Source organism: Parambassis ranga, chromosome 12 (genome assembly GCF_900634625.1).
Source record: "Parambassis ranga chromosome 12, fParRan2.1, whole genome shotgun sequence".
NCBI classification, from domain to species: Eukaryota; Metazoa; Chordata; class Actinopteri; family Ambassidae; genus Parambassis; species Parambassis ranga.
Window position 1 is genome coordinate 14146217 of NC_041032.1, and position 70161 is coordinate 14216377.

Consider the following 70161-nt stretch of genomic DNA (forward strand, 5'->3'; position numbering starts at 1 on the left):
TCTAATTAAAATACTTGCATGTTGGATTATCATCATTATTATAGTGAAATATTACAGGATTTGTGTGCACATGAAGGAACGCTTCAATCAATCATAGTGAGGTTTGATGATTTGATGAGGTTTTGACTATCGGCCACTAGATGGTGCTGCTTTGACACACTTGTGTTAGATGTCACGCAGCATGCAGTAGAAAAGATTGAAGATTGTGACTATAAGTGATTATAAGATAAATAACACAAGTCTCTGTAGAATCATAGCATCACAAACACATTTTATTGCATTTGTGGGAGGCCACATTTTACACAAACCAACCACCCCTCTCCAAAGGGAACTGGCTGCACAGCTGCACTCCTGTGTCTGACACATGAAAACATTACATGTTAAGCCAAATATAACCATGTTTTATGTTGCATTTTTATCTTGTGAGCAAATTCCATGTCGATCTGTTCATCAAGGCCAAAATCACTGAAAACGTTAACCTGTAAGTTGAATGTAATTCATTTTATGTACAAAGCCCTCAAGTTTACTACGTGCTCTTTTAATATAAGGCCCTGACCTCTGACTCCTGAGGTGTTAATCCAGTCCTGTACCAGGTGGCACGCATGCACCCAGCTCAGGAGTGATCTCAGACCAGCACTGGCTCTTCCTGTGTTGTGAATAATTGTGGTCTGCCTTGTAGCATGGATACACCAGCTAGGGACTCTAAATATATCCGAATGGTGTGTCTCAGGAGCTCGGGCACGAAGATGATACACTTACACTGGAAATATACGCCTTTCCCATCTATTGTGTGCGTCTGGGTCCTCCTGATACTCCCTGCTATGGTATCTACAGGTGAGTATTAAAATAAGATTCACAGTGTGCTGTCAGCAGCATTTAACAGAAACACAAATAAGGCAGAGAAGTTATTTATGTTTTAAAATTGCAGACCTGCCAAAGTGGTTCCAAATCATTGGAGCTCCAGCGTTACATGCACGTTTCAGCACACATTCCTGGGTCACCTGTTTTCTCTTTGCAGCACATGTCACAGAGTGAGTGAAGATAAACCCAGCTGCTTTTCGTATTCATTTCAGGCAGCACGTGTCTCCTTTTAACTGCAGCCAGCCTTCAACTCTATAAGCTCTCAGATCACCAGCGGCTGATATGGAAATAAACAATTTGCAGTCTAGTTTGGTGATACCTGGGAGTTCTGGAATATTTAAGGATACATGCAGCCGGATTTTGTTCAAAGTAAATAGAAAAAAAAAGACGTTATAGACTTATTGTGGCTCAATTTGGCAGGTGAATGTCCCTAAATGTGTTATTCAATGAACCCACAAAAGCAGCCACAGAGGTAGACTGTGATACTGTTCTATCTTCTACCAGCAGTAATCTGTCTTTGACTCAAAGATGGTATTGTATTCGTCCTGCAGTGCCAGGGAAAGCCCCACTCCCTCCGCCTCCTCCGCCTTCACCCTGCACAGTGAGACAAGGGTCAGCCTGTCTATGCTCTGCTGTGTTTAGAAGTCACTTCTCCTTTAGGAAAATGTTGTGTAACCTTTGACCCCCCCCCCCTCCCTTCCTTCCAACAGCGACCTTACAAACCCACTGGAGTTTAAGGTAACTTCCTCAGCAGGAGCAGCTGCTCCCACAGAGGACACTGAAGTCATGGCCTTTCTGAGCAAAGTACATTCGCTTAATGCTGTAAATCAGGATTCCTGGGTTACAATACTTTAGTATATTCAACTGAAGAATACATAAATAAAACACCCTGTATGTGGTCACTCTTTTAGCAGCTGTCTATTATGGTTCTTGCAGTGGTGAGAAAAGTATCCTTTAAGTAAAAGCAGCAAAACCTCGATGTAAATATAGTTCAAACACAAAAAGTCAAAGGACAGATGTGTGCACTTTGTTATTTCAGAGCACATTATTGTACACAGGCTGCTATAGATGCTGCAGGTCGTGGCTTGCACCACTGCACACTGTAGAAATACCTAATTATAAGTGCATAAAGTATATTAAATGTAAGTATTTATCATGCATTTAAAGTGTTCAATTAGCTTATTATGCATTAAATGATTAAAAAAAAGTGCACAACAAATCTTTATTATTTATTAATTATTTATTTAGTTTTTGATGCACTATGTACAGTTTTCTTACAGACCACTTCTACCTCCACTCACCTGTGCAATATTTTTTTTTATTCTATTCTATTCTATATTTTATTGGTAGTTTATTTTATCATGTATATATCTTTCCTATAACTTATCCTTTGCTGTCTGTATCTGCTGTTGCAAAAAAATAGGGGGAAAAAAATTTCCCCATTGTGGGACTAATAAAGGTATTCTTAATCTTAATCTTAATCTTAATCTTAATCTTAATCTTAATCTTAATCTTAAATGAGCATTTAAAACTTTAAAATGCTCATTTAAGATACATTCATATTTATATTTTTATCTCTTTCTTTTGTGTTGTTTGGCAGCTTAATTTAAAGAGAAGAAGGTTTGGAGGATACACCACCACCACCAGCACCACCACCACCACCCCCACCACCACCACCCCCTGCCCTGCACCCTCCCCCCGTGTCTGTTGGTGTCACAGCCCGGAGAGGTTTGAATCCAGTCTGTGGCTGCAGCCGCCGCCATGCTGAGCTGAGACAGCGACGAACCAAACTTTGTCACACTGCTGCTGCTGCTGCTGCAACAACAACACACGGGACAAAGACGGACACTTTCCCCGCGGTGAGTACGGCTCCTTTTTTCCGCGGAGTGAGGAGGTTTTTATCGGCTCCAGCCAGGTGAAAGTTCCGCTTTCTGTGGAGATATTTCGGCTCGTACTCATGCGCGCTGTCGCCGCGGTCTTCAGGCTCAGCTGCACTTGTTGCTCCAGAGGACGGTGCTCCGACAAAAGTAGAGGAAAACAGTTGTATTTCATTAATATAATACAAATACGTTTTTTTTACACCTATATTTGCTTCAACTTTTCTTTCCCGCTAAGTTTTAAAAACAGGAAAAATAAGATGTCTGCGCCCTCGGAGCCGTTTAGTCCTCCATCTTTTTAAAGATTAAACTTCCCTTGCACACACTTTCAAATGGCACCCAGAGGTCACTCGGAGGTCTCCACCCTTTGGCATGCATAGATCAAGGGGTGTTCTTTTAACTACAATAACAAAAGGGCCTTTTATTGACAGCGCTGGAGCCCATAGCTGCACTTTATATATGCAGAGGAGGAGCACGCAGGTGCCCTCAAGTGGAATAAATACCTGCAGCGCGCACCTTTACCTCCTCAGAAGTTGTCCGGCCTTCAAGGAATCTTGTGCCAGGACTAGACTAGAGAGGGGCAGTAGAGTGCACCTGGGGGGTGGGGGGGTCATAAACCTTTTACCTGCATGCATGTCTGGTCTTTCAGCTGCTGTGTGTGCAGGCTGCAGGGAGGAGTTCTGGAGCTGTGGCTCACTATTTGCCCTCTGGCCTGGCTAAATCTGAGGCCTTCATATTCTTGGCTCTTTGCAGTATAATTCAGTACAACATCATCATCATCATCATCATCATCATCATCCCAGACCTTCGCTTCACCTTCTTCAACCCTGGAGTGACGTGCAGACTTGTAGTTAATTTCAAGCGGTGGTAAAAAGTAAAAAAATATTCAGTTTAATCTGAGAAACATCAGAAATATTTTGAAAAGTGTGACGATCTGTTCAGATGGGACGATGTTGCTCTTTTGAGGTATGATGTTGGAGTCTTTGGTGCATTTTTTGGCAGTTTGAATCCTTCTCACTTGCCTCCTTAGCCCTGTTGAATTGCTCCCACATGCTCTTTACCTTTTCAGGCTCATAGAAAGTCCATGAATGAATGAATGAATGCTCCTCGCTTCAGGGTAAAGAAACGCCCCTCACATTATATATATACCAGCTTAGTTTACATTGCATAAGCACTGTGGAATTTTTGGAACATGCAGGCTGCGTAGTTTTCTCCTAAATACGGCTGTTGTGTTTTCCAAATCTGTTTTTCCACAGCTTCCTTAGTGAAATTAACCCAAAAAATGCACAGCGCAGCGACATCCCTCACACCCCCACCCGCGGCCCCAATAAGTAATTCTTCTGCCTCATCGGTCCCGATTCCACAGGTCCTTGGCTGGGTCACCCGGGTCTTGTCAATATGATGGGCTGGCTGGCACCGGGGGAAAGCCAGAATCATGTCAGCCAGACCCTAGGGGGGCTCGCAGAGCTGTAGCCTGGACAGGATATTACTGTGTGATCATTCACCAGCAGCAGACAAATCATTAAACCGCTGGCTGCGTGCCGCTGAGTGTTTCAGGCACTTCTGTCTGTCAGTCTGACTTTCCCTCAGGTTAAAGGGTGTAGTTGTGTTGTAAAGTTGTCATTGCCTCTTTCAGGTTTCAGCGTGTATGTCACAAAAAAGGCTAAATGTTAAAGATTAATAGTTTTTTCCGTGCAGGTTGAAGTATTTTTTCTGCTCTGTCCATACTCGCAGTTTAATTCGGCCTTACCTGCTGTTTATGTGTGGAAATCTTTGCACACATTAAACACTCCCAAATGATAATTAAACTATTTTTAACATGTCTGTATGTGAGTTGTTTGGATTCTGTCAGATCTCGCTGCATGCGGATTTTAATGAAATTACACAGAACTCCTTCGCTTGTTAAAACACACACAAACACGTGATCCTGTCCTTAGAAGTCCCCCTTGTTTTTCTTAATCAATAATGATTGAAAAATGGGTGGGAAATTGGAATTTAGTCAGGAACTGTGTAGCTGAAAGAGAGCTTTGTTTCAAACTTAAACTTTGTGCAGAAATGAAATGGCATTTGTTTCGGATGCCAAGGGTTATTTACTTGGATGCCGTGTTTGGGCTTCAGACCCAGTTCTGGCTGTTTGTCAAATTTCTCTTTTGTTGGAGCATTAAAACGGGCTCTTAGTGGTGCATTGTTGTGTATTGGGGCGCTTGCATTAATGTTCCATGTGCAATTATTTAACTACCTAAAAGGCACACGCTTACAATGACTGACTGTTGTGACGTGCACAGGCTTTATAAGTTATTTTGTCTCTTGGTCGTCAGCCTGATTCTGGTGGGATAAACCTGCAGATGGCAGCTTTTGAGCTGCCAAGCACGTGTCGGACCCTTTTCGGCTGATTGGCTATTAATCTTAGCGAATCAATACAAGAGAAGAGGACTGGAAGTGACAAAGTCAATAGGACGTACTCTCATCTGAGAAGGGCTGTGTTCGAAATCACTCCCTAATCACTACATATGGCCCTATATAGTGCCTTCGCCATTTTGTAGTGCTGTCCGAAATCTTATTAGTGAGAAATTATAGACCCCATATAGGGCCCTCAATGTATCCCACAATGCATCATGAAAAGTAGTGTCCATCCGATGGTCACTACTTTTAGCAATATGTACCATCATGCATTGCGCAGACCAGCGAAAAGAACGGGAACAGAAGTTACGTCACCTGTCTTATAAATATAATGATGGTTTAAAGAATGTAGCACGACCGGTTGTGTTTGCTTTATTAATGTTTTGCCATAAAACGTTTGTTGGGCTATAACGGCACAAATTCTAACTGCTAACAACAGAGTTTGTTTAGCCGGCAGAGATCGGCTCGTTTAATTTGCGACAGCAATGGCGCCATTAACGGTGACATACAATGAGGGAGGTAGTTTCCGAAATGTCCGAAAGTGCTTTCACAATGAGTTCACTATATGGTGCCCTACATTGAACTCCCCATATGGGGAGTAGGGAGTGAGTGAGTGAGTGATTTCGAACACAGCCCATAAGAACCTTAAGGCGATGTAATTTCTCGCTTTGAATAAGGAATACAGACTACTGCCCCCTGCTGGTTTGGAGAGTTATTGGCTTTTGATGGTGGAAAACATACATACATGCTAGTTAGCTGATCTCACAGCTGGCTTCCATCCCCCCCCTCAAGCACTTTGATGTTGGTGTGTTGTGTCTACTCTGGGCCTTTACAAGGTGACACGCACGACCTTTATTGTTCCCTCCTGCTCATTAGAAATCACTTTTTCTTCCTTGTGTAGAAGCCTTTAATCATAATCCTGTTTCATTGAATCAAAATTATGCATGCCGGAGGAGGAAGCATTCGCCGCACACAACAGCAGAAATCACCTTTCAAGTGTCACACTTTTAGGAAATAAGGTGGGCGAGTTTGATGTATGACTCGCAGCGCCCTCTTTGTTTTGGTCCTGCAGGAGTTAAAGGGTTAGAGGTCAGCGGGGGCCTGTGCTGCTCTGATGATGAGGTGTGCTGTGCTGCTTCTATGGAACGGCCATCTGGGACAAACAGACCTCCTCTGCCACACCCTGTACCCCCCCCCCGCACCCTCAGGCTGGAATAATTTCCTTTAGCATCTGGCTCCACATCAGCGGCAGCACTTGATGTGTGCATTGCTGGCCACGCATAATACAATGCTGCATTCCAGAAGTGTCTCAGCAAAAATGTCTCATGGATTGAATGGTGATGTTTTTGAATCATTATGTACAAAGACAAACGTGTTGGGTGACAAAGACAAGGACTTTATCCACACCCTGCACGGCTCAGCTGCTGTCGGTGTTTTCTTTGACTAAAAAGTTTTCAGTACAGATTAACAAAAAACTGAAGATTCCCAAGATGTGGCCCCCACATGATATTGCTGAGAGTGCAGGAAGCGTGCTGATCCGTCGCTGCAGCGCTATTGACAGTTTTGAAAAGGTTCCCAGAGTTGTGGCACTGAGAGCAGGGAGCTGGAAGGGAATGGGAGTGGAGAGGGGAGAGCGAGCGGGCCTACATACAGTACATTCTGTTGCTGTTGAGGATATCACCGTCTGTCCGTTTGTTCTGTCCTTCATCTGTAATCAAGCCGTTTTGTGTGGCAGGTTTGCATAGGAAAGCAGTTTTTTTTGTTGTGTTTGCATACAGAGAGAGATATCTCAACATGGAGCCTCAGGGCCCAAACTGCCTTTACAGTTAACCTGTGTGTTGTTTACATCAACCCGAGGCAGCAACTGAACCCACAAAGTGCAGAGAAAAAGTGTCCCCACAACAATAGACACACACACACACACACACACTACTCTACCCTCAGTCCCTTCCCCCCTCTCATCTCACCCGCCACCCCAAATTCCCCCTCCCCCTCCTTAGCAATTGTGTGCATTGACACTTTCCAGAGGCGCGATCTCTGCGCTGTCGCTGTCCACTGGCGAGCAGCAGCAGACTGCTGTGACAGGAGGAAGAGGCAATCCTGGCTGTTTTTGTTACCCACTCAGATGGAGACAGACTGCCACTGGCATGCGCTGAAGTGAAATTGGTCTTGAATGCAAGCACTTTCTCTCCACCCTTTGCAGCATCTTTTTTTTTTTTTTGCAGTGTTTATCGTGCTAGATAAGGAAGGAGGGAGACAGAGGGAGGGAGGGAGAGAGGCAGGCAGTTGACCGGGAGAGGGAGGAGGTTTTATTATATTCTATTTTATTCACTTGTCATGCAAACCGTTGCTGACTCCTCCAGTAATGACAGTGTGACTGAGCCAGGTTAGAAGAGCCTCTCATGCTGCGTTCTTCCCTCTCAACCTGCTGGAGCTGCTTCACTCAGATTATGGTAAGATTCACGTCGCACCACACGGCTTGTGGTGACACTGACGAGCGTGTCGACTGCTGTCATCTATCAAATCTTTTTTTTTTTGTCTTCTGCAGCACCACTTAACGCTTTACTCTGTGCAGTCGGTGTGGAGTCTCCAGCTTGGTGCTATGCTATTTTTACCCAAATCTCATCTGAGGGGTAAATAATTCAGCGCTGTGGTGGATGGCAGGTTCGTGTGGTGCAGTGAGCGGGTCTGTTTCTTCAGGAGTTACCCCTATGATGTGTTGTGGCTGAGAGAAAAAGGCAGTACAGTGACTTGTTTTGCAGTGTAGAAAGATTTTGTCTTGTGCCTGGCAGGCTCCCTGCAGAGTGGCAGCTTGGACATTTCATAATTTCCTGGACTGTGCCACAAGTTGGTGGCGTTGGCTTAATGCTTGACATAAAACTCACAGAAGACCTACTAACACCTGGCTTTTGCCTTCAGAGGAAAGGGGACAGTCTGCATTCTCTTTAATGTCAAATGACTCCAGAGTCGATGCAGTAGTCGCTGGCAGTAACACCAGGTGAACGTGTTATTTTTAGCTCCTTTTCGGATGCACCTTGGTATGTAGCTTAAGCTCCTTTTTGTCTTAGCACATTCCAACTGTCTGGGTTTGAACTGTGGCATGTATGAGACGTTTAAAAAAACCTATCTGCTTGCAGTGGTAAACACCATTAACAGGTTTAACCTTGTGGAAAAAGTGAGGGCTGGCTGCAAGTAGTCTGGATTTTGCTCTGATTTTCAGGTTCCATCACTTTACTTCAAAGAGCCTCGTTTTTGTGGCTTTTTACAAGTTTCTATCTCTGCTGTGCACATGTGGGAACACCTGTATGTTTGTTTTTCAAGTGTGTCACAGATTTCTTGCAGCACAGTGTTTTTTTTCTATCTTATGCACGGGATCAAGCTGGCATCCTGGTGCAGCGTCATTGTTTGTGTGAGGAACAGGAGGAGGGAGAGGCAGGCTAATTTCAGGTTTTGAGAAAGAAACTCCATGCTTTGCAGCTTTTATTTGAAGCTGTCATACTTGGGTGGCTGCCCCCATGATGCAGATGAAAAAAAACACATTTGGACAGTGTAGTGTGTCACTAAAAGCTGACATAATTTAAGTAATATGTTGGCATATGTTGGTACTTGTATCCAGAGCGGCTGCGTGACCAGAGGAAATTGAGTTTAATTGATTACTGGAGATTTCTCGGGGGTGTATACAGCTAATGCTTGCTTCAGCCCTGAAGACTGATGCATGGACAAAGGTTGAGTGAACTGCTATTAGACCTGGAGACACATTCACATTCAGGGTGGATGGGCTGTAGAGGTGAAAGGCAGACCGTCTGCTGCAGGCTGGCTCCAGGGTTAGTGGCTGATCGGATTTGGGTGGGGTCGAGATCTTACCTTCTCTTGTCTGTTTCTTCGTGACTGTTGTGTATTGTGAATTGTTTTATCTGCTGACAGGGATGAAACCCCATTCTGGCAGGTCAAATCGGTAGCGTGTTAACACATCACAGGGTATAATCTATGGATCTAATGTGCATCTATCATAAGGCACATAAGCTTAGGAGCTAATGCCAGGTTGGCTCATCAGCCAGCAGGACACACAGGATGTGTCTCGCCTTATCGCCTTATTAAAATTTCAAAATCAGATGCTGGCAGTGAAGTTACTCTGCTGATTTATGTGCATTTCTAAATATGCACAATTAGAGGTGTGTCATTATAGATTTCTCCAACATATGGTGCTTGTTATGACCTTTTTTTTTTTATTAGTGATAATTGATGATCATTCATCCTTTAGTGCTGGGTGTTAATCAGCTCCACGGATCGTTGCAGTGTGTGACGGGACTGCTTACTACCCGGTGGAATCCTAGATGCTCTCTATTTATGCTAGCTAGCTGGCTACTTGGCTGCCTGGGTAACCATGGTAACAGTATCCCTAGATAGAAAGCATGAGGGGACCAGGCCTTGCTAGGCTAATTGTGAGCAAGTGAAGCATGTCAGCAAAGTTAGACAGCGTCCTCCCGAATAATGGTCACTTCAGTGGAGATTTTTTTTTCTCTCTCCCTGCAACACAAAGTAGAGATTGTGCAGTCAGAACTTTATAAATCAGTTTATAATAATCCTTCTTTTCAGGTTAACATAATTTATACATGTTGGGAAAAATAATCGGCTTTCAGTTTGAAAATGAAAATGTGTGTCTTGCACAATAATAAGCTGACATCGACTTTGAGCTGTTGCTCAAATAAAGCCAGCACTTGCGTATCATTTGGTTGTAACATGTGTTTCTTATTATTATTCTTTTGTTATTTTACAAGGTGTTCTTCCACTGCAGGAACTCTGGACATGTGAGGGGGCACAGACATTTACAGAAACCGCCTCCTAATTGGCTTCTTTAGTGCTGTTTTCCCACCATCTTGCATCTGCTTGATTGCTGTTTAAGTTAAAACCAAGTAGCATCTTACCTCCTCCTCCTGGGAGTGGTTAAAATATGCAAAAAGATAATGTGAAAAAGAATTGTTATGGGAAATCACGCTTGTTGTAGGTAAAAAAAAAAATGATGATGTTCTTTTTTTCCCCCCTGTCTTGCAGACCTGTGCTGTGACACTAGCCCTGGGCCTCATCCTCGACCATTTCCAGCTGTGTGAAGAAAAGTGAGAAGAAGATTTAATGAATCAGTTTTCGCTAGCCGACGCCATGACGGACAAGTAAGAAGCAGTTTATCCTTCACAAAGAGCGTGTGTTAAGATCTGACTGTACTCCTTTTGTTTGAGTGTATGAAGTAAGAAAACGATGCCGTCTCTTGTTGTCGCACTTCTCTCCCTCTGCTCCTGGAAGTGTTTATGTGAGGAGAAACATGGGGTTCAGATAGCACAGAGAGAAGTGTGTTGCTGTGGGGGGGGGTTGGTATAAAGACCGTCTGTTTTGCCCCTGAAGACGTATGACATTAGCATCAGGGCTGATTAGCATTCTCGTTCACTGTGCTGGTATGTTGCTGCTGTTTATTTCCCTGACAAAACATTTAAAGGGTTTTCGGGTCTTTGCCATACTACCTCTTCTACCCCCCCCTTCATTTTGCACCAGTTCTCTATCTGTGCACCCATCTCCTTTTCTCTTTTTGTCTCTTTTGTCAACTTTGGCTTTGTCTCTCTCTGTGTCCAGTGCTTGTTAGACGGAGCAAGCAAAATAATCTGCTGTTATAATCGGCGGAATAAGTGGCACAGGCCAGTCAGCTGAAAGGAGAGGCACACGTGAGGCCGGCACTATTGTATAGCTACAGTTTAGAAAAAAAAAAAAAAAAAGTTTAGCCTGTAACAATACCAAAGAAAATGTTCTGCACACGGAGTGAGTAGCACTGGCAGATGCAATCAGTGTTCGTATGCACTTAGTCGAGCATCTCTCCACTTATTGCTAATGCACCTGTTCACCCTTTTGAGGGGAAGAAGGAAGCACTCCTCTCTATGAATCTGACTTGAGGGCGCCTCTCCTGGCACACTGTCATGTCAGCGTAAAATATTGTGCATCTAACGTGTTTCGCAGAGCTGGATAATGCTATATTTGCCCAGAGGGGAATTTCTCTTGCAAATTAGAAGGTTGTACCACTTAAACCGTTCCCTTACGGATGCATTGCAATTTTTGCATGCAGGGCTTTTAAGTGTGTTTGGATGCAACACAAAGAAGGGAAAGATGATCTTAGAAACTGTAGTTCAGAAGAGCAAGATTTTTTTTTATTAAGCCTCTGTTGGACCAAATCAAGTGAAGCTTTCTAAGTAAGTGATGATGTTGTTGACAAGCTTCCCTGCTGGATGAAAGGTATCCAAGCAACCAGAAAGTGGTGGTGGTTGTGGGACAGGGGGAGGGTGGTAGTTTATTGTGGACAGCTAGTCCATGTTGTCGGATGATTGTTTGACTGGGAAGAATGATAAATGTTATGCTAAAAAGGAAGTGAGGAAAGAAATTGGAAGACGTGCCCCCCAACAGTGACAGCGAACAAAGCCACCCTCAACATGGTACTACTTAAGATTCATACAAAGCCGGACGAAGACAGCTACTTATTTTCTCTCCAACACACACAAATGCCCTCTACTATTCTCTATCTCTCTCCCTCTCTCTCTAGTTTGCTGATAAGCAAACATTTACATATGGAGGGATATCAGCGGGCATCTCGCACATCTCAAAACAAGTGGAACAGAAGAGTTTTGCATCCGTTTGCTACACAACTGCTGCTCTTTAACTGTCTGCAGCAAGAGAAAATGTTTCAGTTGCAGGATTTTAGGTTGACCCTGTTATTGTATTACACTCTGGGACGAGGAAAGTTTCTAAAGCCAGATTTGCTCTGTAGTAGTACTTGTGGTTGGGGATTCTAAGTTCAAGGCTGCATAATCCCCCTCAACACATCGCTTTGTGCATGTGTGCATGTCCGTGTGCTAAAGACCTCCAGAACACCCTCTGTGCAGGGTTTGGAAGAACAGGAATTTCACCCCTGTGTTACATCATAAAGGAATACCCCCAGTGCTTAAGAAAAGTGTAGCTCACAGAGCAAAAAAAAAATATACAGTGAGAGGAAAAAAATACGTTTAAATTCCTCCTTCGGCTCTCTGTTCTTTAGGGGGGAAAAAAACGTAAAAACAAGATGGAAGAATGCATTGTTCCTCACGCCCTCAGACCATACTATCATGTTTCCTGCTCCTTTCTGTTTTTCCATAAGGAGAATCCTCCTCCTCCTCCTTCTTCTCCTCCTCCTCCTTCTCTTTTGTCCTCTCTCTCTTTAATCAATGTATGAATTTGCACGCTCCTTCATAGCAAAGTTTGATTTTGCTTCCCTCCCCCACCTGTGGTGGTGTTGGCTGACAGACTTGTCACAGGCCTTTATAGATAGACAGTAAAGGGGGGGGGGGTGTTTGTGGGTCTTTTACCGGAATGACCTCACTGTCATAAAGATGTGTGGCCTTCCCCAGCCTGCTGTGTGTGTTGCCTTTCTGTATCAGTCATGGTCCCATGTGTGAGTTCATATCACTCTCAGGAGGGTACAGGCTGATTAAATGTTACTTACGATGAAACCCTATTAAATGATCGGTCTGAACGTTGAACTCTTGAGTGTTTGAATCTATGGCTACGTTCAGACTGCTGGCTGAAGTGACCCAAATCCTTTTTTTTTTGCACGAATGTGACCTGTACGTGATATTGTCATGACAGTCTGAACAGCTCAATTCCGATTTTTTGCAATGCGACCTTAGTCTGAACGGCTATGCGTCATATGTCCGACTTTTGCGTCAGCGAAAGGCGACAGACGTCACAATTCTGCGACATAGGAGTGGACAGTCACATCACTATCCCACCACTCCGCACCCACACACATCTCTGTACAGACGTTGCTGCAGCTACGGCTCTCTTCCTTCTCAGCGTTCTTCTTAATATTATTTGGTTGTAATTATGTTGGCTAGGATCGGACATTAACGTAAACAAAGCCACACAAGCACACATTGTGTGACGTCGCGTCCTCTTCTGCGCATGCGGATCACTTCAGGGCCGTGGTAGCAATCGCATATTATTTTGTAAACACCAAAAAAATCGGATTTCACCAAAAAATCTGAATTGAGCATTAAGACCTGCAGTCCGAACGTAGCCTATGATGGAGGGTTTCCCCCTCCAAGGTTCATCCCGTCTGTTTTTCTTGTCAGTTGTTACGGTGTGTTCAATGACAAGGTGGAGAAGTAAAACGTGCCTTTGGTTGTCATTACAAGTTCAACTGGAGAGTTATTATACATAATTTAAGGGGGAAGCTGAGTGAGTGGGTAGTTGCTGAGTCAAGTGCACCAGTGAAAAGATGTGGAGCTGTGATGGTCATAAGATCATGCTGGGAACTTTTATCAGCTTGGGGACAATCAGGTGTCACAGTGGAGTGAGCTGAATAGCCCCATCCTGTCAGAATGTTGACCGTACGCTGAGTTTCTGAAGTAGGACCATTAATACGTTTGTTCTCCCTAGAGGAGTCCTCAATAGGCCAGCTTTGCCTGGTCCTCATTCAAGTCCACTCATCAATTTAAACACCCCAGACCCGTGACATCTCCATTTCCTCTCCGTCCCTTCTCCAGACCGCTGTGTCACCAAGGGCGTGGTTCGGGGGGGGGGGGGGGGGGGGGGGGGGGGGGGGGGGCGACTGCTTGGGCTCGACACCCACTCGGGACAGGCTGAATTGAGACACAGGAAGGCGTGGTGTCACTGGTGTCACTGGGTTTTGTGGGTGCATAGTAAAAACTTTGTGTCAGCTGTCATGGGGTTTTGTGGGAGCAGAGGGACGCCAAGTCAAAGTGCTTCCTGAAGATGTCATGGGGGATGTGCTCTTTGGCCTACGACTCATCAATCTTAGGCAACTGTCATCTACTCCCAGTGGTCCATGGGCGCCATCAGAGGAGGACGACGAGAGGCAGGGACGCACTTTTCTGGTTGTTTGAAGACTCGGAAACGATCTATACACCATGCTGCAACAAGCTCATATCAGGATGCTGCGGTCACTGCTTTACTGACAGTTGATGTTCATGCACATCCAGAGCAGGTTTAGTCCCATCTTTGCAGCCTGCTGTGTATCATCACTGCTTACCATAATCTGATTATTCTTTTATACAGCAGAACAGGGGGGGGGGGGTCTGCATTACTGTAGCTTAACACATCAAGCCAATGCTAATGAATCTGCGTATTTGGGTGACCTCAATTCAGTTGCCTGGAAGATTTACCTCCTTGTTCTGGGGCAGCATCCATTCTGACAGCTTTATCCTAAAGTTTTGCTGATCTTTTTTTTCTTTTGTTACGTATTTGTGTATTTTTTGGGGGGGGGTGGAAGCACTGATTCCCTGATGATAGTGCAGTCAAGGCAAAGTAAATATGTAAGCCCTTGTTTTCCACTCAAACAGAGTGGGATTGTGGAGGACTGTGGGAATAAAGCTGGTGTACTTGGTGCAGGGAGAATGTATTCAGGCTGGTTGTGAGGGTTTTCATTTTGCTCAGGGAAGCAGTGTAAGGGAACAGTGTAGTGAATGGAGGCCCAACCATCTGTCACAATGACAATGAGATTTCTACGTTCCCTCTTTGGACTCGTGAACTTATTTTCAGGCATTAAAACTGGAGGAAAAAAGTTTTTCCCCCCCAGTTGACTGCAGATTATTCATCCAAGTCTTTGCTCTGCTCTAGTTTCCTTAGTGATGCTCAGTGCTGACGAAGCCTTTTTCTTGCTCTGCTTCAGGTTTTTTCTGATGTCCTCCTATCTGACACACACTCTTGGAATGAAGCTTTGGTTATTTGCATAAACGGTTGCATAAGTTCTGCATAAGTGAAGACATTTTCTGTAAAGGATACTAACAGCTTTGAAGCACTGATGTGTTATCATCACACATCTGGGTTCTCACAGCAGCAGCTTTATGCAGTCTAAAGGTGAATTATGGTGTTTAGTCAGAATAAGGAAGTGGAAGAGGAAATGAAAATGTGTCCCAGAGCTGAAGTTCCCATCATAGTATTCCCACAAGACGGGGCTCTTCACTGCACACCAGTGAACACCATTTGTTTGTCCTTGATTATAAAAAGTTAACACAGTATCACGATGTGCATCATATGATATCACCGGCTTAGTGGTGAAGATATTTAAGTCGCTGTGTAATTGTTTTGTCCTTCTCAGAGTCCTCGTCTACCATCCGTGTGTGTACATCCTTTTTGATGTTTAATGTGCAACATGTTGTTTTTTATTAAATCATCATTCATGTCTCTCTCTCTCTCACACACACACCCACAGCATTAAGTGTCTTGTCTGATCTTTCTGTCTTCTTCCCCCCTTCCCTAGCTTGAGGATTTTATAATTCTCTCCAGAGGAAGAGCGTCGCATCTTTTAAGGAGCTACAGGTCAGAAACTTTACTCCTCTCCTTACGCCCTCACCCCTCCCTCGCTCTCCCTGTTTGCTGTGCAGACCAATACCGAGCCGCTCACAGGCCTGCATGCTTCAACATGATAGCCGCATGCTTCTTCAGCCTTCTTCTTACAACCACCTTGGGGCTTGTTTTTGTTCACTCCTGCATGACCACACCTGGGCAACTCTGATTTGATTCTTCTTGGCTTATAAAAGGGACAAACCCAAAAAGTTTGTACTTTTCTTAATGATGCTTCCTTTTTTCCCCTTAAATCCTTGTTTTTGATTTGATTTTCCTTTTCTGTTTAAGTTGCGATCCTCTTTGTTTTGTGTTTGCTTGGAAGCGAGCTGGTGGTGTGTGTTGTTGCTAAAACCTTCCTCCAGACAGTCAATGGCTGTCCAGTCATAGCTTAGCAACTGTAGCTAGGCACAAAAGCTCTGTCAAGCTCTGAATTTCTCCAAAGTGGTCAAAAGTCAAAGTGGTGTATGCATGCAGCTGTAGTTAAAGTAGGTTAGAAGTGTGGCATCCTTATCACAGTTCTGAAACTAGAACTGTGAAAGAAATAGAAGAAATAGTGGTTTGCTCGTCACGAAGTTCACACGAAGAGTGTCACATTCACCATATGAGAGTGCCTGTATCAGCAGTGGTTACATTAAGATCTCTTTTTTGATTTTTAAACTCGGTTAGCTAAGGCTTGGAGAGCCAGAAGCCTGTCCCTCAAATGCCCATAATTGTGTTTAATTTGAAGTCCTTGTAACAGCATTCACCCATCAATACAATGGTCACAAAAAACAGAACTCATCAACCAGAACCAGGCTGTAAACGTGTTCATTTCTGCTGTGAAGCTGGACTTTTTAGCATTGAGAAACATAGGGATTGACTCACTTTTTGAGCCGCCCCTAGTGGCTGCAGGGGAAACTGCAGTTCGTAACAATATTGTTAAATGATCTGTGAACTGAACCCCCACACATAATCTCTAAATAGTTAACCATTTATATATATATTATATTATATATAATAGGGGCAGGTTTATGTGAGGACTTGCTGCTTGCCTCATTCAAAAATATTTGCAGAATTGCTAATAACACCTTGGATTTTCCAGTTTTTATAGCTAAACCGACAACAGTCATTCTGCCTACTGTACTGCAGGCTGTTTTAGATGCCTTTTGTTTGGAGTGTTTGTCGCTCTGCCTACATCACATGCTCGGGTTCTCTGTTTGGTTGTGTGTCTGTAGACCAGAAAGGTTTTATTCTGCAGCTGTTGGCTTTAAGTTGTGGTTTAAAATATCTTTAAACAGCTGTTGGCCAGATTTCTGAAGCTAATGGCCAATTGTCCAGTCTGATTAATACAATATAAAACACAAACATAACTCCTCATGTTGATGTAATTGTAGAAAGAATGAATGAAAACCAACTTTCGTTTAATTCTGTGTGAACTCCAGCACTCTGTGTTTAACAAATTACCATGAATCTGGTGAAACTTATTGTAAACTGTGTGTGCTGCACGAGGAACAGAAGCAGAACGCTTGCACTAAATCTGCCCGTCAGATCACGAGAAATCAGTGCGATCAGTGTTTAAGAGTTTGAGACTTGGCTTTGTGTTGTTTATCCCCCCTCCCCTGGTGCTGCGAAGGAAACGGTGAAATTAGCGTTTTATGCGCCGGAATGCCAAGTTCAGGAGGACACACTGTTAGTGTTGTGGCAGCCCTGTGTATGTGTGATGGGGGGGGGGGCAGTTTTCACACCGCACTCCAAAGGAGGTTTTTGTCTCTGCCGGCCAAAATTACCACCGTGAAATCGGACCGCACTGAGGGAGAAAGCAGAGGAGAAAAGAGTTCTCTTTAAAGGCAGAAAGGGATGGAGAAAATATAGCAGGGTTTTAGTGATGTTTACAGCCCCTTCAAATGGGTCCTGACTGGTGGGAAAGCCTAGTAGCTGTAAATTTAAAGACCTTCTGCTTATTCTGTGTAGAAATCATACAGGCATTTCCTCCCTAATGTAAAACCCAGAGGTGCAGTCTTCTCTGAAGTCACCTGCTCCCACAAAACACTTCCACAAATGCAACTTCCATTCACCAACGCCGGACCGCAAGGCCTTCAGCTGAGAGCCACAAGGTCTTCAGCTGGGCTTTCCCAAAATAGTCCCACATTATACACCCCAAGGCCATCACAGTAGCCTCAAGGAAATTACATTAAGTGAAAGGTTTATAGCTTCGCTGTGAGCACTGGCTTCCATGTGACCCCAGTTTACATTATAAATACCAGTATTGACCTCATGAGAAGTGACACAAATTGATTGTTTCACCATGTTTGATGACGGCACTAGGTGATCCCTAAAAATAATAAAGTTGTCTTTCGTTGCCATTGCTGATTTCAGTAGTAAAAAGTTTTACCTCCTTTTAATTAAAAGAAGGAAGCCTGGTGATTATGTTTTCATGTTCAGACTACAGAAGGCACATTCAGTTCTCAGACACCACACCGTAATCCTTGTGCCTCTAGTTAGTCGACTTCACTGGCCTGCATGTTTATAGGGAAGTTTTTCAGATCTTCCAGGACCATGTGACTAAGAGAAAGGGCGTGTTGTTTTTAAAAAGCTTGCCACCGTCAGACTAAATATACCCTTTACTGGACCTGACCCCTCATTTGCCTTTGCTGTGGCCACTTTAGGTCGACATGCTAGCTCAGCAGGGGCCCTACAACTAGTAATTATATAGGAGGGTTTCCATTTTACATCCTCTGTGTAGTGTTGCCTTCACACAAGCTCTATTCCTTCCTCCTCATTGATGGTTTCATTTTTAATAAATGAAACTAGCAGTAGTTGTCAGTTAATCCTCAACGTGTCTGTTGAAAAGTTGAACTCTTCCTCTCATCTGTCATCTGGTGAGCTCGCCGTGGATAATGTCCGACGACTGCTGCATCATCTGTTTCAGTTTCTAGATGATTTTTTTTCCCCATATGGGTAACAGTCAGCTGTGCAGTGCAGTGGTGGCCGTGCAGCTGTTCGCTGGCTTTATCTTAACATAAAAGGAGGCTTTGCACATATGAACTGGAGGCTCGTGTCTATCCTCCGTGACTTCCAGATGGATCGGAGCGTTACTGCAGCTCACACTGGTGTCTGTGGATTTATCCTGGAAACTTGAGACAGCAGGAATTTTCCCTGTAAGTGAGGGGAACTAAATGATTTTTGTCGGTCTTAAGTGCGCTCACACTGGCAACATTTGGTTCACTATGAAGTATCTTAGTCATCACACGCCAGCACCCCTAGTGTTAAGTTTCTCCTTTAGGATCCCCAGTTAACAGAAGAGAGAGAGAGAGAATCCTGGGTTACCTCCACATACTGTATATAACCAATGTAAGAAGCTTCACCTCTTTGAGTCTCTGTGGGGCCACCATGTTGGCAGGGTCATAGTCCACCTGAAATCCAGATACAGGCAAAGAAGTGGAGCTGAGGCGGGTGAGCCTGTCACTCAAAGTGGTCACACCCATAATTATGTGTTATTGTAAGTCCTAATATAATTAAAACAAGTGAGACAGATGCATATACCACCAAGTAAACCTGCATCCTCGTCGGGTGTGCAGAACCACCTGACATGGCTCCTCAGTAGGTCTGGTTTCACAGAAAGCCACTTGTATTTATATTTTTGCTCTTTTGGTCAGTACCTAAACTTCCTGGCTATGTGTGGTGTGGTGCAACCTGCAGAAGCTGTCTATATATCGACTCGTCTCTTTTTTTGTCACCTCTGCGGTCACCATCTTGGGTACTTGTGGGAACGGTGAGCGCTGCCTCGTACAAGTAGGCTCCGTGAGAACAGTGATGTTCTTTAGGCCGCATTTTTAATTTTTTTAATTTGTTTTTTTTTGCTCTTCAGTCAGAAGCGTCAGCTGAAATGCCAGTTAGCTTTGCCAATACTTGTAGCCTGGCTGTCTGTACTCCTGGCTGTCAGAATGGGTTCATCAGCCTGCAGGCAAATGCAATCCAAAACTCTGATGCAGCTGGCAGTATTTTAAGATGGGCTCCTCATTCCTGTCAGGTATTATAAGAGGGATTTGATGCCCACAGTTGGTGTTATCGTGTAGGCGAGCCGGAGTCTCTGCCACATCTATGGCCAAACTCCATTAATCTGTAAATGACATCGCCGCAGACATCTGTCCCCGTCCGTGTGTCATCCTCTGTGGTCTCAGTATTTAGTTTCAAGTAAAGCATGATGGCGGCTCCAAACATGGAGGCTTCTGCGCCATGATGATGTAATGTTTAGTCTATAAAGTGTCACAATAATAGCTTCCGAGCATTTTTTTTTTTTAATCATAGGATGGCACTGAGATGCTCGAAAGCACGATAATCGGGAGCAGCCGCTGCTGTTATCACCATCCACACAGCTGGGCGGGTAGAGAGCAGGCGGCCCTGCTAATTAAGAAAATATGCTGTGTAGTTTTTGTTACACAGTCTCAGTGAATTTCTTTTTCACTATAAGTAGTAATTTTTTTTTTCACAAAATGAACTACTTATAGAGTTTTTCCCATTACATATTTTGTTTGTGTGTGTGGTTAGGCACAGTGTGGTTTTACAGCAACAGAGCAGAAAAAAAACACTTCTCACTTCTTGGCATGCTGCTGCAAAAAGAAGAAGAAGCAGCATCTCTGTGCATTGATGCCGAGTGGGTAAAGAAGTGAGCAGTTGGCAGTAACTGAATGTCCAACTTCCTCACATCACTCCTCTGCACTCTGCTCACAGGATTTGGAACCTCTCAACCTCCCAACTGAGCTCTCTGCATTGGATATGAAGTGTTGAAGTTGCCATGTGGTAACAGCATGTGATGAGCCGGGCTGCCCTTTCAGAGAAGGGGAATTAAAAGAAGCTTGTAGCATCAGATTTAGTTTGCTACAAAGATGGCTGCCTGTCGATGCCACAAATCTGTCTTTTCACTCCACCTCTTTGCCTGTATGTGGATTAAAGGTAGGGTAGGAGATTTCATCCTGATGCACTTTTTGTTAATTTAGTGTAACTTCTCTTTACAATCCGATAGCAACCAATTAGTTTGGCAGTTTCGCATTAAAACGAAGAATATGAATCATCTGTGGAAGCTATAAAATGCTAAAAACATCAGCCAATCCTCCGGGTGGACCCTGCGTGGAGTATTGGCTGGTTGTTACTCTCTTCCTGCTCTGCGCACACCAGAGAGGTACGTGCATGATGGCCGAAGTCACAGACCGCAGCTCGTCTTCAGGTAATGCGTGTCCATGTGATTGGAGGCGTGGCTTCGGGGTGAGCTCCGAGAGAAAGGGGCGTGTGTTTCCTTTCAAAATCTGGCTGACTCTCACTGAGTTTTCAAAATCTCCTACCCTACCTTTAACCGGGAGTGTAGGTGAATCCCAACCTGGTGCTGGTCAAAGCCGCCCAACACACCTCTTCAGTAACCTGTGGGTGACATCACAGACTGTTATCTACAGTCTGTGGTGACAGTGAAATGTTGACAGCCTTAAGCTATGAAGTTGTCGGGCTGCATTTTTATCTCTTTTGTTTGCAGCAGCAGAGGGCCGGAGATGTAGCACTATTTGTTCAAATCATGAGCTCTTTTGGCAATGATAACAGCATAGTTGAAATCCTGCGTTTGCCAGAGTGATTAATCAGAGCAGGAAGTTTTTCACCAGCAGCTTTTACAAGTGAGGAGTCATTCAAAAAAACAAGCAGAATGGAGTATTTTGCTGTGAGTAAGAAGTCCAAACAAACTTCTCCTGAAAGGATTCATGAGGAAAGATTGTAGCGTGCCAGTGTGGTAAGTCAGCAGTCAGTGTGGTCATGCTTAATTAGCAAAAAACAATAATCAGCTACAACCCTCCCACCCTGTGGTTAAATCAGGTTATTCAGTGATTTATTATGATGCCCAGCTCCAATCAAAAAGAAAGCTTTGGCTTGTGCCAAATTATTTGCGTTATATAAAGCCATAAAAGTGCTTCCTAGATGATTTATTTTCTTACTCTTTCAAATCCTCATGCACAGATAGGCCGAGCTACAGTCCTGTTTCGCCCCCACCCTCTCTCTCTCTCTCTCTGTGCAGCCTGCCAGTTTCTATACCCAGTTAGCAGCACAGTGCTGGGAACCCCAAGGCCCCAAGCAGGTGTCGGCCTCCCTGCCCAGCCAAAGGAGCTGAGAGGGGAACACAAAGGGCTCAAAGAGACCTGCCAGCATGGTAACCGTCTTAAATATCCCAGGCCAGTGTGGCCACTCCTCTAAATCTCTCAGCAGCAGCATCGGGTAGCTGCCAGTATGCTCTTTCTGCTACTGTAACACCGATCCTCAAAGGGGTTTAAGGCTTAAGCTTTGCTCTAAACGGGGTGCAGGCTGCACAGTTAGAGGGTTCAGACTTTTATTTATGGATTTTTGCTGATATATTGTTATCGTGTCTGTGCTCTTTCAGGCATGTGTCTCTTTTAACAGGGACAGTTTAAGTATTGTCCATGAAGGATGCTTCCAGGTCTCACAGGGGCTGTGTGATCTTTAAAAACACTGGCTCGGCTCTGGGTTCTCCTCATGGTTAAGCTGCCCTGGCATTTCGATTGGCAAGACTGGAAAGAGGGAGACGTGATGCCTTTCTCTCCGTTCGGTCTCTGTCCATTGTTGCCTACTCTGCAGTGATGATGTGTTGGAAGGGGAGGAGGGGGGAAGGCGGTTCAGTGAAGTGGAGTGCAGGCTACCCTCATCTTCAGTAAACAATAGGTCCTTGTGTATTTGACCTCCTCTTTAGCAGGGAGGTCCACGGCTAAGGCCTCATGCCAGGCTGGAATTTCATGTTTGCCAGATTTTGTTGGAAACCACTCACAAACAAACAATACAATTAGGAGGGTTACGGCCTCTGGGGCTGTTTGTTCTCATTTACAACCAAATCAATAATCAATTACCAGTCCCCTATTTTTTTTCTTTAGCTCATTGATTGTCTATACGTGCTGTGTCCTATCATATATCTTCCTCTCTGCTTGGTTACAGACCTATATGTGGGTGGAATGAGGTACAGTGGTGTTACTAGATGATTAGAAAGTCATTGGCAATGATTTATCAGTAAAATTAGCCAATATTTTGTATTTAAAAATATAAAATAAGAACAAATAACCCTATAAAGCAGGGAAATATTTTAGTTTTTCTCTAGTGTGTCTTTTTTTTTTAATTTTTTTTTTACCTCTAATGGCATTCTTGCCCATAATGTGGAGGTGTTGTGCAGGTGTTGTGCAGGTTCCTAATCTTTTGTTCTGAAAACCAGAAAAACCTGCTTACCACCGGATCCATTTGTTCATTCAAAAGCAGAAGTGCACGTAAACCACCTGATCGACCCAGCGCGCGCGGCTCCATCAGCGATCTCCTCCAATAACCTAAAAGCCAACTTCATCTGCGCTCAAAGAAAAGTTGTGCCTCTCCCCGCTTGCTCTCACATGATTGGATTAAGATTAACAATGTCGGATTTCTCTGCTAATGCCTTCTTCAGTGTTAATAATATTCATGGTGAAAGAGAAGGCAATCAGTCTTCTGTCCATATCACGCTAGCCTAAAGAGAATTTTGCGTGGCAGTTAAATTTGGCACAACACTTCCTGTATTAAAATCAGGATTGAGAACAGATTTAGAGATTTTATTTTAATATTTTACTTAAGCTTTAAAGCTTGTGTTTTTTTTCCCCTGCAGCTTTTCTGCTGACCTAAAACTGCAAACATGGTTAAAAAGACTCCTTTTATAATAGAAAAAAAAACACACACACACACACACACACACATTTAATGCTGAATGACAGAGATTTTATTGACAGCAGGTGAGTCTGCACAGGGAGTCTTTATCAGGCTCATCCTGACGCACATTGGCGTCAGGATGAGCCTGCTCTAGAAAATTGATAAATGGAGAAGGACGCCTGCATTGATAAGGGCTGATGGTTACCGGGAATGCCGTCAACGTGGCAGGGTCATTGTTGTCACCATCGCCTGAAGCGAAACAGATACAGCTATGCAGGAAGTGTTTGTAATGAAAGGGTTTTTTTCTGAGTCATACAAATGTTACAATAACATATTTGCCATTTATTAACAGATGCAGTCATTTGCATGTCTCGGTGTGTTTGTGTGTGTGTGTGTGTGTGTTTCGATGCAGTTTTTTGTCACTTGTTAGTTCAAGACCTCTTCCTGTGCTTGTGTCCGTCCCTCATGTGGAACTCTGCATCCATCTGTTTTCCTGCTTTCTTATTTAAGTCCTCCGAGTCATTTTAGGAGATGGTCCTTTAGTTATGCACTGTGAATAGAAGGCAGGATGGGGATTAGGGATTGCTTCTGTTGTGGCAAGAGGTTGCTTCCTTCCTGATGTGTTGGTAACATACAAAAAAAGATGTAATGTAGCACTAAAGGATCAAATCCTATTATATTTGTCATTACACTACATGACAAATATCTTGTATTGTTAAAGATTTTTTTTTTACTGCCCAAAATATCATTCTCAGTACCAATTGTATTTAAATGCATGTGACGTATTCTGCAAAAGAGGATGAATCACAGTGGGAGGGGAAGTAGATTTGATGTCTGTGCGTCTGTGGTCCTTCACGATAAGATCAGCCTGTGAGGATGTCCACATCACCGTGACTGCATCACATGCTCTGTCATTGTGTTGGTTGGTTTTGTCAGCGTGTGTGTTTCTATCCTCGCAGAGGAAACTTCACAGTTCCAAGGCCGTCGGAGTCAAACATGGGGTTTGGCGTGCTAGGAGTGTTTCTGGGGCTGCTCCTGGAGGTCTCCACCCACGGACCCCACGCTGTGCCGCGGACATCGTGGAGGCACCAAGGTAAGGATCAATGCAGCGATTGACAGATTTTTATCAATATTATGTCATTTTTTTTATATCGCAAAGAATTAAAAAAAAGTTACAAAGATGTTTCATAACAGTGTTTAAATGTTAATTTGATTTTTTTGTGCTTAATTCTGAGATTTTACACAGTATTCATTATTTAATATATATCCTTCATTATAATAATCTTCATGATGGCTTGTTAGTCTGAGCTGGAATTTACAAGCTTTCACTATCGTAAGAACAGGAAACACGAGACACTGATGTGAAGATCTCACAGTTTAGATCTTTATACTGTTTCAAAGCTGTCTTTCAACTCGGTGTCTCACGTTCACAATAGATTGCTCAACCCCACCTGTTGCCTAATTTTACCTCTAGACACGTCTCACCACAGACTCTGAAGCGTGAGTGCTTCTCTGTCAGGCGGAAGTTCTATTTGCATGCTGATGTTGACAGAAATAGCTGCAGTAACTCGGTCTGTGTGTGGGAACGCGGCTGTGTGCGCTCGCTGCAGTCCGTCAGTGAGGGTCTTAGCTTTCATCATTGTGGTGTTTATGACCAGGCACCTGCAACACGAACCCACTTGCACCTGGCACAACTAATATCATCCAAACACAAACTCCACACTTGGGTTGCAATCAATCACAACACAAAGTATAAGGAAAGAGAAATTGACTCAGCAGCAGAACACATTATCAGCTTCTAAATGTTTAGTAAAGACTCCAGAAGACACTGTGTAGCTGTGTTTTGGTCTCCACCCACTCCTAAAAGAGCAGCTTGAGCAGCTAAATGCTTGCTTAAAATATGAATTACTACTGCTTTTACTTATGTTCTGATCACTAAATTGGTGCGGCCCTCTGCTCAGATCTAGACCTGATGGAGTTTTCAGAGACTGGCATCTACAACTACTCCACGTTACTTCTGAGTGAGGAAAGGGACGGTCTGTACGTGGGGGCGAGGGAGGCCATCTTTGAGCTGAGCAAGAAGAACGTGTCGGTCAGAAACAACAAGGTATGTAAAATATTAAAAAAAGTAGTTGTGAGAATGAGAGGAAACATTTTGGCTTGACCTGTTGTACTTCTATTTGAAGGTAGAGTGGAGGGCAGACGACCCCATGACGACGTGCACACTGAAAGGAAAATCAAAGGAGGTTAGTTTAAAAAATGTTGTTTAAAATAATCGCTCCTAATATGGTTCGATAATAAATGATGTGTCTTTACACAAGGATTGTCTGAACTACATTCGAGTGCTTCAAATGGTGGACGATGAGCGGCTGTATGTCTGTGGCACTCACGCCTTTCAGCCTCAGTGCAATTACTTGGTAAGCTCCATCCCTCCTGAACCAGAGCAACGCAGATACATATGTCCAGATTCATCAATCAACTCCACGACCTTTAACTGAAACGTTATCTCCTCCTTTCAGAAACTTGATGACTTTTCATTCGACGATCAACCTGAAAGTGGCAGAGGGAAGTGCCCCTTTGACCCTTTGCAGAGCTTTACCACCGTCATGGTTGGTGAGTGGCGGCCAGTTATATCTCATTTCACAAAAAGTTCTCATGGTTGCTGGACAATGCCAAATAATCCTCAGGAACGCTGGATGGACAATGATGAGTTCTTTGTTGTTTGTCTCTCAGATGGAGCGCTGTACTCAGGAACAGCTGTTAACTTCTTAGGCAGTGAGCCGATTATTTCCAGATACTCTCCATCCCAGTCTTTTCTGCGGACAGAATACGCCACATCGTGGCTTAATGGTAAGTCGGAACACACAATAGTATAAATAATCTAGTTTGTATTCTGGATAAAGTTAATACACAAACACATCAGATACATTTTTTTATTAGGCCCCGTTCACACTGGAGGAAGTTAATCCAGCTAGAGTAGGATTTATCTGGATAGTTCAGACCTATTTTCAAACCTGGCTATCGCACACACGCATGTCCGCACTCAATCTGGCTTAATCCGGTTTGTTTGCGGTCCTCCAAACCGTTAGGTGGCGCCTCGTAATATACAGAGTTCGTTCAGGCCCTGGTAGGACTGCGTGTGCGCATGCGTTTTTTTTGTCCCATGTCTCTCGTTCCTTCAGTTTTGTTCTTTTTTTTTTTGGTTTAAAAAGCAGTTTATTCCTTTGTAGCCCTGTGGAAAATAAACTCAGGGCAAAGCTGTCGTAGTTCAGCAGTTGTTTACATACGGGTTTTGTACACGACCCGGACACTGTCACCGTGAGCCAGAAGTATCACATCGCTAACCGGATTTGCTAGCTGCATTTGCGATCATGACCTGAGCCACATTTGAGCCAATCCGGCTACATCCACCTCTGAGGATATCAGGATATATCCAGATACGGCTCGAATCCCACCGGATTGATTTCCCCAGTGTGAACGGGGTCTTAGTTTTCATGCTTGGAATCTTGGGCTTAAAAAAAAACACTCTGCTTCCCTCACAGAGCCCACTTTTGTTTTTGCCGACGTCATCAGAGAAGGGAAAAATGGAGCAGATGGTGAGGATGACAAAATCTACTACTTCTTCACTGAGGTGTCGGTGGAGTACGAGTTCTTTGGCAAGCTGCTCATCCCCAGGGTGGCGCGCGTCTGTAAGGTCAGTACACGTTGTGCGCCATCTGCACATGCAGGCACCATCGCTCTGTAGCCTCTGTCTTTTATCTCTTTCCATTTCTTTATGCTCTCCTCTCTGCGTGTCACTGTACCACAGGGTGACCTCGGGGGGCAGCGCACTCTCCAGAAGAAATGGACGTCCTTTCTGAAAGCCAAGCTGGTGTGCTCCATGCCTGAGCTCAACTTCGTTTTCAACGTCGTGCATGATGTCTTCATCCTGAAGGGCGCAGATTCCAGAGACACGGTCATCTATGGCGTCTTCACCTCTCAGTGGTCAGTCAGGAGAACAAAACCATCGAGGGGCAGGCACTTATATTCCCTTCACTTCCTCATGAATATCCTCGTCTTGCAGGGGCAACGTGGGATTGTCAGCTGTGTGTGCCTACGACATGACGGCAGTGGAAGAGGTCTTCTCCAAGGGCAAGTACATGCAGAAGGCCACAGTGGAGCAGTCCCACACAAAGTGGGTGCGGTTCACTGGTATCACTCCGTCTCCACGTCCGGGAGCTGTAAGTGGATTCAACCACCATATTGTGATAAAATATTTAACATCTCCTCTCTAACAAAGCATCTCCTCTTTTGTCTTCTGCACCAGTGTATAAACAACCTGATGCGGCAGCAGAACATCAGTAGCTCGCTCCACTTACCAGACAAAACCCTTCAGTTCGTGAAGGACCACCCCCTGCTGGAGGATCCCGTCCTGCCCATCGGAAACGGGCCCCACCTCATCACCAAAGACGTCAACTACACTCAGATTGTCGTTGAAAGGGTACGAGCCCTCAACGGGATGGTTTATGACGTCATCTTCACCGCAACAGGTAACAAGTCAAATATACCGTCCATATCAAGAGTCACATTCTAGGAATAGAAGGATAAACTAACATGTTCTTATCTTTAGATAAAGGAGTCCTGCACAAGTCTGTAGTGTTTGAAGGAGAAGCTCATATGGTGGAGGAAATCCAGCTCCTGAAGAACTCGGAGACCATCAAAAACCTGCTCCTTTCCTCAGAGGTCAGTGACATTAAAGAAGAATAACAAAAACACATTTACAGAACGGTTTGTGTCCATCAACAGCTACTTCTCCTTCTCATGTCAGACTGTAAGTTCTCTAAATCTTGTGCTTCCACAGACAAAATCTCTGTATGCTGGTACCGACTTGGGTGTGGTCCAGTCACCTACAGCTTTCTGTGGCAAATACTCAACCTGCTATGACTGCATCTTGGCACGAGACCCCTACTGCGCCTGGGACCCTCACACCGCCCTCTGCGTCAGAATCTTAAGCACTCCCAGCCAGCGACACAGGTAAATCACCATCAAGCTGGATTAGCAATCTCTGATCTTGTTTCTGCATGCCTCTGCTCCACTCGGGCATTAATCCTCTAGATAACAAAACTAAACTCACCATAGAGACATCTGCACCGATACTCTGTCCAGTCTGACCTGCTTTACTGTCACATGAGAGAAGTGTGTGTCAGACTCACGGACTCATGTTGGTTTTTTCAGGAGGCTAATCCAGAATCTGAACGGGGACGCAGACAGCTGTCCTTCAGGTAGGGCAGTCACATTTAGTTTTTAAACCACACTGTGTGACACACTCTGCATGACACAATACTTGAACCAACTAAATAAATTATTCTCTCTCTGGTTTTGTTTATAGCGTCACCTCGGTCTAAGAAGGAGTACCAGCACGTGACGGTAAAACCTGGGAGCTCTGCTGAGCTGCCATGCCTGGTGCCCTCTAACCTAGCCCAGGTGATGTGGAAGTCTAACGGCTCAGTCCTCACTGAGGCCTCTCGCTTCCACTTCATAGCCGAAAATGGACTCCTTATTTACAGCGTGGCTCCGGAGGATCAAGGTTTCTATGAGTGCTGGTCTGTGGAATGGGCCCCCGCTGCCAAAAAGAACTTCACTCGTCTCCTGGTGGGATACTTCCTGACTCTGGATCTTCCGCCCACACCGCCACACCAGGCGGACCATGTGACCACCACCCTCAACAGCCCAAAGACGCCTGGTGCTCATGCAGCTGAAGGTAATGGTAACACGGTCAGTGCCCCACTAACTTCGGAGCTTGCCCCTCCCACCTTGACATCCACAGTCCTCTTCACCTCCCCACCCCAAACTGACTCATCACTAACCCCGCCCCCAAGCAGCACAATCAAGTTTCAGTCAAAGCAGCTTCTTCCCTCAAGCTCCAAAGTCCCGCACCCAGACAGCCAGGAACCAGAGGCTGAGTATCTGCAGCACAACAACAGCATGGCCCTGCTCTTCCTCTTCCTCCTGTTCTTCCTCCTCTTCTTGGCTGCCATGGTGTACAACTGTTACATGCAGTATCTCCCAGCTCCCTGCCTGAGGCTGCGGGCCGCTCTGCTGGGCAGTCACAAGAGCACCCATCAGCCTGAGTATAGGGCCTGTGAAGCAGGTTTAATGGAGGCATCTGCCACCGATAAGATTAACATGACCGAGCAGCCGACTCAGAATGGCAGCAAGACCACTCAGAACCTGCGGGCGCTCAGAGACACCGGGTACGAGACTGAACCGGAGTGCGGCAACGGGTGCATACCATCTCAAAGCTTTGCAGGTGACAGCCCCTCCCAGGAGAAGCCTTTCGATGTGGACTGTGCATCGCAGCCCATCGAGTTCGCGGATGCGGATGAGCCGTACTGCTAGCCTCTGTTCTGGCTTTTCGAAGCCTAAATGGTGATATGCTCGGCTTTGGAGTCCCTGCTGTTTGATTTAGGCTGTATGATGATGAAGCTAAGACTCTTTTTAAGGAAGCGGCACCCTTTCAGCTTAGTCCAGCAACAGAAGCTATTTCTTAGATTCCAAATTGGAAACATTGTTTACCAAATTGGTAAGTTAGTGTGATGTTTTCCAAATTGGAGTTTCTGTACAGCCTGAAAAAAACAATCTCTTGAAGCTTTTGCCTTTTTTTTTTTGGAAGCAGACTGATGGATAGTAAACATGCTTCAATGTGATGGTGATTTCTCAGGGAAGATTTTGTAGCACAGCTCCCCTCTTGTGGGCCTTTAATTTCACCCAGTGCTGTGTTTGAGGGTCAGACAGAGAAAAAAAAAAAAAAAAAAAAAAGCAGACAATGTGCAGCATGCAGGAGAAATGTTGGAGTACATCAAACCACTCTTTTGTGTCTTTTTTCAAGTGTATTTTATTTTTTCCCGACCTGTGAAGTTACAGCTCTGTTAACCTTTGATAACAAAAGCAGTGTACAGTGTATGAGCCCTGGAAACAATCTGAAGTTTTTATTGTCATTTTGTTAAGTCTTCAGTTTTAGAACATTTTATTTAAGATAGGTCACATCTGTGGTAACATCACTTTTGTCTTTTTGTTTTATTTATTGCAGCATATTGTTTTTTTTTTTTTAGATCACCTTCCTCTTCTCATCCCTTTGTTTCCTCAAATCTCTCTTCTCTTCCATCACTTCCTCTCACAGCTTCCTCTTCTGTCGACACCCTGTCCTCCTCTGGAAGTAGCACTCCCTCTGCCCACCCTTCTTCCTCTTCCTCCTCTTCTTCTTCCACATCCTCCTCCTCTTCTTCCACCAAGCTTCACAATGTGGAGGCTCTGGAGGCAGAAGTGAAACTGTTGCCCCCTTTGCTGAAGGACCAGGCCTGGGGGGTTCACGCCCAAGAGGCCTTCCTGCTCTTCTGCCTCGCTCTGGGTGAGTGGTGCTCGTGAGTCTAATCGGTTTGGAGATCTGTTCACCTCATCACTCATCCTCTCTCCTTTCCCCTCTTACACCTCGCATGTTACCCAGACTAACCAGGAGTGTGTGTTTGTAACAAGCTTTTTGGCTTTAAGGCGTGGAGAAGTGTTGATTTCTCCCCTGCTGGGATTTGTTGTCTTGCAGGTCTCAGTTTTATGTCAACAAAAGGTACAACTTTGTGTCTATAATTGCGCATTTAGAATTTAGAAATTATCCTTTTTTTATCCAGGGTGTTAGTCGACTTAATTGTCCTACATCTCTGGATATTTTTTGTGCCTGTAAACAAATGTAAATATATTTGTATATATGGAAAATACTTTGAAGATGTACATAAATCCAGGAAATGTTTTGGGGCTGTGGCTCATGGTAGGAAGGTGAAATAAAACTGTTTGACTGTTTTCAACACTGATTTGTTTTCTTACATTTTGATGATAAAAAAAAATGAATTTTGAGGTGAGATCAGGCCTTCATGTACACCCAGTCTCTACAAAAGAACCAACAGACAAGTGTTCCCATTTCTTGTCGGCATCTTGACCATCAGGGGTCAAACGCAAGGTCCCATTCTGTCCCGCAGGTCCCAGTGATATGCACATTCACTGGCTAATAAACGGGCACAGTCTGGACACCCCCATTATGGAATACCGCCGGCCGCTGGGTCAGAAGGAGGTCCTGGTGAGCAGCTGGCTCCGAGAGGGGCCGTTGATCAAGGACGCCCGTTACCAATGTGTCGCCGAGGCCAGCACGGGAAATGACATGTCTGAGGTCGACCTCCGCCTCACGATTGGAGGTATCTGGGCCTGGAAAATGTGCATGTTACAGAGCAGACGGTCTGGGATTGGTTCTCATTCGCATTTTAAAGTGTAAGATGGTTAAAGATGTTGTTATTTGACAGATGAGGAGAACATTCCATCCAGGGATTTGAACCAATGGAGAAGTGCTCTCACAGAGCACAAGCAGCTGCTAAAAAGATGGGAAAAGGCCTGGGTAGGTTCCTAGGAATGCCTGGATTGACTCACGTGCACCGGTTTTAACCTGCTCTGCATGCTCAGCTTGTGGAGAGGGGCGACCTTTGCAATAGAGGAGTATAAAGTCCAGATTTATTGGGGTGTTGACAAATAATCAGGAACACAAATGCTGAAGCCAGTGGATTAATACAGCATAAAATAAACAGCTTTAGAGTTCTGAGAATGGCTTTAATACTGCAGGGCTCTGTAAACATCGAAATACATTTACTTTAAATGAACGATGAACGTTAACCTCATCACCAGTAACTGCATTTTCTGTACCGCATGATCAATTAACCACATCAGCTAATTCGGTTGTGCTTGACTCCTATCTTAAATGATTAATAATCTGATTAATTAGCCCAGTTTTCTCCTATATTTTGCTGCATAAACTAGTTTCAATTTAGCCTGACAATCAGACCGAGTCACCATGTTGTTCTGTGGTGTGGACAGAGATGATACAGGTGTGACGAAGCTTTCTAGTGGAGCATGGCAGTTTTTGTGGTAATTCCTCCCCCCAGCATCGTCTCTTATCACTCTCCACTACAGCTCTGTTTTCCCCCATCTGCAGGAAAGCTGTGACGGCCACTGAGCTCTGTGAAGACTTGTGTCTGCTGAGCCTGAGGTTGTGAAAATGGTCCTCAGTTTAGGTGGACCACACCTTCTGACAGTGAACTTATAAAAGAGGTGGAATATCCCAGTGTCCCTGTTGATGTGGGAGTTTGATGGACCATGAAGTACAGGGCTGCCTCCTGCAGAAGCTCACCAGATTAATGCAAAGACAGAGACTCCTAACCAAAACCTACAAGGGGATGAAGCTCAGTCGGAGGACTGTGGTTATACAAAAAAAAATGGAACAATGAAACTGTATACGAGGAAGTGACGCAACATTTATGGCAGCTCAGGCCTGTTTATAGAGCGATTTATCTTCAAGCACCTTCGCTGCTGTCTTGGTTCAGTCCTTCACAGTTTGACTTTGATTTCTTCCTTCCAGAAAGTAACTTCTTCAAAGATTATTCACTCTATAGGAGGGATGGTTTATAGGATAGCTCTTATGTTTGATATTTAAGCAAGAATAAACCACGACAAAATTAAACTCAGTGTAAAACACAAAGGAATTCAATGTAAGTATGACAAATATACATGGTTGATAACTTTGTGACTACCTATTTCACTTTGAAGCACCAATAAACTTTATGTTATTTAAATGCATCACGTTCTCTTGAAGCTTTTGACATTGATTAAATATTCACAAACCTGTCTCAACCATTTATAGCCAAGTCACGGCTCCTGCTGGAGAGTGAATGACACGTCAGCCATTTCTCCAAGAAGCACTTTAGCACCACCTGAATTATTTACGAAACTCCACCCAGCATTTCTTCTTGGAAGTCAGACATAACGCACCAAAGTTTCCTTATCTAAGCTGTAGACCACAACACATTCACAGACTGATGGACTCCTACTAACAACATCAGCAGGAATATGTCACGTGTTATAGTTAGAATAGTGAAAAACATTTTATGTCAGTGTGTCAGCAATGATTTTATTCCACCACAGCTTGAGCCACAGCACCCTCTAGTGACCAAGTAAAGGAACATAAATAAGAGACAAAACAGTGGAGATGGATTATTTTGAGAATTTCTTAATGCAATAACATCAACAGCAGCCATGTGGTTGTCCGGCTATCCGATCCAAAGGGTCACATTCTCTAAATCTTGACGTCAACTGAATTGATTAGTTTAACTAATAACACCAACTGGGATCTTTGGCTGAGAAAATACAGTACACAAGAACAAAAAACGAAAATATAATATAATATATAAATATATGGGAGAGGTCCTCCAGATGGGTGGCACTGTGTCAGTGCTTCGGCAGAGGTCTTCTAAACAAGAGGATGTGGGGTTCTGAAAACACAGTGTGCAACACAAAGGATGTGAATGAGATGGAAACAGAAACTGGGGGTTCAGGAGGAGATACTGCAACAGGTACCTGGCTCATGTATCATGTAGTGTATCCATCCTTGGGACTGCTGCACGCCCAGCTGTCTCCACTCGTCCTCAGACATCAGATGGGATCTTGGTACGTATTTAACCAGTTCCCGAGGCAGAACTACATGTCTGGTGATTAGGGAGAGAGAGGAAGCCACAGAAACATGCAATAAACACCAGTCAGTCTTAACATAAATGAAAATACTGACAGATTTATTTACACTGCACGGTCATGCTGATTGACAAGCTCTTGAAGTGACAACAATGAAAGCCCTTAAGGCTGATGATGATGACATGTGTCACAGTGCATGTGGGGGGCCTTGTTTACCTTCAGAAAAGATGGCAGCTGGATGATTTATGGTTAAATAAGAGAGAGAAAGAAGAGGCAGTGTGATGCTGGGAAACCCTGCACATCATTAATGCAGATGGTTTTAATGTTGTGGTAATATGTACAATATTGTGCATTTCTCCTTTCTACAATAACATTTTCAAAATTATAACTTAACAATCCACCTTATAGGTTTAAGTAATGCATTATTATGACAAAGGAAATACCTTAAACACATACACAAACTATTTTAAAGTGTACTTTGCTTGCTAGCAACGTCAAAATAACCGATAAATCCCGCTCACCTGTACTCATACTGGTCGTCCCTGTATCTGTCCGAGTAGTATATGTCGTTGCGGGACATATTTCCAAATTAAAAGTTAGTTTTTTTTTCAGAAAATAAAGTTTGGAAATAACAGGGCGAAAAAAACTGCGCAACTCACGTTTAGCTTGTTGCTCGTAAATTGCACAACAGCTCTGATTGGCTGCTTTAGGTCACATGACCGGAAGTGCGCTCCAAATATAAAGTCGACTTTTTAGCGCAGGTAGTTTTTTTTTTTTTCAATCAAAACAGGTGAGTATTGATGTAAATGATTGTTTGTTTTAATGTTTTTAAAGCTGTTGTCCCTCGAATGTGTCAAGCGACACGTTGTTAGCAAGATTGAAGTCGAAATGTACACACACAAACACGCGTTGCATTCTTGTGTGACGTTTTAGAAGTTATTTCTTAGCTTCTCTCACGGCTTCTACGAAGAAAAAACGCGCTTACATTCGGTTTTTAAAGTGTTGTTAAAGCAGAAGTTTTACTACAACAGTGCAGTTAATGTTGGTGTTGTATTTTCATTTAGCTAAAATGCTCACATACTACATATTGTGCTACATTAGTATCCGAAAAAAACATATTGTGCATAGTTTAAATAAAAATACTCATCAGATAAACTAATTTGGAACAACAAATGTGAATAATTACAGCTTTATTTGAGCTATCTTTTCTTAGCATTAGGTCAAAGGGTTCAAACATGTTATGTGATCCTTTTGAGCTCAAAGATGTCCCAGACATGATTCTTAAAAAAAAAAAAAAAAAATCAGCTCTCAAGGCTGTGGATGTTATAGTCAACACAGGAAATTCTTACATCACCCTGCTCTCTTCAAGCAGGCTATCAGTATCATTCTCCACTGCCATTCACTGAGAGTTTAAAATACATGATTGTGTAACCACTGGTAACCTTGTCATTGAAATGTGGTCACATCCAGTCCCTGTACTGGGCCAAGGATGTAAATTTTTAAAAAACAGTTCATTCATTGGAAGCATAATGGTAGCCAGATGTTGCATAACATTTATTGATATCTTCATTGAATGTAGAAGCATATAGATGGATTGAATATAAAATCATATGGGGTTGAGAAAGATTGCAGAATTGTGTAGAATATATTTGACCACACACATAAATATTGCTTCCATTGTTTTTTTTAAAACGATAACTACAGAATGTGATGACATCTTATCAGTTGCATGTGTCTGCCCTTTCTGTAACATTAGCTGTTTTGCTTCTAGCTAGTCTGAAAATAACTTGTGCTTTTTTGAATGTTTTTGGTAACCTAGCAACAGTAGTCAAGTAGAGAAGTGTCTGCTGCTTCGCTTGCCAGTAGATGCTCTTTTCCTTTGTGTCTGTCCATTAAACGTTATGATCCTTGGATGATTATTTTGGTGACAAAGTTATAGATACTGTGCAAGTAGGAAGAAAGTGGTTTTGATGTTCAGTCTTATTTTGAAAGTCTCTTGCTTACTGCAGGTTTTTTTTTTTTATCAAGTTAATTTAAAAAGGAAACCTTTAAATATTTGTTGTCAGCAGGTCAGACTTGTTACTTATATTATTGATCAGATATTCTGTGACCTACTCACAAAGACCCAGTTAATGCATACAAGAGGCTCCACACTGTGGTCTGTGCATTGTACTGCACCACTAAACAAATGAGTGTCACACAGCATCCATGGCAACATTCTACTTCCTGTTTCTTCTAAAACTTAACAGAATTGGACAATTTGTGATAGAACCCATATTTTATTAGCTCCATCCCCATTTAATCTGTAGAATTCTTTTATACCTGTTTACTTCCTTTTCTCCACAGATGTTTCAGGACTGTTTGCACACTCGTGTGGAATCTGTTGGACAGTTAAATTCACCTCAAAATCAAATCATCATATTCATCCTGTGGCATTCAGTTGTATGTAACCAATCACACCTTGTGGCAATTTCATGCAAAAAAAATACTTTCTGGTGAGCTGCACTGCAACCACCACATTAGCTTAAAACAAAGTTACCTGATCATGTTTTCTGGAAAAAGACACATTAAATGTGCTTGTTTTGGGCACTTGGACCACCATGATTCAAGCAACATCTACTCATGCTACTGGACAGAAGATAAATATGAATGTCATCCTCTCCTAGTAGCGTTTTTAATGAAACCTTTCTGACATTTTTTTTGGTAACTGTTTGGGGTTTTTGTTTTGTGCGTTCTCATGAGTACAGTGGAGACATTTTCCACATGTTTTGCAAGTCATACATGATTTACTTCATGCCTGCATTTTGTGCTGTGCCATGAAAATCTTTGAAACCCTTACTCATCTAATTTAACATTATGATATTGTCAGTTTGACAAATATTTTTTCTACAGACCAACATAAATATGTTTAATAGAATTATGATTATGTGATTTATACTATATCAAACCTATACAGGAGGTATTTATTCAGGATCAATAGCATTTTTTAACAACTGATATATTGACAAATGATTGGATAAGAAGGGCAAGGTGGGCTTTTCCAGCTAAATGATATGAAATATTGCTGTCCCAGTAATAAAATCAAAGCCGAAATTGACAAAAAATGTCCAAACATATGTCAGTAGTTGTTCAAGAACATTTCTACCATTTGCCCTCATATGTATAAACAGTAAATTACTAATTAAATGTGTGTAGGTGGTAACTGTTCACATGAATGTGGATGGGAAGAAGGTGATAATGGTGACATTTAAAAAAAAAAAAAAAAAAAAAAAAAAAAAAAAAACACGGGGGTGGCTGTTTTACTTCTATTTTATGTCTAGCTCCTTTTCCCGTGTTTTTTTTTCTTTTTTTTGCTTTGTAAACTAAACACGTCTTATTAAATAATGCTAACATCATCATGTCTGATGATGCACGTACCTTTTTTAAAGAGCAGAAAACAGAATATACACCTGTGTCTGGAATGGTCTCTTCCACTATTCTGCAAGCCTCCCCTGAATGAGTCATCCAGCTGGCTCCTCATTGGATAAGACCATGCCATCCCTAGGGATTGCCTTGCAGAGGCAGAAAGGCCTTGCTTCCATTCACAGAAACACTGGTATGCCAGCCTGCTATTTCATTCACATAAAAGACTAAATATTGCATGCTTTTTCTTCCCTCCTCTGCTCTTTTTCTCCTTTGTCTTTTTGCGTCCTCTCTTGATTTGCGACGGCCTGCCTTTTCTTCCCCGCTTTCTGTGTTTGCCTTTGTTTCTGAGGAGAGAAGGCAGACGTGCTTGTCGTTTTTTTTTTTTTTTTTTTTTTTTTTTTGCCAGGCAGGAAAGAGAGAGAGATATTGGGAGGGACTGCAGTGCGAAATCTGCAGCACAGTGAGAGCGGAAGCTGCTTATGAATGAGTGTCAGTCTTTCGGCTTTGCTAGATGCTCCTGAGGACATTTTATATGAATGTGTGCTTTCCGCTGCCGGGGAGACAAAGATGCTTCATTGCTGCTGGTTTTAAGGAGACTCTTGGGGCTTTTTTTTCTGTTATTTTTTTATTTTTTATTTTTTTTGGTTGTTGCACTGCCTGAGAAACATGTTGTTCCAGTTTTTTTCAGTTGTCTCATTCATGCGTTTATCCTGGACCCATTTCTAGGTGTATTAGACTGGCTGTGAATCTGCTTCTGGCTTATTTTTTTTTATTCCTTTGTTGCAGAATGCTGACGGTAAATTTGTGTTAGACACAGCCAAATAATTTTTAAAAATTTGGAAAAATTGCTTCATTATTTTTTAAATTGACACTTGATTAGAAACATTTTGTGTTGAAATATCAAGTAAATTAAGTAATCGTACTTGTTGGATGGTACAAACCTGCGGTCCAGGAGTGATGCAGCTATTATAAGTGAAGATGGGCAACATATTTATGATCTTACGTGTGTGCAGTCATGCTAAAATGTTACTGTATTGTTTCTTTAGATGATTTATGGAGGTTTCTTTAACATTTGTTCGATGAGAGATTTTCTTCTCAAGTCAAAAAGGTGTGCATTGGTTTTGTTTTTGGCAGGCACATTGATTGCTGTCAGTTAAGTAATTCATTTTATTGTCATCACTGGGATCAGTTTATAGTGTGTCATCCTTTCATAAGAAGATCAGTGCCATTACTTGTTTAATTCTGTACAAATAATCATTTTAAGTTAGATCATCAGCCTTCTTATTTTTTCATTTCCTTTTCTCAGAAAAACAAATAACGAGGGGGAAAGAGTTATGGAGGGTAAATATAAGACTGGGGAATTTAAAAATTGATTGGTTCTGGTGTGCTGTAAGTGGGAGTTTTTTTTTCTCTCTCTCTCTCTCTCCAACAGGAAGTGATTTGCAGTGTTCAGCAAGCCTTTTGTTGAGAAGGTTTTCTCAGATCAGTGAGTCATGCTTTAGCTCTGAGCCGGCAGGCAGGCAGGCAGGCAGGCAGCAGTCAGTAGAGAGTATTTGCTCTTCCCTTGCTGTGTCCGTGATCATCAACAACATAGACCTTTTTTTTTTCTTTTCTCTGACTTTTTGGATTTTGAGGCAAGAAATTATCATCAGCAGGATCAGCATCACCGCTGGAAACCAAATAAGCTGCACCACAACACTGGCAGCCTTTTATCCTCTTCTTCCTCTGCATCAGTGTTGTGTTTCCATGGATTGTGTCTGTATGTTTCTCTCTGACGGATTGGATTGCAGCTCTGGATTTTACTGAGAGCAGATTGGACTTTGGCGACAGCAGCAGCTCAACACAACCACCACTGTAACCTCAATAGAGAAAATTACAGTCAGGTGGCCTGTGATTGCTGAAAGGCGTTTGCTGCCTGTACCATTGCTGCTATGTTACAGGAGAGGGTAATCGGCACAGCTCAGCCACGTCTGCCAGCACACTTGTGAACGAGGCAGGCTGTGCGTGTTGGTTGGTGGAGAGAGGGGAGAGAGCAAGAGAGAGAAGGGTATGCTTCACCGTACCAAATACAACCGCTTCAGGAATGAGTCAGTAACATCCGTAGATGAGCTTCTCCACGGCCTGTCCATGAACCCCAAGGTCTCGGCCACCCCCCAGTCTGCAGCCGAGACATCTTACACACCGCCAACTGAGGTTCAGCCCTCCACCACCACCACTGCTTCCAGCAACCCCACCGGCCACGGCTCTGACCACCTGGAAGATGGAGGCACCACCCTCTGCACCCTCATCAACAAGGTGTCCAGCCTGAAATTCAGCAACTCGGGCAGCTTGCTCGGCATCAAGGGTCTGCCCTCGGCTGTCAAGGACCTGGCTGTGTCTAAGCTGCAGGGGGGTGGGGGATCAGGCTCAGGCGGCTCCAGTGGCCCGAGCCCCAGTACAGCGACAGCAGCAGCAGCAGCAGCAGCGACGGCAACCTCTGGTGTGGGCGGCTCTCTCTGCTGCTCGGCCTCCCATTCAACCCCCTGCTCGCAGCTGGAGCCAGCTGTTAGCATGAGCAAGAAGAGCAGACTGGATGAGCTTCAGCCCAGCGGAGAAGACTGGAATCCAGGTGGAGGTGGTGGACTGGTGAGCAAACCTTCCAGAGGATGGCTACACTCGAACGAGAAGATCTCCGGTCCAGGAGTGACATATATTGTGAAGGTTAGTGGGCTCACTGTCATTGTTTTTTTTTTTTTCAGCCTTTCTCTTTTCTTTTAATGACTCGAGTGTGGCTACCTCCACGGGGGGATAAAGGACAGATTATGTAGTTTCACTTGCACATCACAACATGCCCTTGAGTGGGTGTATGTAGGTTGACTGGCGCAGAGAGCTGAGCGATGGAGCAGCAAGCAGGAAAATAGACATTAAATAATTCAGGAAATAGCGAAGGTCAAAAGTAGAGAAAAGCCAACAATGGCAAGTGTCATTTAAAAACACCATGTAAATATTTCAATTCATTACAGCATCCCTGTCCGCCTTGTTTATACAGTCATAACATTATCCTTTTGTAACCATGGTGATGTGTTATTTCTGTACATTGTGCCCGTCCATGAGCTCTGTGGCTGTTTCAGCTCGTTTGACAGTGAAGCAGTTGAATGGAAGAAGACACAGAACGCGCGTTTGTCCCCCTCACACCTCGTACCCCCCCCCCCCCCCCCCCCCCCCCCATTAATGTTGTTCAGCCATCGTACATCATTTAAAGGAGCACAAGTTGGCGCACAACTACAAGAGCTGTGAATGTCATCATGCCAGCAATGAGTCACTAGCATAAGGAGTGATGATGCTGAGCCCTGGTTCTCTGGAGGTGTGAAATGAATGAAGGCAAAAAAAAAATGGAGGAAACTGTTTTCACTAGAGCTACAAATCAATAGGAGATTTTAAACTGAAAATAAATTGATGTATCGCATTAAAAGAAAAAGCAACATTTAGGTTTTTTTTATAGCACAAGAATGCTAAAAAGTGTGTTATGTTCCAAATCAAGTTATGCAGTGTGATTGCCATCATATGACACCTACTACTACTACTTGGCCGAACAAAGCCTCTACAGTATCTGACCAGCGTGACATTCCACTAACTGCATTAAGGCAGAGTGCGCTTATTTGTCCAGTCAATGCTGCTGAAAGCATCCACACTGTGAGAATGGAAATGTCCCCCCCGCCGCCGCCGCCGCCGCCGCCACCCAGCTCCCAGCTTTTCCTGTGGTTTGAGTCCTGCATGTATTGAGTTCAACGTGGTGTTCTGCTCGCAGCACTTTTAATTAGCGTCATGTGGTCCGTCCTCGCACATCATGCACCATTACTCTAAAGGGACATTGACTGACAGGGGACACTGTTTACACTCATGTTTTGAATCCATTGTGGCTACATGTTTATTCACACAGGATTTTATTTACTATTAGATTTGAAAGGTTTAATATTCTTCTCTGAAGGAGGTTGTTTCTGTTCAGTGATTTTTTTTTTTTTTATTGTTTCTTAGCCTGACTATATTTTAATCATTTATTGGTATCCATACCTCCGTTGCCATTGACAGTGCTGTAACCTAGAAATCATTCAACAAACGTGCTCAAGAAATTCTATTTAATGATCGATATCATTGACTGTATGACATCTTGTGGTACAAAGTGGTTTAGCTTGAGGTGCTAGCTGGTTAGCATGCTCACATCCTCCCTTCACCTGGTTTCTTGGCCACTTTTTTATCACTTGTTTGCACTTATTTACACATCTACACAACATTTACTTGCAGTGTTTCTGGCTTGCATGATAGGTCACTCGGTCACACGGTGTGGAAATTCATTCCAAAACAGCAGACTTGGTGACAAGACACAGTTTCAAGTACTGTGAGATACAGTTCACTTTTATATCATTCACTGGATGCTGTAAATGTTGACGAAAAAGGCAAAATATGTCTCACATGATCAGTAGATGTTGATGATTAATTGTCTGTTCATCATCTGATTAATTGTTTATTGATTAAATCCATAAGAGGTTGGATTTAGCCTGCCTTTTTAATAGTGTTTAGAGCTGTAATGTTTTCTTTGCACAGTCCAAGCTGAAGAAGTAAAGCCAGTTTGATGTGTTGTATGGCTTTAAGCAGACTTGCTCACTATTATATTTGATCACTTACAAGTCGTGTTGTCCTTTTCAGACCTGACATCCCATAGAGAATCTTAATTCAGTCTGAGGTTTTACGGTGTTTGACAGTGTGTTTGTTCTCAGAATAGAACAGTCCGACATATTTTTAGCCCTTTATTGTCAAAAAAACTGATGACTTCAAACAACTGCAAGCATCATGTTGACAAAAAAAGTACTCCCTAGTGAGCGGGGCAGTCAAAAATGTAAAATGTACGATTGTAATAAGCGAGCTTTTATCATGAATAGAAGTGAAAATGTTAGTGTGTCTGGTTGCCTGTTTTGTTTACAGCCACGGTGATAACGATAGGAACTCATCAGCACAAAATGTTCCTGGTCTTTGCAATATTAATCAGAAGAGGTGCTGTAATGTGAGTAGCTGGCTGGTGCTGGAGATGATTTTATAGCACAGAAGGACAACAGCGACTTTATATGGAAGAGTAACACGATAATCATTTTATGGTGAACCAGCATATTTTTAAAAACGTGTATGTATCTGCTATAAGGAAACCATGACATCGGTGGTTCATGAAAACACTTTTACATCCGCTTCATTTAAAGTGTAATAATTATTAAATGAGTGTATGTTGTTAACACAAACGCATCCTTTGACACCAGTGAGTAATGAGTTGTGGTGAGAAAATGACTGCTTTCTCTCATACTCGCTGAGTTTCCGGTACAAATTTCAGGTTCTGGGTTGTTGCTCAAAACTTCCAAAACGGTGACTCAGCTCGAGCAGGGATTTGTAAGAAAATCAGTTGACCCGTGTGCTCAATTTAATGGCAGTGTGTCTCATATATATTTATATCCTTTTTGTGTGTGCAGTGACTTGGTATACACTAGGGGCAACTTTTTTTTTTTTAATTGAGGATAATCGCAGAGGAATCACATGTGTTTTTCTACATGTTTCTTGTGTTTGTTTTTTTTAACACAGGCTTTTCATTCTTGCTTTGTAGTATCTGGGCTGTATAGAAGTCCTCCGGTCGATGAGATCCCTGGATTTCACCACAAGATCGCAAATTACAAGGTAAGTTCACGGAAACTTTTTTTAGACAAGGTAGGGTAATTTTTTTTCTAACGATAATAAGTTTGGATTTATGTGAATCTACCTGGATTCCACCAGCAGGGGAAAAAAGTCAGTAAGAACTAGCATGCAGGGTGAGCTTTAAGCCTCCATTATTTGGTGCATAGACTTTAAAATTCTCATTTTCACAAGCTTCACAAACTGCAACGTATCTTTTACTTTGATTCATAGCATTTTACTTCTTCCGCTTCTTCCGCGCTGCAGAAAAACCTCCAAAAACGTCATTTAAAAATGTGATAGGATTTTTAACGTTATATGAATTTAGAGTGTTTGTCTGACACTGTTGTGTTTGTGTAAACTTTTCTGTGACTCCACGTTTATCTCCTAAAATCATTGACTGGCGTCCAGTGAGGCAAAGGCCAGCAGTGAATCGGTTTGTCATGTCCACTTTTCTGCTTGACTTCCTGAAGTCGGTAGCATTGGCTAGCAAGGCCGCAGAGCAGTAAAGTGTCTTTCTCTATTAAAAAGATTGTTTTTTTTTTGTTAAAAGTACCTACTGCAGTGCTCATTTATCCACCTGTAAGAGCACAGAGTAGCATTTCTGGGTGTGTCTTGATACAAGTATACAATTTGCTCAAAGGTGAATTTAACTAGTTGAAGCTTCGCTGCCTAAATTTTGATTATTATCAAAAATGTTTTGGATTATTTGATTATGATTATTGCTTTTTCATTTTCTGTTTATATGCAAAGTAATTTCCTTATGCTTCAATATTATTGAAGACATCCTTATGATGTCTAATGTACCTGCCTAACACCACCCTGCACATGACCGTATAAAAATAACTCCCTGTGTTTCTGTGGCTGTTCATGGTCACCATGTTACTCTTCATGCTCCTCTCGCCCTTCCCCCTCTCTAGGGAAGCCATCAGCCTGGTGTGTGAGGCTGTTCCAGGGACCAAAGGAGCACTGCGGAAGAGAAAGGTACATGGATGGATGGAAAGGGAACCAGGGAAGGGTAGAGTGAAGGACAGACTGCTGGAAGAAGCGAGGCGTACGCTGCACGACATGAGAAAATGAGTGTACAGTAAATAAAGAGGAAACGGCATTCGATATTCATTTACTCTTGTTCTATATTTAGCACCCTCTCCTCTTTCCTTTATATAAAGAGAGAGAGAGAGAGAGAGAGAGAGAGAGAGGGAGATTGTTGCAGAGGAGAGATGAAGAGGTATAGGACTGTACGTGCGTGGGTGTAGCTCCAGCCCACGATGCATTGCACACAGCGCTTAGTGACTCATGTAGTGCACAATATCTGTGATCAGGAGGCTGTGTGTGTGTGTGTGTGTGTGTTAGGAGTTAGTGTCTTAATGTGGGGTGTGAAATGAAGCATTACTCTGCTCTCCAGAGCTCGTTCAAATGTCAGGGAAGAGTATATAACACAAACGATGTTTTTTCAGAGTAGATTAGATGTAAGTTATACCTTTTTTTTTTTTTTTTTAAGCCATAGCTTTTTGTGGACCTTTGCTTCATGGTGCGGGCATCTAGTGATTTTTACCTCATTTAAGTGGGACAGACTAACTAATGTATAAATATTAATTGTATTTTCTGATATGTTTATATGATATATGATATGTTTTCTGTTTCCTGTATTGTGCAGAACCAGACTGCCTCTCCTCTTTCTGGTGTTCATGCTAAGCTATGCTAGTCATATCATGTTAATTGTGTCTTCCTCTGATCCCTCACAGCCACCGTCCAAAGCCCTGTCAAGCATTTTAGGAAAAAGCAACCTGCAGTTTGCCGGCATGCCCATCAACCTAAATATCTCCACAAGTAGCCTCAACCTGATGACCCCCGACTGTAAACAGGTCAGTCCACATTCAAGCAGCCACACTGCTGAGAAACAAACACTAACACTGTGGTGCAGTGATAAGTGTTGGGTCATAATGTTCACGTCGTACACCCACATACATGAAAATGTGGCTAGTGCCAATCAGCCAATAAACTCAGTACTCTAGAAAAAGGTTTTTAAAAAAGTTGTTTATTGTAACCAAAAAAGAATGTAGACTTTATTTTAGGCCTTATCAAGGTCATAAGATATGTTTGAAGTATTAAGCATGTTTATGTTAAATCACACAAAGTCTGTGCATTTGAAAAAGGTGCATCTGTATTGAATCACCCCATGTGTGTTTCTCCTGACAGATCATAGCCAACCATCACATGCAGTCCATCTCATTTGCATCAGGTGGAGACCCTGTAAGTAGCTCAAAGAACAGTTTATTATTACATGTGTGTAATATTTGTGAGATCTCATCAGTAAAAAAAAATGTTAATAAATTAAATATTAATATGTTATAGGACACAACCGATTATGTTGCCTATGTAGCAAAGGACCCTGTTAACAGAAGAGGTGAGTATTCTTCCATTGACTTCTTTCTAATAGTGTCTCGTATCCAACATGCTCATTAAAGTTCTGACCTTCGTCAGCATGTCACATCTTGGAGTGCTCTGACGGACTGGCCCAGGATGTCATCAGTACCATCGGCCAGGCCTTTGACCTTCGCTTCCAGCAGTACCTGCAGTGTCCCTCAAGCAAGCTGTCCTCCACACATGACAGGTGAGGAGTGCATAAACATGGTAAGCTGGTAATATTTATAATCATAACACCAATAAGGGTGCAATGCGGTATTAAGTTTCCTGATTAAACATCAGGGTATTAAACATGGAGGAGTTGCCGTGGACCGAGGAAGAGGAGGAGTCTGCAGAGCATCCTTACTATAACAACATCCCAGGCAAGATGCCGCCACCTGGAGGCTTCATCGACACCCGGCTGGCCAATCAGAATGCACCAGATGGTTGCCAGGTACCTCTAATATTTCTGGATTATAATCTCTGGCTTATTAAAGAGGATAACGTGGATTTTCACAGTGGTAGTTTGACTTCTCACTGGATGTTTGAAGCAACTTGAGGCAACTTACATTGCAAACACGTTGTATACATTGTGTTACCATGGTTACCATACAATGCCTGGCGGAAGGCTTGCTTCTGAAATCATGCGATATCCTGTATTCCTTATCTCAGTATTTAGCACAACACATAATGCATGTTTATCATTTGAGATATTTCTTGAACATGCACTGTGTCTGCATGATATTAGATGGGTCCAGGATCAGTAGATCAGACATATTACCAAGGGCGGCATTGTGAAAACTGGGGAGATGAGAGAAAAGCCATCTTCATGCAACAGGGTAAGAACATACCCACACAGTCCTACCTCAAGATTTAAGTAGTTTGTCTTTTCCACATATTGACTAAATTGATTTTTTTTTTTTTTTTTTACATGTCTAGGATCCTTTGATATAAGCAGTTTACCAGAGAGTAAAGGTCCAACGCCAAAAACGGGAGAGATGCCGACGTACGTGAACACCCAGCAGATTGACGCCCAGGTGCTCGCAGTACTCCAGGCAGAGGCGGAAAATGTGACGAAGGGCATGGCAGCTGCAGTGAAGGAGAGCCCACAGAAGGACCTGTTTGACATGAGTAAGCCCCTGTATTGATATATATATCGGTCCAACGGTGCATTTTAACCACTGCGAGCTCATTTTGAATTCAATACAAATCAAGGGTTTGAACTGCCTCCAGAATAACACTGTCAGATGACTTTATGTTCTTAATTATAGAGGTTTCCTAGCTTTTGTTTCTCCGTGACTTCAGCATGGCGTTGTAATAACATCATGTCAGTATGAAGACAAAAGGAGGACAGTGTTAATATCAGTGCGTAGTTTTACTCCTTCCTTTTTTCAGCTTCAGCTTTGCTATTATTACACATGGAGGATCAGCCACTTAAAGATGTGTGTAACGATGTATGAAGAATCCATGACACAAATTACATGTGAGAAGGGCTGTACACTTTAAAGGTGACTTTATTAGAAATTATGATTCAAGGTGTAGTTGTCCACCTACTCTAGCTCTTTAATTGTCACCTTGTGGTATTATAAATCAAGCTGTGATGATTCTAGGCAGAAATACGTTTGTCTCAACTCTCTCTCCCCTTGATTTAATATTTTTTTAGCTCATTTGAATCTTCCCTTTCACACTCTCTCTCATCATTTTTGGCACTCGCCTCACCAATGCCAGAGCCCTTCGAGGATGCTATTCAGTCCCAGTCGCAGCCACCGTCCCAGGGTCAAACCCAGTCCCAGGTGTCTGGTCTTCACAAGGTAGCATCAGTAGACAACTCGAGCCCCCTTCTTGTGCGCTCGCTGGCCTTTCGCGCGCAGGAGGAGCTGGAGGGTCAGACGTGGTATCACGGCAAAATGAGCCGCCGTGATGCTGAGAAACTGCTGAAAGAGGACGGGGACTTTCTCGTCCGTAAGAGCACTACTAACCCAGGGTCCTACGTACTGACGGGCATGCACAATGGACTTGCCAAACACCTACTGCTGGTGGACCCTGAAGGCACGGTAAGACGTGAAGAAGTGGCTTCAAAGATCAAAATAATACATTAAACAACATTAATCTCCCTTTCTCTTTTTAAAGGTACGGACAAAAGATCATATATTTGACAGCATTAGTCACCTTATTGGCCATCACCGTGACAACAATCTGCCAATTGTGTCCGCTGGGAGTGAACTGTGTCTTCTACAGCCTGTCGCAAGGAAACAGTGATGCTTGCAATGCCTGATGGGAAAACAGGAAACTCTCTCCCATCCCGGGAATTTAAAGGTGAAACATGAGAAGAGCTTCATGCGTTTCATGTCGACGGAGGTTGCAGGAAAAAAAACTGACTGCAGAGTCATTGAAAGACGCAAGATTTGGTCAAGATACAAGAAAAAAAACTATTTATAGAACTGTTGTTATTTTGTTGTGAAGACTGAAATGCTATATTTTTGAGAAGACATAGGTGCATTTGGACATAATATCTTGATTTGGTGTTTTAAAAGATTGAAAAAAAAAAGTTCTTGTAGTTTAGATGAAGAGCAAATCGAACCTCGACGAGGCGTTAACAAGAGTATTTTAGAATAAAAAATCTGAAATTTTAGTTTTGTCTGTCAAGCACAACCATATTTCTACAGGAACATGTTGGCTAAGGAAGCAGAAGTGCTGTTTATAAAGAATCACATTAGGGGGAGGAAAAAAAAGTCCTTTAAACTCACCAATAGCGTGACGGCTTACTCAATTAGTCACTATATTTAAAAACCTGCTTTCATCGGAGATTAGAACTGAATGTGTTGGCGTGCAAACAGACGCCCTTCATAGTGCTGTCAATGGCTTTAAAGAAACTTTTTTATAAGGTATTTTCTCGTGTCACTGCAGTCGCATGACTTCAAATCAAACTGTTGTTGTGGCCATGTTCGTAGACCTCGATACCCCCTTTATTTAAAAGAGGTGCTTGTGTATGCTGACACTGTAAAAAAAAAAAAAAAAATATTTATGCTTTTCAACCAGTGATTATTTCTGAATTGGTTTTTACCTCTGAATTCTTTTAGGTGTGTAGTCAGTGATTAGTTTTTGGGGCTTTGAGTCATGCAGTTGATATTCTTCATTTTTTTAAAAATTTTATTTGCATAATCACAATTGAATAGCACAATCAGAATGTTCAAAAATCATACGCGTCAGTTGTTCCAAGACAAATTACCAATGTGTTGATTCAGACTGTTCAATATTAGATCACTTTTTGGTTTTAACTCTTATTGCAGGACTGCAGTTTTGCCACTAGATGTCATCATAGAGATGTTTGTTCACCCCCCCTATCGGTCAACCTCACTTGAATTCTTCAATTTTAATCACCTATCACGAGGGTAGGATGCCGTGTGTTGCAGATAAGTTGCCATCTTGACAGGTCAGGTTGTAGTTTTTTTTTTTTTAAATTTCGCAGTCCACTCTACACAATCGTTACAGAAACTTGACACAGTAGGTCTGGTTACCGGTAAGTCCTTTTTTTTTTCTCTCTAATAAAATGCTCTCATCCTTACCATGTCAGGACTTACTCTGATGGAAACCAAATGAAATGGGCATTGTATTTAATATGCACTGGACCACTTCAGTTGAACCAAAATCAGCATGTGTTCAATGAGTTTGACAAAGACAGATGCAATGTAATATAACGTGCCTGTGTTTTGCTGCAAGAGGGAGTGTACAGTACATACATCTCACAACCACACATATATTTAGCAAAAAGCAGTAGATGGGTCGCTATAAAGAAAATATCTAACCCGATCCACGTAGGGCGCACATGAAATCAGAGTCAATGTTTAAGTGTTTTAATATAATACACCCTAAACATGATAGGAAAAGTTTAATATTGCCTAAAAGAACAATTACACATTTATTCTGAACTCCTGAAGGTTAGTGCTACAAGTTTTTTTCACATGGTGGACCGTTTGAGTTCTCTGGGGCTACCATAACACAATCATAACATTTAAGCATTTAATTTGATTTCATGTGATCTTTAAAGACCGTCCTCTTATCCCATATCTGCCATTTACTTTTAATGTTGTCCAATTTTTTTTTTTTTTTTTTTGACGTGAGGAATAATACGGTAAATTTTGAAGAGGAAAAAAAAACTAAATGTAAAGAGTTTTTTTAAAGACTAAAATTGCCGATTTTTTTTTTTTTTTTTTGTGACAAAACATTTTTTTTCCCATCTAATGCGGTGGAACAAAAATAAGAACATGGCGTCTTTCCAGATTTCTGTTGATGAAAATGTGCCTTTTATTTGTACAAAACTGTGTTTTTATTATTTCTCGTTTTTCTCTCTCCCTTCAAAGTGCAATAGCTGATCTTCAATGGGGCATGCCTGTTCACTAGAGGTTGTGTTTTGCCCTGCTGCGTGTTGCTGCTTGAGACTACTGTTTTCTCTCTTACCCTTCCTCCCTCCTTCCCCTCTCTATTATATATAAATATTATAAATGTATCATTTCCAGATTCTAAATATAAATATTTGTCAGAGGGAATCACACAGAAACTCACTATTTTGGGACAGGTATAGTATTTGGAAAAAAATAAAAAAGGAAAAAAAAGGAAATAAAAATATAGAAAGTCCAAATGATGTTTACAGATTGAATCTTTTGGTTGTATGGGTTTATCATTATTCTGTATGACTGTTGGCAATAAAACCGTGAATGTGTAGAATTTCCTGTGCCAGAATAATAACTCTTACTCTTAGGTCATTTTGATAATCCAATCCAATCCGAGTCAGTATTCGCAGCATTCGTATTATTCCCTCATAATAAGGCTGTGAAGCGTCCTCATGCTCTTTCTTTTTTTCACTTTATTGTGTCAATATTATTATTATATCTTCATCCATCATATAAAAAGCTGCATTCATTTATTTCTATTCCACATGCTACATTCACAATTCCTCTGTGAGTTTACCAGCTTCATGCTTTAATGCATACAAATCTGAAGCCACTCTGAACATGCAGCAGTACTCCTCAAACAGCAGATGGCGCTGTGGTATCACACAGCGCTCTGCATCAGTTACAATGGAAACATTTTTTCATTTTTTTTATAATTGACTTTTTTTTAGCGTGGTTTTTGTCAAGTACACAATGCAGGTTACAGTAACTGCACAGCATACTGTATAACTGAGTAAATACAAACTTACAGAATACATTGAATAATAAATATGTTTGTCTACAATCATTCTTCATTCCATTTTTTTGGTAGTTTTATATATCTATAATTGCACTTTTTAACAGTTGGAGGAGTTTTTTTTCCCCACTTCTTATTTATCTGGTATGGTCACAACCACAGAGGTATTCTGTCAGAGCACCTTTTTTTTATGTATACATCATCGTCAACCACACGCAAATGATCAATTTTGGTGACACTAGATTGAGTCATTGAAGATACTGGACTTACAAATAGTTAATCAGTCTGGCTTCCCCACGTCTACATGTCCACATATGTCAACATCAAGCACAAAGGAGAAACCACTGCCCTGCAGCTAATGTCTGAAATATGAATAATACAAATGAATAAAAGCTTCATTTAAAAAGCTATTTTTAAATCCCATATTCCTGTTTGTTCTTCATGATGCTCATTCATCTCTGTGCTGTCAGTCTTTCCTCTCACTCTCCAGGACGGCTTCAGCAGCACCTCTGCTTGTTCCAGCCACCACAGAGACCTCACCACCCTCCTGCCCCTTCTCCTGCTCCGCCTGTCTGGAGCTCTGGTTCTGATTTGGGTTGTTCTGGCTGCTCCATGACTTGCTCCTGCTGCGGCTGGGCTCCAGGGACTGTCTGTTCCCGCTGCCATTTGCAGAAACATTCCCCTTGTAGCATACGCCACAAACCAGCCCTAGAAAGGCCCGTCTCATCTCGCGGCTGGCCAGAGTGTAGATGACCGGGTTCATGGCGGAGTTGAGGACAGCCACTGCAATGAACCAGTCGGCTTTGTAGAGGATGGGGCAACGCTGCTCACACGCCACGTCCACCAGAAGCAGGATGAAGATAGGCGTCCAGCAGGCGATGAAGACCCCAACGACGATGATGACGGTGCGCAGCAGTGACATGGCGTGCTCAGAATTGCTGTGCTTGCTCACCTTTCGGCTGCTGGACTTCACCAGGATGTAGATGCGGGCATAAAGGATGGACATGGCCAAGAGCAGAACCATGAAAACTGTGATGCAGAAAGCTACGTATTTCTTGGTGTAGAGAGGGAGGACTGTGGAGCAGTCCGGTAGGTTGTTCAGGCAGTTCCAGCCCAGAATGGGCAGAGCTCCAAGAGATATCGCAATGAGCCAGCAGGTCCCTATGAGCAGAAACACTCTGTAGTTCTTGTTGGCATCATAAGGCCTCATTTTGATCATAGTCAGGTGTCTCTCTATTGCAATAGCAAGCAGGCTGAAAATGGAGGCACCAAGTGCTACAAACATGCTCCCCTCTCTGACGAACCAGAGAGCAGGTGAGAGCTGCAGGGTCTTCTCTCCAGACAGGAGCAGGTTGACCAGGTAGGCGACTCCAGCCAGCATGTCGCACAGAGCCAGGTTGGCGATGAAGAAGTACATGCGATTGTGGAACCTGTGGTTCCTCCATATGGCTACCAGCACGGTGAGGTTCTCCAGGACTATGAAGCTGCATATGATGAGGAACGCGATGGTTTTGGTGTCCACGGTGCCGGTACTCGTGCCAAAGGTGGGCCGGTGGTCCAGCTTTCCTGTGTAGTTGTAGTGGAGGTATATCTGTTGGTTCATCATCTTCAAAACAGCCAAGATGCTAAGACTGGATGTCAGTCCTGCACAGGGAGTCCAGGGTCCACTGTCTTCAGCTACAGCAGGACATGTGTGTTAATTACAGAAAGCAGCAATGTGTAGTTTATGTCTGATTCATTCAAAAGAGATATTCAGAAATAATTAAACAATAGTCTGAAGCTTATTTTAAAATGTCAATTTGCCACGTGAAATTAACCTTATTTTAATTACTGTCATAAATGCTAAGTGACACACTGATTGATCGATTTATTCTGTTTTATCGATCAGTAAATGTAATTGTCCACTTTGTGCTGGTTTCCTTTAAACGGAGAACTTACCTCTGGACGGTCGCACTTCGCTTGTAGTTGAACGTTGAACGCACCCCGAGGAACAAACATGTCATTGGCGGATATTTGGTGAGTCTCTGTGTTTTTCCCCGTTCCTGTGTTGAACTTTAAGTCCCTGTGCATCGCTCGGTGGAAGGGAGCAGCTCCTCATCTTTCGCTCCTCGGTCTGAAAAACTCCGGAGCTGTCGACGCTGGGCTGGAAGTCACACCCTCTCCTTCCTCCTCCTCCAGCCCGGACGGGGAGAGCAGCAGAGAGGCTGCTGGAGGGTCAACTCATGTTAGCAGAGCAAAGGCAGGAGGTAACTTACCCTCACAGTTTACACTCTGAAAATCGTAATATTAAGTATATTTAACTTCTTTGAAATCAACTATACAAGCAGGCGTAATGCTAATAGGCTGCTAACAGGTTTAGCTATACGTTTAATAAAGTGCAAGTGCACATAAAAGCACGTTAGCTTTTGTGTTTTGTGTTTTTTACGCACATACACATGCAAACTTAAAGTTGTTTCTCTTGTGATTTTTTGATTGTTTTGGTTAAACCAATTTTGAACCATTAAAAAACTTTGTTAGCATAATTAGCTAGCTTAATTTTTTTTTTCTAGCTAGCTAGCTAGCTAGCTAGCTAACGAGTCTGTCTCCAACCCGGAAGTTCATCACCTTTTTATGAAAAGCTTAACCTATTTTTCCATTCTGCCTTCATTTATTGTTTTCACAAATTATCATTATTTCTTATGATGTCTAGTTCAAATTTAAAAGCTAATTTTAAGGCTATATACACAAAATTACAATGGCTCAATTCCCTAAACAACGTCTTTTGAAGAAAGCTTAACAAAGTCAATGGTTTATTCATGGAAGAAAATAGAGCAAATAGTAAGTACTTTAGTACTGAATTATTAATGACAGTCGGGATCTCAGATATGTATGTAACATAAACACATAAATGAATAGATGCAAAATAAAATAAGGCTCCACAAATGATTATTAACCCTAAACAATGAACAAATCATCTATAATACAAGTAGTGTTATAGAAGTAAATACTTAATGAATACAGTGTAACATAGGTCTTTGTACTTTTGCATGAACATCATAAATAGATAAGCTATTTCTATTTCTATTTGATGCAGAAAGAGACAACATGCTGTAAGTGACGGCAGCCTGTTCTTTGTCCTGGTCATGCTGTTGTGACCTCATATCCAGGAAGGATGGGCAGGGCTGGCAGCAAGGAGTCTGAGAGGCAGCAAGACAGATGATGATTCTTTAAAATAGATGTGACATAGTGGACTCTACACACCGACAATAATTCAGGACTTCCCTAACTAAAACTAAACATAAAATCACCAAAGTGTGACCACAACAATAAGCTTTATTTTCACTAAAGAAAGGTTGAGCCCAGAATGTCTGACTCATAGCCTCAAAAAATCTCACTGCTTTTGTATTGTGTATATGGAGCCACACATTTAGCCTCATGCATTTTCCCTGAACGAAGCACATACTGTGCTGTGTTGGAGACCAAGTCATTAAATTGTAGATATCTTCCAGTGTCTGTGGTTATTAACCCAGAGGAATGTTTTCTGTGGTTGAATAAACAGCTGTGGTCTGGCATTGGTCCATTAGCATTGTTACAGTTACAATTCTCAGTCATTTCCTGCAGGTCACACTTTGCCAGCAGCAAAAGGAAAAATCCAAATAGTCACTCTGGATCCACAGCAAATCTGGGTCCAATCACAGAGTGGGTCTACGTCAAGGCAGCTGGATTAACAGCAGAGCGGGAACATGGTTGGAAAAACCTTGGGTTTTTTAGCAAACTGCAGTGATGTGGGGCTCGCATCTGCATTTACATAAACTTTGGGCCAAATATGAAACCATCAGCAAGTACTAACCCATAATATGTGGTCAGAGTGAGTCTATTTGTATTCGTAGACTATTGAAGAGGAGCATGGGTGGAGGGTTTTTCACTTTTTTAGGACCACCCTCACTAGACTGTTACTTTGCAAGCAGCCGCTTCATGGGTTTGAGCGAGGCTGAATTTTCCTGTCATCTTTGTCAGCAGGGTGGTAATTAAAGTCCTTTGTAGCTGCCAGTTTTCAGCAGCAGATGTCGTAAGGCTCCCTTAAATCATCAATGCGCCATATGTGTGATTTCCTGCCATTATAGTGCCATATTATTTAAATATAACCTACAAGCTGCAAGCTGTCATTTGAAAGTACTGTACAATATAAGCTTCCTTCCCTCAGAGTAGCTGGACCTTCCAGATGGTAAAACCATTCCTCGGGGGAAAGTTTCCACTGCTTAGCTGCAGCCGGCCTCAGACATTTTACACTGTGTACTTTTATGTAATATTATCGGTGGCAAATATTTGCATCCTCATCCAAAGTAAAAGTACAGATGTACTAAAGCAGAATAATACAAACACGGTAATTTAATTGAAGATATCTGAATTGTGCAGGATCAGCTTAGATATAGATTTAACTAATTTAACAATCCTCAGCACAGCTGCGTGAACATATCAAGATATTCATTATTAATCTTAATGCAGTGTAAGAGCAAAGCCTTTATAGTATTTTTACATCCATAATTGATTTTCTAATGACGTTTATGTTACTGATATCGTTACAGTGTCTTATTCTAAGTGGAGAACTAATGGTTAAATCTAAATAGCCGGATAGAATTAAGATAACGGCCCTGCTGTATTCAACAAAATCTATTTGGCTGGCATTACTTTGCTAGGGTTTGCCTTGTTCAAGCTCTCAACCCTTCATTAGAGCGCAGGAGCTGGGGTCAGATCCGCGGGCAGTGGGCACATCCATGTGCAATTACACCAAAAACACTGCCTTTAATTTCACCCAGGCCATTTTTGAGGCAAAAACACACCCCGTGAGTCTGAGGCGGACAGTTCCCTCCTGCCCTGTGGCTTTGTGGCGGCAGTATTTCTAGGCACGGCGGTCTCTTGCATGCAGCTTAACAGAACAAGGCCTCTGAGATGTTTCTGGGGCATAATTTCAGCTGTGGCACAGTTTAGTCTAGGATCTGCCAACTTTAGAAGGCCACACAAACAGAAATAGGTCTTACGTTCTGTCATTTCCTTTGGCTACTGGAATATTTAGTGCTCTTACCTTTGGTACTTTAACTGTAAAAGTGCAGTGCTTTTCATTTCCCATTATATGTTTCCAGCTGAAAGATTTAATGTTTTTTTTGTTGGGTCTCTGCCAATGGCTCCAACTTCAGTAATACTGCAGTTGCTCCTCAACAGACTATCTGGTGTCAAATTGGCTGACAGTACCATATGAGCATAAATTTAATGGAGTGATATCACTTAACATTGAACATGGAAAAAAACCCTGCAGCCTCAGTTTTTCTCTCATTTTGAAACCCTTCTGTCATACAGTAATAGCATGTCTCCCAGCCAAGGTTACAGACAGCTGTACTGCACGCCAGCAGCACACTCATTTTTTTGCCCACCTCTACATGTTGTACATGTATAAGGCAGGAGAATATCAGGGTTAAAGCTTTATAGTTAATAGGTAGGAGCAGGGCTGTTTCCTTTTCCTGAGTGCCTTGGCCTTCCAGACAGTTAATGTGAGTCCATTTATCACAAAGTCGAGCTGTGCTTTTCTCTTTCAGGCCCATTAGATCTACATGTTGTATTGATGTACAGCAGTCAATGCTCATGGCCTGACTTACTGCTCAATGAAAGGCTATTACATTGTCGTTAGCCAGAAAGGAATATGGAGTCTGTGTACAATAAGGCAAATATTCATATAGTGCTCTCTTCATTTACAGTTTGTCTTTCTTATGCATGTATAGAAAACTGTATCTAAAGTGTTAAAAAGATAAGTATATTCATATCACCTGCACTTTCACCTAAATTCTTCTGATCAGAGAAAACCTTAGCTTTTATATTGTGGGAAACTCACAGCTGGATATGAAACAGACTTTCAGTTCAAAGAGCACAGGACAATAGGTTTCTCTTTCTGAGTGCTGGTTCAAATATTCTACACACGATGAGAAAAATCCAAAATTTACATTTTTTTCACTACTAAAATATTTTCTTAAATAATGAGCATTTGCATTATTAACTGGTTGTTTTTGTTGTTTGTTTCAGTCTCAGACCTGTCACTACAAACTGGGTGAGTTATAACTAACATTATAACACAGCTCAAATTGAAGTAAAAGGGTTGAAATATGAAAATTATTAAACTCCTTCTGATCCAACCAATACTAAGATTAAAGCATCCTCAGCCCTGCAGCCAAAGAGCTACATGGGGCTGTGTACTCGGCTTAAAATGCATTTCAGATCAATATTTCTGTCGTCACTACTGTTTATTTTTATTAATCTCTTATAACCCAAGTGCTGTAACCTTAAGAGCATATTTAAAGCCCGTTAAGACTAAAAGGTAGCAGTGACAGCCTCAGTTAGCGTCTTTATATTGCTTTTAGTTTTGTATAATACGATTATCTAAAGTTAACGTTGCATCAAATCAATGTTCTGTATCTCCATTTGCATCCTTCAGCCATACAGGTGTTGTAACAACCTACTAGGTGTTGCTGTACAACATTATACAACATTTGTAGTCTCATTTCTTTAGTGTCAGCATAGTTAACGTCTTTTATTCACAATTAAAAAATCGTGTTTGTTTCCTCTTGGCAGAATCAATAAAACTGCTCTCTTGCTAGCTATAAATGTGCATAGCAAGATGCATCGTAAGTATACAGGAAACCATTACAGCTTGTCTGTTCTCAGGCTTTCATGCAGGCATTGACTGAGCTTTATAGTAAAAAAGCAAGTGAAGACAGAAAGGTAGTGCTATTTCAGCTCTGATTATCTAATGCCTCATTGAACTCCACCTTCTTCGCCTGCCTCTTCCTCTGTCAGTTAAGAGGTTAAAAAGTGTAAATTGCAAGAAAACCACCTACCTCCTAAATATAGGCATGATCAAAAGTTAGTCTGTATTGTTCATTCCTACTTCCCTGAAATAGAACAATACCTCACTAAGTATTGTAGGTGAAGGTGGCACCATTACATGATTGTTAAAAATAGATATGAATAACACTAGAATCAGTCCTAATGGAAATGCCCAAGATATCTAGGTGTTGTACATGTTGCAAGCTCCACACACAAGTAGTAAAACCTTAGTATTCCTGTATACATATTTCATTAGAAGGCATATCACTGGTGCCTTCCTGATGCACATTTTAGTTCGGGCTGCCATCGACGACTGTAGGAGGACTGTCTAGGAGTAATGAGCAAAAGCATGAAAGGGCAGCTGACATTCTGTCTGCAGCTGAGAAAATGAAGCACATACAGTAAGTTAGATGTGGTAGAGAAGTACAAATCAATCCTAATAGACGAATGCTATTGCTCCTCAAAATCGTAACATTTGTTGCTCTGTGATCAGATCACAAAAGGGACCTGCTGCCCCTCAGAGAGCGAGTAGAAACTTGTACTTTAGTATAGATTTTGTGGTTTTCCTGCTTTGTAGTGAGAATGACACGTTAAGCCCCAACTTAATTTTAGTGCCAAACATTTTCACATGTGTGCACTGACATCTGACATTATCGTAAGCACCAGACTTGCATAGGTCTGTACTACGTTTGTACTTTTCTTTTCTGATCTAACATCAATTTGTTGATTTATTAGTTAATAAATGATCCTGTTCCAGTCAGCCAGACATCGACCATGCATCGTCAGTACACGCACACTTGTAAAAATACCAAACTGCCAACACACTTAACATTAAGCATAACGCTTGCATTAAAACTGGACATGTTTACTAGAAAATGATCAAGTTTTTGAGATGGTATCATCGTGGCCTTAAATTTAATATCATCATCTTACTCTGGTTTACTGCATCCTGTTCTTTTTTTTCTTAGACTTTATCTGGTGTTTCAAAAGGGAAGTGTTTGTGGTGTTATGGTGACAGCCAGATATTCAGTGCACAGGTCTCTCTGGCGTCTAAACTACGATGTAACACAAATAAAGTGTTGACTTTAAGTAACAGTAACAATACTGTGCTAAACTTCTTCTGTCAACACCAAAGTATTTGCGCTGAATTTGCAGCCACTGACGTGGATGTGACAAAGCTGCTTTCTAATTATGTCGTACATATTGTTCCTTTTATTAGAGAAAAAACAGTTGCTTTTTCAAGGTTCTTTGTTTGAAGGTGTTTCCTCGTTGGCCTCTCAGAAACCCCACAGAGAACATCAGACCACGTTACCTTCAACAGTCCCTCTGGTCTAACTGGTAGCTGCATTGTGTAGCTGCATTGTGACAGCACTTCCTCAGAGGATGTCCCATTAAAAATGCTTTGTACGCACACACACATCAAGAACTGTATCTAGATGTGTGTCTTAGGGAGGTGACTAAGTAAAAAAGTCAGTGGTTAAGGGGGTCAGGAAGTCACACCTCAGGAGGCTTGAGAGCCACAAGGACATGCACGCTCACACATACACACACATTCTATTTAAACTTGTTTATGTACATTTTCCACCACTGTCTTGCTGTGACTCACACTTTAGCCTTTACAAAAAACACTGATTAAGTAAGATCACATAAAGGTTCTTTAGGTACTTTTTCTGTCTTTCAGCATTTTCAGTAATCTTTGAAATGATTTAAGAAATCTGCTGCCAGAGACATTTTATGATTATGGTTATCAGTCCCGTACTGTGTGCACATTGTTTTAAAGTCATCATAACTGTAAAGAAAACCATAAGAAAGGAACTGCTGTAGACCATCACTTGCCACATGAAAGGATGTGGTTTGTGCTACGTGTATCATAAAAAGCATCCACTATATCTCTTTATTAAAGTAAGTAATTCGTATTTTACCAGATTTTTTTAAGGAAAGCAAACACTTCAATTCATAACAATGTTTATAAGTAACTTTATAAACAAAGTTATTTCAGAGGTAATTAAAAATGACTTGACTTATAAACATTGTTATGAATTAAAAGTCATTTTTAATTACCTCTGAAATAACTTTGTTTAGGTCTCAAGTTAAACTTAAATCTTTAGCGCCCCCTGGAGGGATAAATCGGTGTCAAGACAGCGGTAAAAAGAGTTACAGTGCCTTTTATTTCCCACTAGAGGTCAGGGCAAAGAAACAGAAGAGTGCTATACTGCATGATGCACAGCCAATGAAATTAGCACTTGGAAGTCATGAAAAGGCTTTTTGTGAGAAAACAAGTTGAGTGTGAGTGCAACTAAATGCTGGGAATCAATCATCCTTCAGCTTTCAGCTTCTTTTCATGCATTCTGAACGAGGATAATTAAAGTGCACAGTGAATGATCACTGCAATTCAGCTTTTGTTCACCTCATCACTGTACAGGCTTGATTCAGTTTTTACTTATGAGATGTACAGTGAAGTAACAAAGATGTTCTCAATACCAACATCCCTTAAATACTTAATTACATTCTTAAACTGATGTGTAATCGTAATTCTAGGTAACTGATAACATATTTAACAAGATAAAATAAGGATTAAATGTGAAGGACTGGAATTATTTAGGACAAGGTTGAGCTAGATGGACTATCTGTAATGTTGTTTTGGCACCACATTTAACTATAAAATCCATTCAGTCTCATCCTCTCAGTCTGTGCACATCATTTTTTTTCTCCTCCCCCTTTTTATCGTCTCTAAGTCTCTATAATAACAAATGTGTTTTGTACATGACAACAAATATGGGTGACCTCGGCAGGTATATCACCTGTTGTGTGACCCAACATCAGAGTAAAAGCTGCCCACCTATCAGCCTCCAGCTGACAAGCTCTGTTGTGTTATTTGTGTGGGTGCGGATAAGAAACAGTGTAGTGGCAGGTAGCAGATAACAGTACTGCATGAAACACAAAACCATTTGCTAAAATACAACTAAAACAAATGGAGTTTTTGTGTGACTTCAAGTCTCTCTGCTGCTAATATTCCAGTTCAGCCATACTTTTACTTGGGTAAGCTAATGTTTAAAACTTTATTTAAATAGATGCTAAGTGACATTAGTTTTCTCTTGAGGGTTCCTAGATTCAGTCAGGAAACGTCAGAAGCCACATCATAAACGCTCCCTTGGACAGACAAACACACACTCAAACACATACACACAAAAAATTATACAAGACAAGAGCAAAGTTCAACATTTAGTGTCTTTATAAAACAGATTTGCAAAATATAGCCAAGGCTCATTCATTTAAATATGCATAAATAGCAAGAAAATACTTTCCCATTTCAATTCAAATACATTTTGAACTTCTTTATACACAAATCAGAGATTACAGTATATGAAAAATGGGGCTGAGACCCTCTTGATTTGTTGCAGCAGGGAAAAACAAAAAAAAAAACACAAGCATACCGTGTAGCTAAAGCGGCAATTGATTAGTCAGAAATATACATCCTCTGAAGACACATAAACAATTAAAGTCTTATTCAAGTCTGTGAAATATCAAAGTACACATCTTTGGATGGATTTCTCAAAGGTTTGTTTTTTGTTTTGTTTTTTTTTTTTAAGAGCAATATATTCATATTTATTTATTTAATTTACATCATTAGCAACAGAACTGTAATTATAACACCACCAAGGCCCAAACATTTGTGTCTATGTACAATAGTGCAGACAAGGAGCTTAAATCAGAACAAGGCAGTGGACAGTATCTTCAAGTGAATTCCCTTTGTTTTTGGAACAATGTTAAGTACGCATAATGAAATAATCGAACCATTTTAATGGCTTTTCTTGAGAGCCCACTTAAGCATAACTTTCCAAATTAAAATCGGAATTGCTTTTCTTGTTTTTGTCTTCTCAATTTAGAATTAAAGGACAAAGTAATCTTTGTCTTCCTCGTATTTTTGTACATGCAATGCCAAAGTTTTACATTCATTTTAGTCAGTAATTTAAAACTGTAACAAGTGCAGGGATTCTTGCATATTGATACTTTATTTCAATTTTTTAAATTTTTGCTTAGGTAGAATAAAATAATAAAACTAATACAGATTAAAAAGCGTTCCCATATATTCTCCCAATTAGCAGTGTGTGCAGTTTGAAACATTTTTAAGCATTCACAGGGTATAAATCATTTCTTAATTATTTAAGTGGACTGTGTTTGCATTAAAGTAAACTCTTTTACCACTGCCATGTCAGCAGACTTCAAAATGTCCATCGATATCGCTCACTGTTTTCAAAAAGGTGCTTTAGCTTCCTGGAGCAGAACAGACACAGAAATTAAAGAGATTTTCTTGTCTTTTGTTGTCTTCTAAAGACTAGAGTTCATTTGGCCGACTCAGGGATAGGTGGAGCACGTTCAAGTCTCATGGTCCAGGGGTCAGAGGTTGCAGCATAAAATGGAGAGTGGGTAAGCACTTCTTCTCCAGCCAGAGCGAAGGCAAACACTCCTCTCTGCCTCCCTGCTCCAGCTTTTTCCTCCTCTGCGACACGCTTCGCCTCTGCTCGCCGTTCCTCCCTCTTCTCCCTGCCCATACCGTCTGCATTCTTAAATCCCAGACCTCTGTTGGTGAGGCCAAGCAGCTCCCCAAGTCCTTGACTCTTGACCCCCTGATATGCAGCGCTCAACCCGTTTTCTTCAAAACGGTTAGTTGCAGCAGCAGGAGGGCACAGGAAGTTGCCTGCGGCTGTTGACCGCCAAGCAGCTGGCTTGCGTCCTCGTCGAGGACGGGAGATGCGGCAGCTCTGCCTCTTGATGTGTCGGTGAAGGTGGTCGGACCGTGTAAAACTTTTGTAGCAGTGCTCGCACTGATAAGGACGGACACCCGTGTGGATACGCAGGTGATTCTTCAGGTCGTAGTTGTGGACAAACTTGGAGTTGCAGTGAAGGCAGATGTAGGGGCGCTCACCTGTGTGTTTTCGCATGTGGATCTTCAGTTTGTCTTGTCTGAGAAAAGAAGCACATCACATGATTTCAAACAGTGGGTTGTGGGTGGAAAGATTAATGTAAAAATAGAGAATACTGCTTTGCTTCACCACTTTAGAGCTTGTATTGTAAAGAGTTGTCTTCACTGTCAACATTAAAGTTCCGCTCCAAAACACAGGTGGAAAATCAACCAAAGTGGCAGGATGTAGGTGAGCGAGATACCACTAATACAAAGAAACCAGCGGAGGGGGCTTTCCACCGTAAACCCTTTGAAATTCAGATAAACCTCAGCCAAAAGAGCATGGGCTACTTTTCCGTCTACCCTGCTGTTTTACATAACTGGGTGCTTTGCCAGCAAAATAAGCAGAAGATGTCAAGATATGTGGTTTAACATGAAACAAAGACATGCTCCTTCACATACCTAGTGAACCGTACTTCACAGATCGTGCACATGTACGGTTTCTCTCCTGTATGTGTTCTCATGTGTCGTGGCAGTTTCCCTGCTCCTTGGATGATCTTGTTGCAGATCGGACACTGCTGGGAGGCTTTAGGCTTCATCTTTCTCTCCTCCTCCAGGTGCCAGGGTGGGAACAGTGCACCCAGGTGGGACGCAGAGCTCAGGAAGCTAAGGTATGACCGGAAGTCTGCTTCGTCCTTAATTGGACCCAGTGAGTGACCTTCTGATGGCACTGACCCAGTGTTCATGGTGCTGCCCAAGCCTGAGCTGACGAATTCTTTCAGGAAGTCACCCTGGAGCAGACTGGGTGGGACTTCCTCTTTCATCTCTTCCTTTATAATCTCTCTTTTCACAGCCAGATCCAGAGGTCTGGAGGCCTCGATTGGTGCAGATGCAGGAAAAGTGTGAGGGAGCCTGGTTTGTGGTGAGGCTACCGCTTGAGGATGCTGATGGTGGCCGGGGTCCAGTAGCTGTTGTGGAAAAGCTGGGAAGTCAGCAGCCCACATGGATGGGTAGAAACCAGGGAGGAGAGGAGAGAAGTTGGCCCTCCTGTCCAGTGTCGACATGCGGGGGTACAGCCCTTCCTGGAGGAGAGACTCGATGGAGAAATCCTTCAAAGCTCGGCTCTCCATACTCTCCTGCAACACAAAACAGAATCATTAGGAGTGGTTATTAAAGCCGTTCCCTTTGCGCTTAAAACAAAGCATAACAACATATGTACCTGTTTTCCTCTCATGGTGTCTGGGGATTGCGACTGTGACGACTCTCTGTGCAGGTCAAACTGTTGATGGTACGTTGAGGTGCTTGGAGGCGGAGAGTCCTCTGTCCCCAGAGGCGTCTGCTCTCCCCTGCTCTCTGATGACTGCAGCGACCTCTCGCTGACATTATCCTCTTCTTCCTGCTCATCCTTCCTCGACCCCACATCCTCCTCCTCATCCTCCTCTTCTTCTTCCTCCTCCTCATCTTCCTCCTCCTCTTCTTCATCCTCTTCTCCTTCCTCCTCTCTCCCTCCTCCTCCTCCGCCTCCACCACCCCCATCCCCGCTATCCATGATTTCCAAGCAGACGTTGATGATGCAAGGAATCTCCAGCATCTGAGCTGCGTTCAGGATTTCTTTGACGTTGGAGGCCGTTACTGTCAGAGTAGAAGTATAGGCAAACTCCAAGATGGCAGTTAGGGACTCCGGGGCCACAAAGTCAATTTCGTAAATGGCCGCAGTGTGATGGTGATCGCCACCATCGGTGGTGGCCACAGTGAAGAGCTTCTTAAAGTACTGGCTGCAGGCTGCAAGGACAGAACGGTGGGTGCGGTATTCCTGGTCACGAACGATAAGGATGACATCACAGAGCAGTCCATCACGCCGCTGCTCGTTTAGGCTGCAGAGAACGTCGCTGCTGTGATTTGGGAAGGGTATCCCAATCAGATCATCTTCTCTGTGATGAACCATTCTCCTCTCTTTGTCTCAGCTAGTAGAAAAAGAGACAAAAACAAGTTGATGATTTTAAATAAAATATGTGGCTGTTACAGAAAGTTTACTGCACACTTTGCTCCTTGACTTCTGATAGCAACGATAATGTACTGTGCAGTGTGACAAATTGCGAAGTGATTCACTTCAACCTGCCCTCTTAATTTTCTGTTGCTGTTTGACAATTTGCCGCATTCATTGCCACTAAAAACAATGAATAATACTGTTACTGACGTAGTTGGTGTCCTGCTCCGTGGGTCTGGTAAACCTCATTCTCACAGAGATAGGAGGAGCACTCCTCAGGACATGACAGGGAAATGTTAAAGGAAATAATGAAACAGGACCTGAAACTCTGAGTCAAAGTATGCAGTAGCAGCGACAAGTGGCCTACAGCTCAGCTAACACCTGCACCTCAGTTTGAAATGAAGTGTCAGTGATGACAAGCTGTATTCATTCATTAGGTTGAAAGATTTTCAGATGGCATTCACATTCGAATAAGGGGAGGCTCTCAGCTGAAGCTCAACACAATGAGTGACAGTCAAGTTTTATTGAAATATACTGTAGGCATGCTTGTTTGTGTGCCATCTGTGCAGCAAAGGCAACAAGTGGTAAATACAGCATGTCTCATTTTGAGCAAACATCACGTCGGGTAATATTTATTCTTGAATGTGTTATCACAATTTCTTGTAGAAACGTGTTTGTGTGAGTTAGGGAAACCCGTCGTCTTGATAAGACATAAAACAGGGTTTGATTTTTTTTTATATTGATTTTTTTTTCACTTTGACACTCTGTGAGGTGTGATAATAAGTGTGTGAGTTTCTGTGATAATGTTCATAATGTCCATCCCTTCTGTCTTGTCTTTAGCACGAAGCAAAATGATACCTTCATCTGAACAATGCAGCGTGTGATTGGGATGTGGTGAGACGTGAAGAGAACGACAAAAGAGGTCAGATTGTACTCTAGATACTGTATCCTGTCAAAATGCTTACTTGCAGTCTATCCTCACTCATTTGATTTGAACAGATACTAAGTGTCTTAGTGCATGGACTCTTCACTTAGCTGTTTTCTCAATATTTCCGTTCCATGGCTGCCCGAGTTTCTACCTGTTGATTCACTGTGCTGGCTGCTGTAGCTGTAGCAGTGATAAAACTTTCTCTGGCAGGGTGCTCATTCATTCACATCTATGAATAGAGCTTAAAACTAGCTGTCCACACTTGGTGGTCACTGGAGGCATGTGTAGATAAATACTTTGAAGCGGCCCCACACACCACAGCTGCATTGTTGACTGGCTCTAAATGGGCCAGTGTTGAAGCCACACACACACACACACACCCTCACACACGCACACACCCAAGTTTTTATTCTTGCTGCAGAGTCACACCAGAGAAGAAAAAAAAAATCATTTTAAGAAAACTTCCTTATAGTTCACCTGCAGGTATACAACTTGGGTACCAATCTTACATGTAGTTTATTCTTGTCGATCTTGTTGCTAGGTAACTGTTGCTATGTTCATGCCATTGATAGAGTGTGGACATAATTAAAATGTCTATAGCGGAGGTGTAGGTATACGGACTTATGCACATACATTGAAGAGAAAACGGGTGAAAAGGTTCTAATCAATAATGACAGCTGATTTTGTCTTGATTCAAAAAACCGAAAAGTATAGTGCAAACTCCGTTAAAACCGTGCATGTGTTTACTTTACAAAGAATAGAATGACATCCATTGTCTATTATATCACAACAGAAGTAATAGCCTGGGTAAAAGGTGAGAGAATCTCCAGTGAGAGAGCGAGGGAGAGATCAGATGGCCCTAAAAGTTCCCTAACAGGTTGCACAAACACCAGCGGAGGGGCCCCTCCCTGTAACAGCCTGCCAAGGCAAACAATAGAGCGGAGCTTGGAACAACATTGAGTGGATAAGGAGAGGGAGAAAAAGAGTCTGACTGGGAGGGCTTGGCGAACTCACTGTCATTCGTTTGCTCTCGATCCATCCCACCCACTCCTGGAACTATGGGACACGTGCTGCTGTTGCTGTTTGTTCGCCTGGTGCCCCAGTGAGCACCACTCCCCTCTGTTCCCACTGTTTGCCTGCCACTAGCTAGCACTAGCTCTTAGCGGCCGGCCCCTAATTACAATGTGGAGAGGATCTAAGGAGGATGTGCCACATAGACAGGGAGGGGAGGAGGGCACAGCTTTCCCACCACAAGGTCCTGCAGCGACATTTCATCAGCCAAACAGTCTTAACCCTTTACACACACCCCACCCACCCGTCAGAGCCGCCAGGGTGGGGACGCCTTGAGAAAGGGCACTGATAATTACTATTTAAGACTACTTGACTCATAATCAATCAAACTTCTAAGCAGTAAAGGCCAGCTTAAACCAAACTTGTCATTATAAGCTGACACTATTTTTGAATGAATAGTAAAAGCCAGATTTTGTAGCAGTAATCAGCTGTAGCACCTGTTTCTATCATACATTCATTACAAGGATTTCAACTCCCATGTGAGAAAGCTGTTCACTATCAACTCAACAATTTATTAAAGTGACCTCTAATAAAGGCCTGTCTGTCTGTCTCTCTTTCCGCCTTCCTGTACTGGCCACGTCTCCTCTCATGCCTCACTTAGTCACTAACACTTTCAACTCAGCACTCCCACCCCAAATTATGTGTCACCTCTATTCAGTCGTCTTTCTCCCAAGAACTTTATCTGCTTTCCAGGCGCTGACCACCACCACCTCCTCCTCCACCTCCTCTTCTTCCTCCTCCTTCTCCTCCTCCTAATCATTGTCCTCCTCCTCCTCACCTCCTCCTCTTCTCTCTACCCATGTCGCAGCTGTATCATCATTATGCCCAGAGTCGAGTAGCTAACTTGTCCCCAACCCTGACCGCTCAGGCCACAAATCAGCAGCTAATGTCCATCTCAACCCTTGTCACGGGCAGACACTCATTTGGCCTGTAAGCTACAACACCCAAAGCCTAGTTTATCCCTGTCAGGCCAGTGCATCCACCTGACCCACATGCTAAATCACCAGCAGCCAGAGTTTACCCCTGTCACCAACTGCCCATAGCAAACACCTGCTAAACAACTGTCACAGACGGACAATTGTACAGCCAATAATTTATACTATTGACAGCCAAAATCCACCCCCTTATTAGGAGGAGACATTCATTTGACCTAGTGTGTAAGCGAGTCCATTATCACCAGTAAAACACCAGTGCACCTGTTTCTCCAGGAGACACTTACTTGGTTAGTGTGTTAGGTGTCAATTGTTTTGGAGCCTTTAGGCCGCATAAAAAAACCTTATATCGTAATTGCTGTCAATTATAGCGGTTTGAGAGAGAAAAGTGTGTAAGGCCAGTTACATGGGTTGTGTATTTTTGTTAACAGTAATGATGAAGGGCAAAATTGAGCACTTATCTGCTAATTTATTACACTTAAACAGGGTTTTAAACAATTATGACATATTAATTATTGCTTTTATTTTCATTTAAAATATTACTTATATTGTTGATTGTAGATCAAATATTTCACTATACCCACGCATTTATTGTTGCATTTCATTTTTTTTAGTTGTTGATAAAATGAAATAATTTGACTTCAACATGGGATCATGGCCCAAGGTCAATGTAACGGCTCCTTAAAGCGCCTGTTTGCAGGCGCTGAAGCCTTCAGGGGGGCCCACAGCTACACACCATTATCCAACCAGCCCGATGGTAAACAAAAGTTTATGATTCACCGCTGATAATCGGTTCAGCCATAAAGCTTGTTGCTTCGACATTATTCACCTTTTTATTCTGTGTCATTTTGTTTGGTCTGAATAACAAATACTTAAAATGAAGAGTAGACAGCAATACAACAAAGTGGTAAAGTAAATACATCATTTTAGAAGTATTAATGTTATTGCAGTTTTATATTTTATGAAATTATTCTTATTATAAACATTTATTTGTATTTTTTCCTAAAAATCAAAAATGAAAGCTTGAAAAATGCCCATCTCTCTCTCTCTCTCTATTTATATATAGAACAAATATATATATATATACAAAAATATAGAACAAGTTAATGTGTCTTTTATTATTGCCTTTATTAAACACTGGCAGGTGTTGACCTAAAACTGAATTGAGATAATGAGATATCAGAGTTACAACATGTGATAAAGCAAACAGGCACATTTCCTGTCATTGTTAGCGAGCCTGTTAAGTAGGTGTGTGTCTTGTCAAGCCTTATAGAGACTTGTGTGTCTTATTTTGCATTTTGTGTATGCAAATTTACGCCTTGTAATTTTAACAACTAGCACATTTAAAAACTGGAATGAGATCACCAGCCGGTAGACAGTTCTAATCAGTAATAGCGATGATTGCATTTTGTAACAACATGAGGTAAGAGGGCTATAAGCTGACTGGCTGTAAACAATAATTTAAAGCTCAGCCCTTAAATCCATAACATGTTTTTATTTTGTCCACACTCCCAAACATCTCCCTTAACTTTATGAATTACCTGAGAGTCTGGATTTTTTTTGATGCTGTATAGATATGCACACTGTAATGTGTAATTACTCTTGGAGAGAAAACACACACTTCCACTCAAACTACTATGTTGGACATTTTGCACAATGTGCTACCATGCTATAAATGCTCATGCTATTTCCAGAATATGACAGCACAACATTTACTCTACATAATGACATGCATCGTTAAGTTATGTTATTAACCTTTTTTTGCACCTTGTCAGGTCTTTATAGAGGGCTACAACTCTTAAGTGAAGTACATGTGCACACTGCAACATAACGCACAAGTGCAAGCTTGTCCACACACACATACACATTCTGTAATACTGTAACAAATTATTACAGACACACACACGCACCCGTGTGCATGCTCCAGAAGTCTGGCATCCACATATATTTACACATGTCTTGATACGTTCATCCAGCATTCCACAGCTTTCAGCAGCCATCACCTACCGTACCTTCAGTTTCTCGATTCCCCTCACGTGTCTTTGTATTTCCAGACTACTAAGAGGCTCTGTTGCTCCTCACTTGACCTCTCAGCATTGCACTCTTTAATTGAAACACAGCTGCCTCTCTCTTTGCCCGTCTGTCAGTCAGTCAGTCCATTCACAAGCTCCTCACACTGGGCACAGATGCCCATTCACAAAAATAAAAAAATAAAAACACCCAGAGAGGAATATCCAATGGAGAGAGGCAAAGCAGCGCAACAGAGGAGAGCGGAGTGTGATTCTTGGGTCTGTCTGTGTAGCAGAGTGGCTAGTGTGGAGTTTAGAGTCAGGCTCACTGTTGTGTGTGGCTCATGTAGGACGAGCGAGAGAGTGAGAGGAAGGGAGGGAGGGCAGCAGCACTGCGCTGTGGAGATGTCGCACCACTAGTTTTTATAGCAGGGTGGGTAGCTGGAAGATAATAATACCCCATCCTCCTCCACAACACAAGTTTAAGCGCAGTGTGTAATAAGCCCATGGCGCAGACACCCTCTGATTTAGGTCAGACAAAATGAATTTTTAGTTGTGTTAGAGTGGATTTTGGTATAAAGGGACCGGGGCAAAGAAACTCCAAGGGGTTGTTTGGGGAGACTGAGGGAGGGTAAAAAAGGAAAGAAGTAAGAGACAGAGGGAGAGGGAGAGGGAGAGGGAGAAAAGTTGGAAAACTGTTTTGTGTACCTCTGTTGGTCTCAAGCAGAGATGAGGAGACATACATAACCAAAAACCCAACTGCAACTTAAAGCCAGTTAGTTTCAGTTTTACACCTGTTTTAAATAAAGTCCTGAATTCTCTTGAGTACCGCTTCACATGTAAAGACAATTTTGTAATGAAATTCACAAAGACAGGCACGTGTAGCCCCCATAAAGACTAACTACTGGAAAACATCATAATAAACCAAACCACTCTGGCATTTGACACCTTAAACCTGAGAACCCTGCAAACTGATACTGTCAATGGTGTTAATTTGAATGGAAATATTACTTAAAAGCTGTCTATGTCAGGTACACAATTAAACCACAAACA

General features: G+C 42.4%; 5 protein-coding genes across 8 annotated transcripts in view; 2 read left to right on the plus strand and 3 right to left on the minus strand.

Moving 5' to 3' along the window:
- The first annotated feature begins 2584 nt into the window (after positions 1–2584).
- sema4d (sema domain, immunoglobulin domain (Ig), transmembrane domain (TM) and short cytoplasmic domain, (semaphorin) 4D) lies at positions 2585–32852 on the plus strand. 2 transcript variants are annotated; one of them, XM_028417702.1, is made up of 21 exons: positions 2585–2720; positions 10191–10306; positions 15430–15488; positions 24164–24297; positions 25166–25311; positions 25391–25450; positions 25526–25621; positions 25724–25817; positions 25938–26054; positions 26747–26898; positions 27013–27188; positions 27268–27424; positions 27511–27733; positions 27814–27926; positions 28045–28217; positions 28419–28465; positions 28573–28944; positions 30364–30591; positions 31211–31423; positions 31529–31620; positions 32212–32852. In XM_028417702.1, the coding sequence occupies exons 4-21, from the start codon at positions 24201–24203 to the stop codon at positions 32230–32232; spliced, it is 2577 nt and encodes an 858-aa protein (XP_028273503.1). In that variant the 5' UTR covers positions 2585–2720; positions 10191–10306; positions 15430–15488; positions 24164–24200; the 3' UTR covers positions 32233–32852. The 2 variants fall into 2 exon arrangements, with proteins under 2 accessions (XP_028273503.1, XP_028273502.1); XM_028417701.1 differs by lacking the exons at positions 30364–30591; positions 31211–31423; positions 31529–31620; positions 32212–32852 and having other exon boundaries at positions 28573–30021.
- Positions 32853–33476: 624 nt separating this feature from the next.
- LOC114443837 (cyclin-dependent kinases regulatory subunit 1) lies at positions 33477–34420 on the minus strand. Its single transcript, XM_028418178.1, has 3 exons — positions 34262–34420; positions 33630–33757; positions 33477–33544 (listed from the first exon to the last, which is right to left on the minus strand). Exons 1-3 carry the CDS (start codon positions 34318–34320, stop codon positions 33501–33503), a joined length of 231 nt encoding a protein of 76 aa, XP_028273979.1. The 5' UTR covers positions 34321–34420; the 3' UTR covers positions 33477–33500.
- Positions 34421–39194: 4774 nt separating this feature from the next.
- shc3 (SHC (Src homology 2 domain containing) transforming protein 3) lies at positions 39195–47666 on the plus strand. The gene is made up of 12 exons (XM_028418173.1): positions 39195–39845; positions 42769–42839; positions 43754–43817; positions 44579–44698; positions 45033–45086; positions 45189–45240; positions 45318–45447; positions 45543–45693; positions 45988–46078; positions 46179–46370; positions 46968–47293; positions 47370–47666. The coding sequence occupies exons 1-12, from the start codon at positions 39195–39197 to the stop codon at positions 47496–47498; spliced, it is 2031 nt and encodes a 676-aa protein (XP_028273974.1). The 3' UTR covers positions 47499–47666.
- Positions 47667–49966: 2300 nt separating this feature from the next.
- Positions 49967–52558, minus strand: s1pr3b (sphingosine-1-phosphate receptor 3b). The gene is made up of 2 exons (XM_028417987.1): positions 52365–52558; positions 49967–52103 (listed from the first exon to the last, which is right to left on the minus strand). Exon 2 carries the CDS (start codon positions 52030–52032, stop codon positions 50893–50895), a length of 1140 nt encoding a protein of 379 aa, XP_028273788.1. The 5' UTR covers positions 52033–52103; positions 52365–52558; the 3' UTR covers positions 49967–50892.
- Positions 52559–60546: 7988 nt separating this feature from the next.
- Positions 60547–70161, minus strand: part of zbtb7c (zinc finger and BTB domain containing 7C) — a 16720-nt gene continuing 7105 nt past the window's right edge. The window contains exons 1-4 of one of the 3 annotated variants that reach the window (XM_028418705.1): positions 69112–69397; positions 63401–64145; positions 62644–63317; positions 60547–62243 (exon numbers count right to left, since the gene is read on the minus strand). In XM_028418705.1, the coding sequence (XP_028274506.1) occupies positions 61622–62243; positions 62644–63317; positions 63401–64126 (2022 nt within the window). In that variant the 5' untranslated portion in view covers positions 64127–64145; positions 69112–69397 and the 3' untranslated portion in view covers positions 60547–61621. Of the gene's footprint in view, positions 62244–62643; positions 63318–63400; positions 64148–69111; positions 69398–70161 lie in introns of those variants that run through there. The other 2 variants (XM_028418703.1, XM_028418704.1) reach the window with 2 other exon arrangements.

Bases quoted from the DNA above. Each gene is read 5' to 3' on its own strand.
- LOC114443837 (XM_028418178.1), bottom strand. From the start codon at position 34,320: ATGTCCCGCAACGACATATACTACTCGGACAGATACAGGGACGACCAG. The intron at 33,758-34,261 runs GTGAGCGGGATT...CCTAATCACCAG, and splicing joins GACGACCAGTATGAGTACAG to ACATGTAGTTCTGCCTCGGG. The intron at 33,545-33,629 runs GTACCTGTTGCA...CTGTGTTTTCAG, and splicing joins CTACATGATACATGAGCCAG to AACCCCACATCCTCTTGTTT.
- shc3 (XM_028418173.1), top strand. From the start codon at position 39,195: ATGCTTCACCGTACCAAATACAACCGCTTCAGGAATGAGTCAGTAACA. The intron at 45,448-45,542 runs GTGAGGAGTGCA...ATTAAACATCAG, and splicing joins CTGTCCTCCACACATGACAG to GGTATTAAACATGGAGGAGT. The intron at 46,371-46,967 runs GTAAGCCCCTGT...CACCAATGCCAG, and splicing joins GAAGGACCTGTTTGACATGA to AGCCCTTCGAGGATGCTATT.
- s1pr3b (XM_028417987.1), bottom strand. From the start codon at position 52,032: ATGATGAACCAACAGATATACCTCCACTACAACTACACAGGAAAGCTG.
- sema4d (XM_028417701.1), top strand. From the start codon at position 24,201: ATGGGGTTTGGCGTGCTAGGAGTGTTTCTGGGGCTGCTCCTGGAGGTC. The intron at 25,818-25,937 runs GTGAGTGGCGGC...TTTGTCTCTCAG, and splicing joins CTTTACCACCGTCATGGTTG to ATGGAGCGCTGTACTCAGGA. The intron at 27,425-27,510 runs GTAAGTGGATTC...CTTCTGCACCAG, and splicing joins CGTCTCCACGTCCGGGAGCT to TGTATAAACAACCTGATGCG.